General features: G+C 35.2%; 1 protein-coding gene across 2 annotated transcripts; it reads left to right on the top strand.

Annotated features, from left to right (window-relative positions):
* Window positions 1–11,575: 11,575 nt before the first annotated feature.
* UBE3A (ubiquitin protein ligase E3A) lies at window positions 11,576–71,235 on the top strand (the record flags this gene model as incomplete). Of its 2 annotated transcripts, XM_079700210.1 has the most annotated exons (11): window positions 11,576–11,595; window positions 14,722–14,766; window positions 39,325–39,629; window positions 45,798–47,044; window positions 55,594–55,738; window positions 58,833–59,038; window positions 59,654–59,818; window positions 60,906–61,061; window positions 61,157–61,230; window positions 69,312–69,455; window positions 70,472–71,235. In XM_079700210.1, 11 exons carry the CDS (start codon window positions 11,576–11,578, stop codon window positions 70,590–70,592), a joined length of 2,628 nt encoding a protein of 875 aa, XP_079556336.1. In that variant the 3' UTR covers window positions 70,593–71,235. The 2 variants fall into 2 exon arrangements, with proteins under 2 accessions (XP_079556336.1, XP_079556337.1); XM_079700211.1 differs by lacking the exons at window positions 11,576–11,595; window positions 14,722–14,766; window positions 59,654–59,818 and having other exon boundaries at window positions 39,425–39,629.
* Between the last annotated feature and the right edge of the window lie 854 nt (window positions 71,236–72,089).

The following is a 72,089-nucleotide window of genomic DNA, read 5'->3' as shown; positions in this document are numbered from 1 at the left end:
CAGTGGTTGCACTAGTATTTACAGTATGCACCTTAGTTTATCTCAGTCTGCCTTCAAAATTAGACCTCTTAGAGTATAATGTAAGAATTCTAATACATTATAAATTCGTTTACCTTTTTGCCATTGTAGTCTTCCATTAATTCCCCAGTAGAATTTCTGATTATTTCTTTAAACAGTCAATTGTTTTATAAAGAAATTTAAAAACGAAAAGCAGCATTCTTTGATATTTTGCCCATATTTTCCATTTTCATTTCCTTTCCTTTGTGTAGATTTGTGTGGACTTTTTTCATGGACCTAAGTTTCTATGCAGTGTTGTTTTCCTTCTACTTGAAGAATTAAAAAATTTCTAAAGCACCAGGTCTATTGGCCAAAAAAAATTTCAGCTTCTATTTGTATGAAAATGACTTTATTTCACTCTTCAACATTTTATTAGGAAAATTTTCAGACTTACATGGATGTGAAATAATTGCAGAATGTAATTCCACAATTAACATTTTACTATATTTACTGTCTTATATCTATCCATCTATTAATTTGTCTTTTTTTTGATGCTTTTCAAAGTAGGTTGTGGATGTTAGAATATCTCATCCTTAACTCATCATATATAGTCAACTAAAACTTAGAAATTTAGTATTATTAACTGAATTTAGTATATTGTTTGGGTTATCTGTTGCTCCCTAACAGATCACTCCAAACTCAGTGTACCCCAAACATCAGCAGTCATTTATTTTGCTTATTAATCTGTACTTTTGGCAGAGACTGGCAAAGATAGCTTGTCTTGACTTCAAGCATGTCAGCTGGAGTTGTTTGATGACTGAGGTAACCTGATAAGTCGAGGCTGTTATCATCTAAAGGCTTGCTCACACATCTGGATATTGATGCTGGCTGTCAGGACTTCAACTGGAGCTCTGGTCTAGAACACTTAGATGTTGCTTTTGTATATGGTTGCTTGGCTTCATTGTCAAGTGGCTGGCTTCATGACTGTAGAGTGGCTACGTTCCAAGAGTGAGTATCTCAAGAGACCAAGGCAGAAGTGCATGGCATTTTTATAACCTAGCATCAAAAGTCTAGCTTATAAAAGAGCACACACTTCCACCGTACTTTCTTAATTGAAAGTCACCGAGGCTGCTCAAATTCAAGGAGAAGGCACATAGACCCCACCAGCTGATGGGAGAATGCCAATGTTAAGCTTGTAAGAAGAACATGTGGGATGGGTTATATTGTGGCTGGCCATCTTTAGAAAATACAGTCTGCCACATATACCATTCCATGTGTTTTTGACAAATGCTTACATCTTTGCAACACAAAGTCCTATCAAGTTATGGAACCTGTACCCCTTCCTAGCCATTTCCTGCCCCCACGTTACCCACACCCCTAAGTCAATCATTGTTCTCATCACTTTAACATAGATTAGTTTAGCTTGCTCTAGAATTCCATATAAATATAAATCATGGTACTTATTTGTATAAGGTTTCCCTTAGCATAATGTTTATGAAATTCATCTATGGTACTGCATGTGTCAGTAGTTTGTAACTACATTCTTCTCTTAAGGGACACCTGGGTTATTTTCAGTTTCTAGCTGTTGTGAAAAGCCTTCAGTGAACAGTTGTGTGAAAGACTTTGTGTAGATATATATGGTTTCTTTGCTCTTGGGTAAATACCTAGGAGTGCAGTTTGGGTTATAGGATAGTTGCCAGATCTTTTCCCCAAATTGTTTGTTTTTGTTTTATACTCTTAACAACAATTATATGAGAGTTTCCAGTTGCTCTACATTCTTGTCAGCATTTGGGACTGTCAGTCTTTTTGACGTAGCCATTCTGGTAGATGTATAGAGGTTTATCTTCATATTTTGAAGGATATTTATCACTTGATATATAAGTGATATAACAAGTGATAAATATGTCTAGGTTGACAATTTTTTTTTTCAGCATTTGTTTCTGATGAGAAGTCTGTGGTTATACTTCTCTTTCTTCCCCTGTACTTAAAGTCTTTTTATTTACCTCTGGGTTTTCTTTAAGATTTTCTCTTCGTTGCTAGTTTTCTTTGTGATTATCCTGCTTAGGATTTATTGAGTTTTTGGTTTTGTTTTTTTGGTCTATGTTTATGTTTTCATCAAATTTGGAAAAGTGTCAGTCATTATTTCTTCACATGTATTTTTTTAAATTAGCTCTCTTCCTTGTACACTCTTTTTTCCAGGGTTACTCTGGTTATATGTATAATGTTAGACTATTTGATATTATCTACAGGTCATTAACATTTTTTAGTTTTTTTGGTCTCTCTTGTGCTTTAGTTTACTTTGTCTTGTATTTCACTGTCCTTTTTTTTTCCCCTGCAGGGTCAAATACTTTCAGATATTTTATATATTTATATAAATATATATATATTTATTTACTTTTTGTATTTCTAGAAGTTCCGTTTGATTTGTTTTCATGTATTCCTTTGAATCCTTGAGCATATTTATAATAGCTGTTTGAAAGTTCTTGTCTGCTGATTCTATCAATTCTTTCATTTCAGGGTCTATTGATTGGTTTTTCTGTTGGTTATGGACTGTCTTTTCCTGCTTACATATTTAGTACTTTCCTATTGGATACTGAACATTGTTATAGTCTGTTGTTGAGTGGCTGAATTTTGTTGTCTTTTAAAGTGTTAAACTTTGTTTTGCCAGCGAGCTAAGTAACTTGCTGGTCAGCTTGATCCCTTCAAGGCTCTATTAGGGTGTATCTAGAGAAGGCTTTACTTTAAGGCTGGTAGCTACTACAAATGCATGGCCCTTCTTAGTTCTCTACTAAATGTCCCCAGTGTCAGCATATTCTCTTCACTCTAGTTGGGAGGAACTTAGGGATCTCCTAGTCCTGTATGAGCACTGGGGATATTTCAGCTCACAGCTCCTATTTCCCCAGCTTCATATAGTCTTTCCCTTTATTCATGCAGTTTTGTGTATAGTAGCAGACTCGAAAGGACCCCCAAGTGACAGATTTCTGGAGACTCCTCTGCATAGCTCCCCTCTCTGGCAGTCTGTCTTATTAAAAATTCCACCCACTTCAGCCTCAACTCTGACCTCTTGCTTCTTACTTCAGTGAGACTGCTGTCCTGTGATTGGGTTTCCCCTCCATTGACTCAGGTTGGAAAGCTGCCTCCATGAAGAAATTCAAGCATTGGAAGGGTTCACCTCATTTCTGTTTGTTCTCATGGGTCAGTCTCACACTGCCTGTTATTCAGGGTCTGAAAACAGCTGTTTCATGTGTTGTCCAGTTTTCTTGTTTTTGACTAGAAGCAACTGTTAAATACTTTTGGATCTTTCTCTGGACTTAACTTTCTGTTCCACTTAAACATTTAGCTAATGCTCATACCGTACTGTGCTTTTTAAAATAAACTTTTGATTGAAGTATAATACACATACAAAAGTGTATAAATGTGCACGTGGCTTGTTTAACTTTCACACACTGAGCACACACGTTTAGCCAGCATTCAGACCAAGAAACAAGATCAGCTCTTCTGAAGCTCCTTGTGGTCTTTGTCACTGCCTCTCTTTCCCCAAGAGTAACCACTATCCTGACTTCTACTAGCATAGATTAGATTTTCCTGTTTTTATATTTTATGTCATTGGAAACAGTCACATTTAGTTGTGTCTGGCTTCTCTCACATAACATATTTGTGAGATTCATCCACATTGTTGGTTGTAGTTGGTTGCTTATAATTTCTGTATAGTACACTTGACCCTTGAACTAGGTAGGGGGCTGGGGGTACCCATCCCCTGCATAGTCGAAAATCTGCATATATAACTTTACAGTAGGCCTTGAGAACTTTACATTTCTGTATCTGTGAATTCAACCAATTGCAGATAGTGTGGTACTATATTAATGTATTTACTGGAAAAAAAAATCCACGTATAAGTAGACCTGCATGGGTCAAACCTGGGTTGTTTAAGGGCCAACTATATTTTGTTTTTCATTTTGCTGTTGATGGACATTTTAGTCATTTTTGGTTTGGGGCTACGAAGAATATTGTTACTCTCAATATTCCACTGAATGTCTTCTAGTGAACATATGTACTCATTTCTATTTGATGTGTACTTAGTGGAATTTTTAAGTCATAGGGTGAATGACTAAATGATTTAGTTTTAGTAGATACTATCAAAGTTTTTTGAAGCGGTTGTATTGATTTTAATTATACTATTTAATATTTTATGCTTTAGTCCCTGGTAGAACAAGTTCTTGGGAGAGAGACATTATTCTTTGAGAAAAATGAAAGTTTCATGGTTATTCTTACTTGTTTGAGCTTCAAAATAAACTTTTGTTAGATTGGCATTGGGTTAAATTTGTGTTAATTTGGAATTAAAGGATACCCTTGTTTGTGCATCCATGAATTACATTTGGAGCTAGTTTAGAATCCTTTGTCAGGCCATGATCCTTACTCTTTTTTTTTTTTTTTCCTTGTAGAGGGAGGTGTGGGGTCAAGAAAACAGTCCCCAGTACTATGAAAATAAACATATGGATGAGATGAGCACTACCCTCCACCAGCTTATAGCTAGAGGCACTGAGAAACGTATTCAGATAGCTATAATGTATAAAATAATAAATTTAGGGTGGAAATTAAGAAATTATAGTATTAGGAACATATAGTTCCCAGACAAGACAGTGGTTATTTACAGAAGAGCTTAGAGAACTCTGTGAGATATAGCCTTTAAAATGAGTAGAGTTTTTTTAAACAGGGCATAATAGGTGGGTGGGGGTGGAGGTTAGCAAAGGAGAGAGAAGTATTTCTGAGTGAAGTGTTGTGAGAAACAAAAACGTTGAAATCAGAAATACAGATGGCCAGTATGTGATAGCCAGTAATCCAGTGATGGTACTAGATCAAGTACTTGGTAATGATGTCATAGAGTGGGCAGTAAGGCTTGTATGAATGGGTGGAAGCCGGTGGCAGGGACTTCATATGATGGTTTGAAATTTATCGTGTGGGCATTGGGAAAGTATAGATTTTGAGTATGAGAGTGATATGGCCAAATTTGGGTGTTTAGGAAGATAATTCTAGTGGCAGAGTCAAGGATAGAGGAAAAAGTAAAACTAGGTGAAGTAATGAACATCTATAACATGACTATGCATGGGGAGAAAAGGATGCAAGTGATATTTCAAAGAAAAAATTTACAGGATTTGGGCATAAATTAGAAGTGTACAAGGGAAGGAGCATGGCCTTTACAATCAGACAACTTGTTTTTAATCTTGTATTCACTAGTTAAATGATCTCTAAAGCAAGTCACGTAAAAGAAAACTTTCCTCTTCATAAGATGTTTACCCCGTGAAGTATATTTTGTGAACATTTTCAAGCACTGGAAGTGTAAAAATGAATGATATATATGTTCTCTAAAAGTGTGGTCTAGTCTGAGAGAAGAGGCTGGACTGGCAGGTTTTGGCCAAATTATGTATAGTTTCATCGGAAAAGTTACTCTGGAACAAAGCCAACAAAGGAATAATTGGGGGCAATTTTGGAATGTGGGGGAATTTCTGAGGTAGAATTGATAGTACTGGGTGAACGGTTTGTTGTACTGCAAAGAGTGGGGCCTTCTTTTTAGAATATGACTCAGAATTTTCTAATGGGTGACTGGACTGGTAGTGGTACCATTACCTTCCATGGTTTTTCTTAATATGTCTGGGATAAACCTTGCTCATGCCTCAAAGCTCAGTTTATATGTTACTTCATGAAGAACATCTTTCCTTTTTCCCCAGACTAAGTCAGAATACTGTATATGTACACTTACCATATCCTGGTTTCTTCTTCACAGCACTTAACTATGCATTGCAGTTACCTAGTTTATTGTGGTTTTTATTGTGCGCATTTCCCCCATTACATGGGGATACAAGATTGTCTAGTTTCTTTACCACTATGTCTTCATCCACTTAGTAGACACTCAGACATATTTTTAAACTGAGTTATAATTGACATATAACATTGTATTAGTTTTAGCTAGTAGACATTCTTTGAATGACCTTTAGTATCAAACCATACATTGGTTAGGCTAAATAAAAATGAGGGGGAGAAAATAAAGAATGGCACCAATTTTTTTCATTCTGTAACTAGTAGGACAACAAGATTAGGCACATTCAGGGTGGAGTAAGTTTTTTGGGAATAATTGAGCTTGATTTTAGATGCTAATGAAACATCCAAGTGCATGTGTACTATTGGTAATTGAGAGTAGCAGGCTTATGACTCAAGAAGGCTTAAAGATGTAGAGTTATAGGGATCCTAAGTATAGAGAGGTGCTATAGGAATGGATGATGACATTGCACAGAAAATTAATTCTTAACCTACAAAAAGGGGCTATTGATAGAAACTTGGAGAGTGGCTATGATTGAGGGGTAGGAAGATGAACTAGCAGAAGACTTAGTTCCTGTCAGAGGTAGAAGAACACAGGCAGGTACAGCATTATGGAAGTCCAGGAGGGGTGAGAAATGGTTAGCAGTGTGAAATGCTGCAGAGAAAAAGTAGGATTAAGAGGCCATAGGATTTAGGACATATAAGAATGACGATGACTTTTATAAGAAAACTTTCAGTATGTGGAAGGTTTTGTATGTTAGCATCTGAGCTAACGGTTTTCAGGCCTTTCTGGCAGTTGAAGGAGAGTAAGGAAATGGTACTGTAAAGAGGTAATGGAGTTGAGGGAATTATGTTGACAGTACTATATGAAAGCAGTGTTTTAAAATTTTAGTCTAACTGCAGAATGGACTAGAATGAGGAGAGCCTAAAGACAGGAAAATTTACACAAGAAAGTTATTGGAACAGTCTTTTGTTGTGAAATTTACAAATGTACAAAACTTAATGAGTTTCAACAAGTAGCTTTCCCATAAATTTAAGACACCATAAACATGGCATAAAGGAGAACAAGATTGCTGAGTGGACACAATAAAAAAGAGATAGAAAAGGTAGTCTGAAATTAAGTTTGACCTAGGGTTACAAGGAGGTGAAGGAAATAGGCTGTTGGAGAGGAGATAAAGGACATGACAGATGTAATAATAATATGTATGCACCTGTGTAGAGAGGGAGAGAGAAAGAGTCAGAGCAGGCAGATGGACTATTTTAAGGATAAGTGAAAACATCACAGGGACAGGTGGATGTAGATTGGTATAGGCATTTCTTATTATTTGATCCATTTCTTATTCTTAGATTATTAGACTGAGCCCTCTGTTGGAGAGGAACACGGATATAAATAAAGGTACTAGGTCTGATGTAAGAGTGCTAATGGTTAAATTTGCAAAGAGTGCAGGTAACATTTCTGGTGCTTACAGTTTCTGTTACTTACCCTATATCTTCGTAGATTTGGTTCATTCTGTGATTATGTGTTCCTAATCTTCTAAGGCAAAGTTTCTCAAATTGGGGTATGCATATCACCTGAAATGTATGTTAAAAATACAGATTCACACACCCCCATTTTATGTACTGAATCACAGTCTCTGGAGGTTGAGATCAAGTAAGTATCTGCATTTTTTTTTTTTTTTTGCGGTACGCGGGCCTCTCAGTGTTGTGGCCTCTCCCGTTGCGGAGCACAGGCTCCGGACGCGCAGGCTTAGTGACCATGGCTCACGGGACTAGCCGCTCCGCGGCATGTGGAATCTTCCCAGACCGGGGCATGAACCCGTGTCCCCTGCATCGGCAGGTGGACTCTCAACCACTGCGCCACCAGGGAAGCCCAGTATCTGCATTTTTTACAGCTTCCTTAGGTGATTGTATTATAGAACAGAGTTTGAGACTCAGTCCTCTTAACACTTGGTTAATTTAAAAAAATATATTTATATGCAGTATAGTATATTCATTTTCTGCCATCAACCTGTAGGATGCTACGTGGGTTTCCTGATTTGGTGGGAGACTTGGTTTCTTCATATGCAATAAAAGGAAATGTATTAAAAGACTTTAGTTCCTGTTCAACTGAGGAATGCTCTTGTAATAGCTCTTATAATATACAGATGAGTTAAGAATTTACAGTGATTATTTGGATGCATGCTTTAAGCTTCAGAATTTGGTTTTTGATAAGAGTTAAGTTCTGATAGATATATTAAATGTTTGATTTAAGAAATAATATTTGCTACCATACACTGAGGCCCTATTATGCTCCAGGCGGCATTGTCCTACATACTTTAAAAATATTTTCTATAGGGCTTCCCTGGTGGCGCAGTGGTTGAGAGTCCGCCTGCCGATGCAGGGGACATGGGTTCGTGCCCCGGTCCGGGAAGATCCCACATGCCGCAGAGCGGCTGGGCCCGTGGGCATACCGCAAAAAAATATATATATATATATATATTTTCTCTATTACAACAACCTGACACCTAAGACTTACAGGTCAAGGGACCTGCCAAAGGCTGCTACTCCAGGAGGTAGTTGGGCAGATGCCCATATATATATATACCTAATATAGCAGGTCCTCAGCATATGGAATTTAATTAAAAGCTTAATTGCTGTAGGTATCTGAAGGAATTAGAGGCATGTAGTTAAACAGTTTTCATATATTTTCAGCCCTTTTGGAGGGAGGGAAGAGTAAAGAAACAGCAAGCAGTAAGTTCTGTGGATGAAAATGGGTATCATGGTTCTGCCAGCTGAAAGCACTCAGACCACAGGGCCTGCCTAACCACCTTTCCATGCATCCTGGCAACAGCATTAGGGGCATTTGTCTCTTAATATGTTTCTGGATATTCATAAGTATTACAAATGAATTTGCTTTTATAATAAATTTTAGAAAAAGTTTTTTCTGTAAAAGTTGTCCATCCAGTTGTCTGTGTAAAAAGAATTGAGTGAGGTGTTTTATATTTTAGGTTAAAAATCTGTAAGAGCCTGAGTTTAGAATTCACCAGCTCCTCAGAAGTTTGGCGAAATATGGTATGTTTCCGTTTTATTTTTTGGAATTCAAAATTGCATGTATATCTTAATGCCATGGTTAGAATAATGACAAATGTATTCAGCACATTTGGGTGTCTGCCATTTTTAAAGCATGTGCTAGGTGCTAGATCACTATGCTACCAGGTAGACTGTATGAGGAATCCAAGTGGGATTCTGAAGAATTTTAGAAGAGGTTAGTATGCTATGAGAAGTACAATAATTGCATAAGAAGGTTGAGAGGGTGAGTTTGGCTGTTAGGCTATGAGTTAATAATAGCTTCCATTTGTTGGGCTCTTACTATGTGCCAGACACTGTTGTGAACAATATATATGTTTGTTCATCCTCATGACAGCCCTCTGAAATAGATACTACTGTTATATCTTAGTTCTGCATATCAGGATACTTAGGCTTGGAGAGGTTAAGTAACTTGCCCAAGATTTTCCATCTAGTGAGTGACCAAACAGGGACTTGAATCCAGACTGACTCTGGAACCTCTTTGCTCTGTGGAGCACTGGACCTCATGAAAACGGAGGTCTAGAAGAGAGGACTTGCCTCAGTAATTTTCACAATACACATAGCTCTTTAATGAATTAATTCATCTCAGTTAATTAATTAATCAGTTAAAAGGTATTTTGACTTTCTCATTTTTATGTTTACAGGTTGGAAAGTTAGACTTGCATCTTTTAAATCCACATACACTATTAGTCTTATGAGGACCCCACAGGAACACTGTTCATTTCAGGGGCACCTTACCTCTTTCCCATATGACCTCCGGAATTTTCTAGGTTTTTATTAGAAAACATGCAGCTATGATAGGAAAATCTGGGAAATTTGAATTATATCTTCCAGGGATTAAAAATCCCACTTATAGGTATTTCAGGTTTAGTCCTAGACCACCGCAATAAGGCAAATAAAGCTAATCAGGTGAATTTTTTGGCTTTCCAGTGCATATCAAAATTTTGTCTACACTATACTACAGTCTATTAAGTGTGCCATAGCATTATGTCTAAAAATGTAATGCACATACCTTAATTACAAAATACTTTATTGCTAAAATATGCTAACCATCATCTGAGCCTTCAGCGAGTTGTTGTAGTAACATCAAAAGTTACTGATCACAGATCACCATAACAAATATAATAATGATGAAAAAGTTTGAAATATTGCGGGAATTACCGAAATGTGACACAGAGACATGAAGAGAGCAAATGCAGTTGGAAAGATGGCACCAATAGACATGCTTGATGCAGGGCTGCTACAAACCTTCAGTTTGTAAAAAACACAATATCTGTGAAGCACAATAAAATGAAGTATGCCTGTATCGGAGTCCCCTAAAGTTAATGTATTCTTAGGCAAACTCTCACACCCTTATCTGAATTTGAAGCCCAAGTTCATAGGCTGCAGAGGTATGGGCTCAAGCATTGATGTTTTATCCCTTCTCTTAGGGTTCTCAGATAACTTGCTATTTTATATAGGGCTCTGGATCCATGCTGTAAACCACCTTCTGTGGTTGTCTGTGGTCACTTGGAAGGTGTTAACTATCAAGGATCTTTTTTTTTCTTTCCTAATTTTCTCATCTTTCCTCAGTTCACTTTTCAGATTTGGCCTGGATATATAGTTTGGTAGGGAAGTCATCAGGGGAAAAACTAGTTGCAGGACATGAGCTCTTGATTCTGGGATATTTTGGATGTGTATCTTTGCCTGAAAGTACAGTGTGATTAGGATGCCTGATAAATGTGAACCATGATAATCAGGGATCAGGAAAGTTCAGCTAGGGCCAAGTCAGAGGATCAAAAGATACTAGGTTGAAGGAGAAGGAAATGTTTTCATATTTTGCCATTCTCTCTCATAAAATTGAATATTAGTGGATTTATGGCTGATGTGGAGAACATGTTTTCATGAAATACCCAAGTAGTTTTGGCTAATGTTAGATTATCCTATTTAAATATGGAATAAGTAGGAATAGACTGAGGGGGGTGGTGTGTGTGTGTATCTGTGTGGGTGTGGGTGTATAACCATTCCATTAAGCATTTGACTACCTGGAAAACTCTACTACTATTAGTCTCATTTAAATTATTGTAATTGTGGGGTATCAATCCATATTTTAAATCTTTGTTCATATATTTAAATCATGAGACTCTATAGCAAAACTAAATGAAATCACAGAATACTAACTCTGGATAGGCAGTCAGTATATCTGGGTTTTTAATCCTAGTCCTGACTTCAACGCTAATACTAAAATCTTGGGCAAGTCAATTAATCACTCTTAAGGCTGCTTGGTTTTTTCTTTTTCTTTTTAAAAATTCTTTCTGTAGTATCTGCTCTGAATAGGTAGAGCCCAAATTGTCTTTAGACTTAAGATGCCGTTGACCAAAGTGCTTTGTAAACTGCAACACTTCATAAAAGTACAGGAGATTATTATATTTTCTCAAGTGAAGAAATCATTTAAGGAAAAAAAAATGCTGGAAAATAGTCCTTAAAAGCATTTCTGTAATTACTCTTCTGATGATTGTTGCATTGGCACCTAATTTGAACCTTTGAAGATTATTTTTGAACAATAAATTGGGTTTATATATTAAAGTGTTCTAACTAAAGATTTGTTTAATTTATTAGAGTTATTAAACCTACGCTCAGATCAAGTTAGCAGCTAGACTGGTGTGACAACCTGTTTTTAATCAGTGACTCAAAGCTGTGATCACCCTGATGTCACCGAATGGCCACAGCTTGTAAAAGGTAATTTTGAATGTTATTTTACAGCCTTTAAAAGGCTGTCATTGTAAAATACGTGCTGTAAAAAAATGAAGAAAATGTATAGTTGGCAGGAATACTGCCTGCTAAGAATAGTGGACCTAAGAGTTGACCTGTTTCTCCATTTAATCTCCATCCTAAAATATTTTGTGCCTTTTCCCCAGACCTAGCTGTATGAATAAACAGGAAAGTATTTCTAAAAAGTTTCTAGTTTTTAAATAAACATTTTATTATGAACATTAAAAAAACTATGAAAAAAGTCTTAATATGCATTTTAAAGTGTGCTTTTTATGTGGTGAGAGTTTTAATAAATCTAGTATACTTGTCTCTCCTAGAGAGTTACAGTGGAAGGGCTTGCAGGCTAGATAGAGAAGCTGGACCTCATGGAAATCTCTTTTCTGATTTGTTATTCTGAGGAAATTTAGGTTAACCTAAGTCAATACTTTCTGGGTTTTTTTCTCCTTTGGTTACATGTCCTCAATTTGGTAAAATTACAATATGTACCAGATCCTTACTTCCAAGAACCTGAGAGTAAAGAATAAAGGGACTCTTCAGGGGCTAAATTAAAGCTTGGAAACTATTGTTAGATCTTAGGTATTTTATAATTTTGAGAGTTTGGATCCTAATTTTAGGGTATTCTTTAGTAAATTATTTAGAAAATTAGTAAAATATTTAGAATAAATAATATTCTAATTATTTAGAATATTTAGAATAAAACAGACAGAATACAATAAGCAGAATGACTAGAAATTTATTCAGGCAGGTACTATTACTTATTGCTCACTGTAAGGTAAAAGGTGCTTCTATTCAGTGTATATTCACCTTTCTCTGATTAAAAAACAATTTTTGTTTTGAGTAAAAAACAATTATGCTAACTCTGTTTAAGAGACCTAGGATAGATTGTTTTAAGGTAATAATCTTCAGTCCTTATTCTTTTGTTCTTCTTGTTGACTGAATTGGTTTAAATTACTTGGTTTGACTTAAAAGTGGTTTTTGGTAGCTCACGTTAATATATGTTAATGTTAAATGATCTAGTTTATTTACAGTAATTTGATGACATTTTGGTGCTAATGTTTACATATCCTCTTGTTTAGAGAACAGACTTTGGAAAATAGAATGTAGTTACCATTTGATGTATTTAACCTCTATCCCATTTCAGAATCTCAAAACTTTGCAGCAGTTACAAATTGTGCTTCTGAGACTTAGATTTGTTTTTCCTCTTGCTTGTATCTTACCTTTTTGCAGTAGCAGTTTAATTTCCCTGTCATTGTGTCCTCATTTTTTCCCCTCTCTCTCTTTCCCTGTTAATTTTGAAAGTTTTGCCGCCTACATGTATGAAAGCTTCTAATCTGCCTCTCTTCCCTTAGTGCCAGCAGGTTTATTTTTTGTTTTGCAAGCCTGCTCTGCCTCCTTACAGTATGACATCTGATGCTGGAGGGTCGCACTTTCAAAAATGAGTCAGCTGGTACATGGGGTTATCATCACTTTTTAGCTCTTCTGTCTGAGAGATACAAGTTTGGAAGCAATCTTGGGGTACTTACCCACAAGGCTGGTGGAGACCAGGTGTGTCACAGAGGTGATTTGCTTGCTCCCTGGGGGAGAGGGTGGAGTGAAATTTTTGCATTTGTGTCACTGCCAAGTCACTGCCACCTCCAGCATGCCCCAGTTTTTAGTTCTAATATCATTTTGTGCAAAATTGAAAATGTAAATATACTGCAAAGAAGATCTAAAATAAATATTTGAGCTGCTGGATTTTTTTTTTTTTTTTTTTTTTTTTTTTTTGCATTCTTGTCCTTGGACCACTGCAGTGAGGGGTAATTTTGAAAGTCTGATAAAGAAGTGAGTTTTTTTAAATCTAAGAAATATGGAAAACAGATTCTTTTCTTTTCTGGTGGCTCTGATTTTAAGATTCTCTTGTTAAAAGTTGTTTAGAATTTGAAGTCTCAAGTCAGTGATAAATTTACAAATCAAGTCCTTGTAATGTCAGTTTGAAAATTTAACTTTTGACCTCTAAAAAATATTTTACCTGTTTTGTGAATTGAAAGTGTTAGAAATCAGTGTTATGTTGATTCACCTTAATACAATATATATTGACTGATGCTGGTTGTAAAAGTGAATAGAGTAACAGGAATTTATTTTTAACAGCATGATGGGGTAGGCAAAATTGGTTCATGCCCCAAAATGAAAGTAAAAGGCTTCTTAGTGTCTTAGAATTTTCAGTATTTCTACTTAAAATAGCAGCAGTATATTAAAAAAAAAAAAAAAAGAAAATAACTGGCAACTATTTATAACTGAAGTCAATTCACCGTTATCCACAGCATAATTTTAATACCCTAGGATGGTACAATTTTGACAGGTAGTACATCCTGCCAGTGTATTTTCAGGGAAAGCTACTTTCATTGTTGAAATAAGGTAATCATGGTCAGAATGGTAAAACAGACTTAAGTGTCTCAAAATTCAGAAGGATAATAGATTGAAATTTGAATTATCTACAGCAGAGGTTGGCAAACTTTTTCTTAAAGAGCTAGGTAATAAATATTTTAGGCTTTGTGAGCCACATGTCTCTGACAGAGTTTCTCAGCTCTGCTTTTGTAATGTAAAAGCAGCCGTAAATAAATGAGCGTGATTCTGTGCCAGTACAACTTTACAAAAATAGGCGGCCAACCCAGGCCTTAGTTTGTCATCCCAGGCAGTAGTTTGCTGATCCCTCATCTAAAGTTTGGGACTGTTAATACCAGTGAATACTTTTGATATTGTGGATAACCAATACTTGGCTGTAGAAGGTTTCATAGTTGTGGGTTTTTATTATAAATATTTGCCTTTGTGAGTAATTATGGTTTATTACACTGGTTTGTATGTTGGTATCTAAATATAGTGTTTACAGTTTCCTTTCCTTAAAAAAAAAAAAGAGAGAACTGAGTTTTTATTAGTCTAGCCCTTACAATAAATGTGTTGTATGGCAATCTGATTTGATCACTTTTTTCTCATGTTGAACTTTTAAAACTGTTAACCGTTAAATCTTGTTTTCAAATTTGTCTTTCAAAATAAAATGTTTGCCCCTTTTTGAAATATGGAATATTTTGCTTAACTTTACTGAATTGCATTTTGCAGATCATCAGGAGAACCTCAGTCTGACGACATTGAAGCTAGCCGAATGTAAGTATAACTTGGTTGAGGCTGTGGTATCTTTTAAGTTGAGCTAGATTGCTTTAAATGGTATCACAGTATTTGAAAATAATTTCCAGTTAAAGAGAGTATAATGCTTTAAAAAGTAAATTGGAAGATAGAAATACGCATGTCTAATATTTTCCCTACCAAATAAATACCTCTAAATCTTGTTAACATGCTACTAGATTTCTACTTCTGGATAGATAATTGCATGCCCCTGGATTCTTATATATTTTTGCTCACGTAGCAGTTTTGGGGAAATAGATGGGGAAAGAGTTCAGCTTAACAATCATTTATTAAGTGCCTGCTGTGTATAAGATATTGGGTGCTGTGTTGTGGATACAGAGATGCATAAGATTAGTTCCTAACCTACAGAAATTTAGTCTACTCAGTGTGAAAGACCCAGAAGCAAATCATTTCAATCATTGTGGTAGAAGGATACCCAGGATGGAACATGAACATAAAGAAGTACCAGGGTACTCAAGTACCCTGATGCAATAGGGACCTAATCCAGATGGCAGGGAAATAGGGGTGATCAGGGAAGGCTGAGTTAAGTCTTGAAGTGTGATTGGGAGTTAGGTAGCACATTCTAGGCAGAAGCAGGAGCAGAGTTATAAAGCAGCATAGTGAATGTAGGGAACAGTAGGCAGTTGAGGATTTTTAGATCATAGACTGACTGAAATGTAGGAAATTGAAGGAGATGAGACTTGAAAGAAAGGACTAGGTGCTTGCATGCTATGTAAAGGACCTTGGCCTGTCTCTCATAGGTATTTGGGAGTCAGTAAAGAATTTGCTAAGTAGGGGTAGTAACCTTGTTAGGTGTATATTTTTAATAACTTTGCCAACAAGGAGGCAGGATTGAGGAGAAATCATGTGGTGGTACGTTGACCAGGGCTTCAGTCAATGAGGGCCTAAATAAGGGCAGTGGTATATTAGGAATTCAAGATAAAGTTTGGATGAAAGAAAAATAGAAGGTGAAGTAGGTAAGACTTCAGTGATTAGTTGTGAGAATATAAGAAGTTTAAGATAATATGAGAAGTGGTAATTGTTGAAGCAAGGTTTTTAAGATAGTAAGGATTGGAATGAAGAATATAGGTGTAGGGATTTCTCTTGAATAAGAGCAAAGACCCTCATCTTACGAAACTAGAAGAAGGAGGTAAACATGGATATGTGATGTTAAATGTGTTGGTAGGTAAGAATGGGGAAGTCAAAGTCACTTGTGTCTGAACTGTCAATTTTCCTAGTAAATTAGGTCAGCTACACCACTACATGCTTCTTGAAAAAGTGGTTGTGGATTAAGCTTGGGACATGCAGACTTAAACAGCAGATTTCTCTACCGAAAATGGTGGAAATCCTTTAAAATGCTGATGTACATTGTGCATCTCCAAGAAGGGACTATAAAATGTATTTCTCAAATTTATGTGTCCATGTAACCTTTAAAAAAATTTTTTTGTGGTAAAATGCACATAACAAAATTTACCATCTTTACTATTTTTAAGTATACAATTTAGTGGTATTAAGTACATCCATATTGTTGTGCAGTCATTGCCACCATCATCTGCATAACTCTTTTCATCTTGCAAAACTGAAACTGTACCTGTTAAACAATCACTCCCCATTCACCCTTCTCCCTAGCCCCTGGCAACCACCATTCTACTTTCTGTCTTTATGATTTTAACGACTCTACCTCATTTACTGTGAGCGCCCACAATATTTGTCTTTTTGTGATTGGCTTATTTTACTAACGCAGCATGATGTCAAGGTTCATCCCTGTTGTAGCATATATTGGAATTTTCTTCCTTTTTAAGGCTGAATAATCTGTTGTATGTATGTAACATATTTTGTTTATCCATTCATCTGTTGATGGACACAGGTTGCTTATGTTTTAGCTATTGTGAATAATGCTGCAATGTACAAATACCTCTTTGAGACCCTGCTTTTATTTCTTTGGGTATATAACCAGAAGTGGGATTGCTGGATCATATGGTAGTCCTATTTTTAATTTTCTGAGGAACCTCTGTACTGTTTTCTACAGTGGCTGCACCAAATTAGCATTCTGACCTAGTAATGCACAAAGGTTATAATTTCTCCACATTCTCATCAGCATTTGTAATTATCTGTTTTTTTCATAGTAGCCATCCTAATGGGAGTAAGGTGATATTTCTTGGTAGTTTTGTGACCCTGTAACTTTTTTTTTGTAATAAATTTATCTATCTATCTATCTATTTATCTATTTATGGCTACGTTGGGTCTTCGTTGCTGCGTGTGGGCTTTCTCTAGTTGCGGCGAGCAGGGGCTTTTCTTCGTTGCGGTGAGTGGGCTTTGCATTGTGGTGGCTTCTATTGTTGCAGAGCACGGGCTCTAGGCACGTGGGCTTCAGTAGTTGTGGCATGCGGGCTCAGTAGTTGTGGCATGTGGGCTCTAGAGGGCAGGCTCAGTAGTTGTGGCACACTGGCTTAGTTGTTCACAGCATGTAGGATCTTCCTGGACCAGGGCTTGAACCCATGTCCCCTGCATTGGCAGGAGGATTCTTAACCATTGCGCAACCAGGAAAGTCCTGACTATGTAACTTTTTAAGAAACATTTTCAAGTAGTTCTCGTGGAACATGGAGTTTGGTTAGGGGATCTGAGAAGACTGAAAACTTGGAAAGTTATTGGGGGAAATGGGTGAAGAAGTGGACCAAATATTATTGAGAGTCTCGTGCTACTGAGTGGCCAGCTAAGGTTAGCTTACTGCATACTTGCAGTTTAAAGACTTTTCTTTAATAGCTAGAAGAAGATGCATGGTATTTCAGGGTTGGCTGTTAGAGCATATGGGAAGTGGCATGTGTGTAGAGTGTTAACATTGGAGTAGTTGAACTTATATGTCATTGGCGATGGCCACTGTTGGAAAGGTTGTGATGCCAGGTGAAGATGTTGGGTTGGTTACAAAAAGCCTGATGGGTCAAAGAGATAGTTCAGTATAAGTGAAACTCTTACAAAGATAGATGATAATGATCAGAGCCTAAGGTAGTGATTGGCTGAAATTGAGAGGAGGTGAGGGACCCTCAAGTTAAGAAAGTCAAATATTTTGGGGGCTAGAGTGTTGGGATAGATCATGCACACAGACATTGAAGTCACAATGCCAGCAATATAACTCGGGAAAAATAGAGCCTTTAGTATATGGTTATAATTTACCAAACCAGAGAGGGAAGGAAGAAGGATTTCAGGTAGATACATGAGTTTCAAAGTTGTGTTTGTGCTGTGCTTTGTTTTGTTTGGGGGGATGGGCATTATTTTTAATATAAGCAATTAGAATAATAATGGTGCACTTAGGGGTTTGAGTTGTCTGTGGAGCCCTCACCTAAAAGGATTGCAACATAAGAAAAGCCTTTGGGGGTAAATCAGGTTTTAGTGAAAGCTAAGAGATTGAGGAACTATTATATAAAGCAGTTGAAGATAGGTGACAGCCTATATCATAAATGTATTTCTAGAGATCTTGGTGGAGGAGGTTAGATGGATGAATCAAGAGTAAAGAATGGAAAAGGAAAGATGGAGGCTTGCGTTTTGTAGTAAAAACCAAGGATGGCAAGAATGTGAGGTTGATACAGTTTCTCAAATTCCTATACCTGTAGAAATTGTAACCAGGCATTAATTTAGTAAGATTTGTTCTACCTTAATCTTGTGGGTCTTGATTTACAAAATAGGTGATGAAGGAGTCTTGTTTTTACCTAAGAATTAGCTAGTGTGTTTTATTAATGGCAACATCTTAAATTTGTTAAAGCATGATTTTTTTTTTTAGCACTTTGAGATGCATTTGACATCCTTTAACTAGGGAACACCTTGAGTACATTTAAAATAGTAATATATATAAAATTAAAGAATATGCCTGTTTTTAGGAATTCCTAGAGTGCAGAAAAACATAGTAAAAGTTTTTAAGAGCTGCATGCTAATTTATAGTTTAGCCTAGAAATAGAACTAACACAATAACCCAGATCTTTTTATTCAGTTATATGTATTATGTACTTGGATTTTGTTTAAATTTATATATACCACGTAGTAGTCTTTTTGCACATATTAATTTAGACTCTTTAATTTTCTTAATGATTTCAAAGCAGTTTCTAGTAACTTCAGATTTCTTATCTTTGGTAGTTACTCCCCAACCCTATCTCTAACACTTAGGCTATGTTTTCAGGTATATAACTAATACAGTAAATGGAACCAAGGGTAAATGTATCAAGTGATTTATGGTTCAGTGTTTGGAAAGACTATTTTTTCTAAATGTTGGAATGACCAAGGACCTAGTTCTCAGGCCATCATTATCTATTCTCTCTAGGTAGGAACTTTAACACATATACTATGACAGCTTGCATATTTTCATCTTCAACTCCGACTTACCTTCTGAACTGTAGACACATATATCCAATAATTGGATGCCTGATTCTCACACTTAAGTCCAAAACAAAATGGAGCACTTGATTTTCATCCTCTCAAATCTGCTTCTCTTGTAATCTTTTTGCCATTTTAATCAGTGGCAACTCTTTTTTTCTTCCAGTTCATCCAAAGTTTTGTTTTGGAAGCATCCTTGTTTTCTCTTTGTCTCACTCAACTCATCAGCAAATCCTATTGACTCCACCTTTAAAATTAATTGATACTTCAACAACTTTTTTTTTAAACACCATTTCCACCTCAACCACTCTGATTAAAGCCATCATTTGCCAAAAGAATGAAGGTGTTTCCCAGCAGTCTTGCTGCTTCCGTACTTAACCCTTACCAAGGTATTTTCTATGCAGCAGCCAGAGTGATCTTTTTTAAGATCGAAGTTAAACCATGTTACTTATACTCAAAACCTTTCAAAGGCTTCCCATCTCTCTCAGAGTAAAATCAAAGGATCTACAAGGCCCTGTATGAACTTCCTTTCACTTCTGTGACCTTTCCATTTTCTCTTGACCATTTTTGTCTACACTGGCTTTATGCTCTTGCCCTTAATGTTTTGGTGTTCTTAAGACTTGTGCCTGTTTTCTGTGACCCTTCTCTGTGATATCCACATGGCCTCCTTTCTTACTTGCTTTAGAGCTCTTAAATGATACCTTATCAGAGAGGCCTTCCTTGACCAACTTTCTTCAAAGAATGGTCATGCTCTATCTTCCCTATGCCCCTTCCTGTGCTGTATTTATCTTCATGGGATTTAATGTCATCTGACTGGTTTCATATTGATTTCTTTGTTGTCTGGCTCATTTAATACTGTCAGTAGCATGGAAGCCTAATGAGAGTGCTGGGCATACAAGAGGTAGTCAGTAAATATTTATTATGTGAAAGAGTGAAATGACTACATTTATGTAAAATGTTTATTTCTACCTTTTCAATTCCCTTGTAGAAATGTAGGAAGAATATTCTGGGATCAGTTAAATATAAATAAACTGATATATGTACATAGCCTACAGAACTTGGGTAATAACATCTTCTTGAGCACTTACCATATGACAAGCCATTGTGCTCAGTACTGTACATGCATTATATCATAGGAGAAGTAAGCCTTTTATCAGAGTAGACTATGGTGATATAACTTGTGTCCTCTGAAAGAGATTGTAGAGAATTGGTATAGTTTCTTCCTTAAATTTTTGTTAAACCCTTCTGGTAGTGGTGCTTTCTGTTTTGGAAGGTTTTTTAAAATTGATTTAATATCTTTAATAGATATAGGCCTACTCAGGTTGTCTGTTTCTTCTTGTGAGTTTTGGCAGATTGTGTCTTTCAAGGAATTGGTCCATTGCATCTAGGTTATCAAAGTTGTGGGCATAGAATTGTTCATAGTATTCCTTTATTGTTTTTTTTAATGTCCATGTGATTTGTAGCAATGTGCCCTCTTTCATTTCTGATATTAATAATTTGTGTGCCTTCTCTTTTCCTTAATTAGCCTGGTTAGGGAATTACCAGTTTTATTATTGATCTTTTCAAAGAATCAGATGTTGATTTTTCTCTGTAGATTTCCTTTTTTCAATTTCATTGATTTCTGCTCTAATTTTTATTATTTCTTCTGCTTACTTTGGATTTAATTTGCTCTTTCTTCTAGTTTACTAAGGTGGGAACTTGGATGATTGATTTTTTTTTTTTTTAAAGATCTTCTTTCCTAATAAATGCATTCAATGTTATGAGTTCCCTCTAAAGCACTGCTTTCACTGCATCTCACAAATTTTGATAAGTTGTGTTTATTTCAAAATATTTTTTAGTTTCTCTTGTGATTTTTTTTCTTTGACTTGTGTTACTTAGAAATGTGTTGTTTAATCTCCACGTATTTTGAGATTTTCCAGTTATATTTCTGTTACTGATTTCTAGTTTAATTCCATTGTAGTCTAAATGTAGACATTGTATGCTTTCTGCTCTTTTAAATGTGTTAAGGTGTGTTTTTTGGCCCAGAATGTGGTCTGCCTTGGTGAATGTTCCATGTGAGTTTGAGAAGAATGTGTAATCTGTTGTTGGATGAAGTAGTACAGAGATGTCGATTATATCCAGTTGATTGATGGTGCTATTGAGTTCATCTGTGTCCTTAATGATTTTCTGCCTGCTAGATCTGCCCATTCCTGATAGAGAGGAATTGAAGTCTCCAACTATGGTAGTGGATTCATCTGTTTTTCCTTGCCGTTCTATCACTTTTTGCCTCATGTAATTTCATGCTCTGTTGTTAGGTGCATACACATGAAGGATTATAATATCTACTTGGAGAACTGACCCATTTCTCATTATGTAATGCTCTTTTTTTAACCCTGATAAGTACTTTGCTTTGAAATCTGCTCTGGTTGAAATTATTTATTTTATTTTTGTTTAGTTTTGGCTGCATTGGGTCTTTGTTGCTTGTTAAGGTGAGTGGGGGCTGCTCTTCGTTGCAGTGCACAGGATTCTCATTGTGGTGGCTTCTCTTGTTGCAGAGCACAGGCTCTAGGCACACAGGCTTCAGTAGTTGCAGCACGCGGGCTCAGTAGTTGTGGCTTGCGGGCTCTAGAGCACCGGCTCAGTAGTTGTGGCACACGGGCTTAGTGGCTCCGCAGCATGTGGGATCTTCCCAGACCAGGGATCGAGCCTGTGTCCCCTGCATCGGCAGGTGGATTCTTAACCACTGTGCCACCAGGGAAGCCCTCTGGCTGAAGTTAATATAGCTACTCCTGCTTTCTTTTGATTATTGTTAGCATGGTATATATTTTTTCTATCTTTTTTAATTTATATGTGTCTTTATATTTAAAGTATAGACAACATATAGTTGGGTCTTATTTTTTGATCCACTCTGACATCTCTTTTAATTGGTGCATTTAGACCGTTACTCTTTAAACTGATTATTGATACAGTTGGTTTAATATCTAACATGTTTGTTACTATTTCCTATTTGTTGCCCTTGTTTTTTGTTCCTATTTTTGTCTTCTATTCTTTTTCTGCCTTTTGTGGTTTCTACTTGAGCATATTATATGATTCCATTTTCTCTCCTGTTAGCATATCAGTTATCCTACATTTTTGGTTTTTTTAGTGGATGTCATAGAGTTTGCATTTACATCTAATCTTAGTCCACTTTTAAATAATGCTATATCACATCACAGGGAGTGTGAGTACCTTGTAATAACAAAACAACCCTAACTCCTCCCTCCTACTCTTTGTATCATTGCTGTCATACATTTCACTTGGATAATAGCATATAAACACATATATACATATATTAGCGTATATATACACATATATGAGCATATATGTACACACATGTATATGTACACACACATAAGTATTCGTAACCAAATACATGGTGGTATTATTTTGAACAAACTGTTACCTGACAGGTCAGTTAAGATTAAGGAAAATAAAAGGTTTTACTTTACTTTCCACTTAATTCTTTTTCAGTGCTCTTCTTTATGTAAATTTGAGGTTCTGATCTGTATCATTTTCCTTCTCTCTAGAGAACTTTTTTTAATAAGAAGGCTGGTCTACTGAAAACAAATTCCCTGAATTTTTATCTGAGTCTTTATTTCTTCCTCACTTTTGAAGAAGAATTTCACAGGGTACAGAATTCTAAGTTGGTGTTTTTTTCTTTCTTTTTTCCCCCTTAATACTCTAAATATTTCATTTCACTCTCCTTTCATAGTTTCTGAGGAGAAGTCAGATGTAATTCTTATTTTTGATCTTCTGTAGGTAAGGAGTTTTCTTCCTCTGGCTTCTTTCAGAATTTTTTCTTTACCCTTGATTATCTGTAGTCTGAAAATGATATGCCTAAGTGTAGGGTTTTTTAGGGGGCATTTATCCTGCTTGGTGTTTTCTGAGCTTCCTGGATCTGTTGTTTGGTGTCTGATATTAATTTGGGGACATTCTCAGTCATTGTTTCAGGTATTTCTGATGGTCTTTTCTCTTCTTTTTCTGGTATCCTCTGTATGTGTATGCTATGCTACACGTTTTATAGTTGTCCCACAGTCCTTAGATAGTCAGTTTTGTGTTTGTTAGTCTTTGCTCTCTTTGCTTTTCAGTTTTCGGTGATTGTATTGATATATCTTCAAGTTCAGAGAGTCTTTTCTCAGTCTACTGAGAAATGTTGTTTCCAGTCTACTATTAAGCCCATAAAAGACATTTTAAAATTCTGTTTCAATGTTTTTGATCTCTAGGTTTGTTTGTTTTAGTTCTTTCTTAGGATATCCATCTCTCTGTTTACATTGTTCATCTGTTCCTACATGCTGTCCACTTTATTCTTTAAAGCTAGTAAATTATATATTAACTAGCCCTTAGTTGGTTTAAAATTCTGGTGTGTTAATTCCAACATCCCTGCCATTTCTAGTTCTTATGCTTGCTCTGTGGTTGCAAATAGAGTTTTTTGCCTTTTAGTATGCTGTGTAATTTTTTCCTAATAGCTGGACATGATTTCCCAAGTAAAGGAATTGCTATAAATAGGGCTTTAGTAATGTGATAGTGAGCTATAAGGGGAAAGGAAGCATTTGATAATATCCCATCAGGGTAGGCTCTGGTAAACTAGTTTACCTGAGGACAGGCCTTGGTAAGAAGAATAGAGGGCTCTGGTGTGTCTCAAAATGGTTCCTTTCCTCCTACCCCCCCTGCTGGAAGCATGAGGGGATTTTCCCCAGTACTTGCTTTGAGAACCTGCTTGAGCTTCTTGGGGTAAGTCTCATAAGAACTGTGGGGGCTCCCCTGTGACTGGGCCCCCCTAGAATTTTTAACTCTAGACCTACCTGTGCTCAGTCTCCTGTCCTGTCACAGGTTCCTGCTTGTGGATCTCTGCTTCAGTAAAACTGTGACTCCCTGTATTTGTCTTTTCAGGATTAGGGACAACAGTTTGCAGTTTATGTTCTCCCTCCCTTAGGGATTCAAGAAGAGTTGTGGATTTTTTAGTCTCTTTAGATTTTTACTTGTTATTGGATTGGAGAAGTGACTTCCTAGCTCCTTACTTGTGGAACCAGAAATCAGAAGTTAAGATATAGCTTGGATGCTGTTTTCAGTATGGAGTGGGAGAAAATATTTCTATCCGACTTCCAACTCAAATATACTTACATGTGTATAAAAACATTTATGGATTAAGTAACATCTTGAAATACATTCTGAAGTAAAAGATACAAATCTCTTCAACCAAATAAAGATAGCTCTTCTGTTTTCAGGTTTCTCTCCTCTGGGTTCTGATAGCATGTTCTTCTTCTTCAGACTGAGCCTTTGCATATTCTTTTGTGTGCATCTGATATACCTAAGAAACTGGAGGTATCCTGACATCTGTTTCCCTTTATGGTTAAGTTTAGAAAAAGATAGAGTTAATTGACACTGTTATCTGGACAATATCAGGAGAGAAATTCAAGACTCCTCATTGAGGCTCTGAAATTCACTAGGTTATTTATTAATTTATTAATAAATAAATTATCAGATCATGTGTCTCAGGGAGCTTACCATGTAATTAATAGGCAGTTATTATAAGGTGTACTGAGAATAGGTACAGGTTACTGTGGGAGCAGCAGTCGTGATCCTGGAAATGATAGCTAAGCTGAATCTTTGAGGATGATTAGTTATAAATGTAGAGATCATAGTATTCTAGGCAGGAAGAAAAACTTTTTTAAGACCTGGAGCCAAGGAAGACAGCAGAACAAATCCTCTGAACTGTTACGCTGGAATACAGAGTTACAAGACAAGAGAAGTGCTGAAAAATGTAGTTGGAATTAGAAAGCTAGAACCATATAGTGAAAGGCCTTGACACTACTGAAAAGTCCCTGGTTTTCTCCTGATAGACATAGGAACTAATGAAAGGTGTTAGGCATAGAAGTGACAAGAGTCATAGTCTGTCCACTTTTCTACCACAAAGCATTGTATAAACCTATATATTCTGTTTTAAATACAAGGAAACATGCTCCTGGTTCATGGTAGGGATGGATGAATAGATGAACTGCCTGTGACTGAGTATTCGCAGAAGGCAGAATGAGCAAAATTCTGCTATTCTGTTGAAATACTCCAATGAAGCAGTTTTTAGAATCAATGTGAATTTTGTATTTTAATCATTATATCTTACGTGTCCTTAAAAAAATTTTAAGAAATGTTAGTGGGAATAGTTTACAGTCCTCGCTTCTAGGATAATTTGTGAGGATTAAAGGACATCATTTACAAAAACCACTCACTGTATTTTAATGACTGTTTATTGTTTTTGTTATCATTTCAGCTTGTAGCGCTACCTTCTACCCAGGTGCCCATCTTAGAAACCTAGGTATTCAGGTGTTCCAACTCATTTGCCCCTACATACTGCATCTTTTAAATGTTTCTTGCATCAGTTTCCTCTTCTTTCCTGCTACTTCTTCATTCTTTGCCTGGTCTATAATAGTAGTCATCACTTAACTGGATTGCCTGTCTCCAGTTTTGCCAACTTTGGTCCCAGTTTAGAAAATGGAATTATCATAAAGGCAGATTTGACTTAGTCACTGACCTGCTTAAAACCCTTTAGTGACTCCTGCTGCAAGTGTTCTTATCTAGTGGTTTATGAATAGTGTGTGAACATTCTGAAACTTTTTGCCAGATGGAGTATATGTGCATGAATTTTTATGTGGAGAAAGTTATTAGCCTTTGTAAGATTACTCCTCTGCTGGCTAAAATCTGAACTTCTTATCATATCTTATAAAATCTCCCATAATCTGGCTTCTCCTGCCTCTTCATATTTTTTGAGTCCTTCTTTGAACTTTTTACTGTTGAACTGCTTCCAGTTGTCATAAGACCATGTTCTTAGGCTCTTCTGCCTTCACTCACTCATTTCCGTCTTATCTGAACCCGTCTTCCCACCCTTTGTGTTGTCAGTTCCTAGCCATCCTTTGTGATTAATCTTGGCTAAATTGCCTCTCTTTATATTGCCATACCTCTTGAGTCCCTATGATGTTAAAATCTTCTGGCTTTTTTCCCCCTTTAAACAGTAAGTTCCTTGAGGAAAGGGCCCATATAAAAATAGCCATAAGAGCTGGAATAGTACTAGGTTCTCAAGCAGAGTTTAAACTATACTGAAGGAGACATTTGGAAGTCATCAGGTATTTCTAAAGCCTTGAAAGATGAAACTGTCCGAAGAGAAATACAAAAGAAAAAGTGTCTAATGGCTGGTCCCTGGGGAATATAATAAGCATTTCTAGATTAGGAAGGGAAGTATCTGAAGAACAGCCAGAGAAAAAGGAGGAAATCAGGAAATAGTGTCCTGAAAGCCCACAGTCAACAATTTCCAAAAGGCCTACATTTCTCAGCAAGGTTAAGTAAAATAAGGAGTGAAAAGTGGTGACTTGGTGAGAACAGTCTCTACATTACTGGATACAGGGTGCTGTAAGCCTTGACTTTGTTTCCTACACACTGTTACTCTTTTTTTCCACTAATGCTTCTGGACTGTTTCTGTTATTTTCTCAGTATAAGAATCCCTGTTCCTTTGAGGCTGTGCTTTCTGGCTGTGTCATCTTCTGTCTTCATTATCTAGTTATCTCCCAGGCCTTTCTCAGTCTTTGAAGAACTCATACTTTTGTACTCTGCTGCAGATCCCCTGCTGTCTTTGTTTACATGGGTAACCTCTAACAACATCTCAGTTCCCCACCCATTTTATCTTAGAAAACCTTCACCTCTGCTTCCTGCTCCTTCCCATTCCCATAGGCATGTGGGTCTGAACTGTTTTACCCCTGAAACCTTTAATTAAAACACCCACCTCTGGTTGCAGACTTTGTGTGCTTTCTTACTTGCTTTCTCTCATCCCATCTGTCCTTCCTTGTCTTTAAGAGATGTCCCTTGGCCCCTCTACTATCTTCCACCCTCAACCCTCTGGTTCCTGTACTCCTGACCTAGACTGTTGAGCTCAGAAGATTGAATAGATTGTATTCCATAGGTTGCCTTTTCACTCTGTTGATTGTTTCCTTTGATATTTCTTTTTTTTTTTTTTTTTTTTTTTTGGTGGTACGTGGGCCTCTCATTGTTGTGGCCTCTCCCGTTGCGGAGCACAGACTCCGGACGCGCAGGCCCAACAGCCATGGCTCACGGGCCCAGCCGCTCCGCGGCATGTGGGATCTTCCCGGACCGGGGCACGAACCCGTGTCCCCTGCATCGGCAGGCGGACTCTCAACCACTGCGCCACCAGGGAAGCCCGATATTTCTTATTTTTAAGTTTGATATAGTCCCATTTGGCTATTTTCGCTTTCATTGCATATGCTTTTGGTGTCATATCAAAGAATTCATTACCCAAATCCAGTGTCCTGAAACTATCCCACTATGTTTTCTTCTAGGAGTTTCATAGTTTCAGGTCATATATTTAGGTCTTTAATCCATCTTGGATTAACTTTTATATTGTATAGTATAAGGTAAGGGTCCAACTTCATTCTTTGCTTGGGGATATTCAGTTTTCTCAGCACCATTTGTTGAAGAGACTGTTCTTTCCCATGTGTACCCATGGCACCTTTGTTGAAGATCATTTGACCGTATGTTTAAGAGTTTATTTCTGTATTCTCTGTTGTGTTCCATTGGTCTGTATGATTTGTCTTTATACCAGTACCATACTGTTTTAATTACTGTAGCTTTGTAAAGATGTTTTGAAATCAGGAATTGTGAGGCCTCTGGCATTGTTTTTCTTTCTTAAGGTTAGTTTTGCTATTTGGGGTCCTTTGAGATTCCATATGAATTTTAGGATTTCTTTTTCTGTTTCTGAGAAAATGCCATTGGGATTTCAATAGGGATTGAATTGAATCTGTAGATTGCTTTGGGTAGTATGGACCTTTTAACAACATTAACTAAGTCTTCCAGTCCATGAACACAGGCTGTCTTTCCATTTGTTTGTGTCTTCTTTAGCTTCTTTCAGAAATTTTTTGTCATTTTCACTGTAAAAGTCTTTTGCCTCCTTGGGTAAGTCTGTTCATAAGTATTTTATTTTTGATGCTGTTGCAAATGGGAATATTTTCTTAATTTCCTTTTCAGATTGTTTATTCTTAGTTTATAGAAGCACAACTGATTTTTGCAAGTTGATTTTTGTATCCTGCAACTTTACTGAATTCATTTATTCTAACATTTTTTTGTGGGATCTTTATGGTTTCCTGCATATTCATGTCATCTATGAACAAAGATAATTTTGTTTCTTCCTTTCCTATTTGGATGCCTTCATTTGTTTTTCTTGCCTGAGTGCTCTGACTAGGATTGCCAGTACTATGTTGAAAAGAAACGGTGAGAGTGTGCATCCTTCCCTTGTTCCTGATGTTAGAGGGAAGATTTTCAGTTTTACACCATTGGGTATAATATTGACTGTGGGCTTTGCTTATGTGGACTTTATTATGTTGGAGGTAATTTCCTTTTGTGTCTAGTTTGACTTTTTGTTATGAAAGGGTGTTTGTCAAATGCTTTTTCTGCATCAGTTGAGATGATCATGTTATTTTTGTCCTTCATTTTGGTAATTTGGTGTATGACATTGATTGATTTTCATATGATGAGGCATCCTTACATTCCAGGAATAAATCCCACCTGGCAATAGTGTATAAGCCTTTTCAGGTGTTGTCAAATTCTACTTGCTAGTAATTTATTGATTTTTGCATCCATATTCATCAGGGATATTGGCCTGTATTTTTCTTGTCTCGTAGCTCTGTCTCATTTCAGTATCAGGGTAATGCTGGCCTCATAGGTAAGTTTGGAAGTGTATCCTTCTCTTCAGTTTTTGGAAAGAGTTTGAGAAGAATTGGTGTTAATTATTCTTTAAATCTTTGGTAGAATTCTCCAGTGAAGCTATCTTATCCTGGGCTTTTGTAGAAATATATTCATTTTTTTTCTAGGTTATTCAATTTGTTGGTGTATACTTGTTGTTAGTAGTCTCTTATGATTCTTTTTATTTTTGTGGCATCAATTATAATTTATCTTCTTTCATTTCTGATTTTGTTATTTGAGTCATTTCTCTTTTTTCTTGGTCTGGCAAATGATTTGTTGATTTTCTTGAAATTCTCCAAAAACAACTCTTACTGTCATTGATTATTTTTTCAGTTGTCTATGCTCTATTTCATTTCTCTATAATCTTTGTTTCCTTTCTTCTGAGTTAGTCTGTTTTTCTGGTTCCTTGAGGTCTAAAGTTAGGTTGTTGATTCGAGGTCTTTTTTCTTTTTTAATGTGGGTGTTTACCACTATAAACTTCCCCGGTACTGCTTCTGCTGCATCCCATACATTTTGGTATGTTGTGTTTCATTGTTGTTTGTCTCAAGATATTTTCTAATTTTTCTTCTGATTTCTTCTTTGACCCATTGGTTGTTCAAGACTATATTGTTTAATTTCCATAAATTTGTGGATATTCAAGTTTTCCTTTTGATTTTGATTTTTAACTTCATTCCATTGTGGTTGGGAAAGATACTTGGTATGATCTCTGTCTTCTTAAATTTTGTTAAGACTCATTTTGTGGTACGACATGTGCTCTTTCCTGGAAAATGTTTTATGTGCAACTGAGAAAATGTAAATTCTGCTGTTGTTGTGTGGAGTGTCATTTATTTGTCTGTTAGGTCCATTTGGTCTATTACGATGTTCAAGTCCTCTGTTTCCCAAGTGATTTTCTGTCTGGTTGATATATCTACTATTGAAAGTGAGGTACTGAAATGTCTTACTGTAATTGTGTTAATGTCTATTTCTCCCTTTGATTCTGTTAATGTTTGCTTAGTATGTTTCAGTGCTCTGCATATATATTTATAATTGTAGTGTCTTTCTGGTGAATTGACCCTTTTATTATTATATAATGTGTCCTTTGTTTCTTATGACAGTTTTTGACTTTATTTTCTTATATATAAATATTTTCTTTATTTTCTGATCATATGTATCTCTTCCCTCCTTCGGTTATATTTGCATAGAATGTTTTTTCTGTGCTTTCACTTTCTGCTTGTGTATGTCCTTGTGTCTAAAGTAACTCTCTTGTAGACAACATATAGTTGAGTCTTTTCTTTTTAAAATCCATTTAGCTAATCTATGTCGTTAGATTGGGAGTTTAATCCATTAACATTTAAAGTAAGTACTGATAGGGAATGACTTACTGTTGCCATTTTGTTAATTGTTTTTTGTATATATTGTAGTTATTTTTTCCCCTCTTTTTCTCTGAGATGCCTTCCTTTGTGTTTTGTTAAATTTTTTTTGTAGTGACATGCTTTGATTCCTTTCTTTCTTTTGTGCATCTTCTATAGGTATTTTCTTTGTGGTTACCATGGCAATTACATAAAATCTTACAGTTGTAATGAAGTATTTTAAACTGATAACAATATCAGTTGCATACAAAAACTTCACTGCTTTACATCTCTCCCCTTTTTGTTGATGACACAAATCACACCTTTTTATATTTCATATACATTGACATATAGTTAAGTTTTTAAAATGTTTTTATATTTTAACTCTCTACCTGAATTAAAAGTGATTTACTCACCACCATTATAATATTACAGGATTCTGTATTTGTCTACAAATTTACCTTTACCAGAAAGCTTTATATTTTCGTATGCTTTTGTGTTGTGTTTTGTGTCCTTTTGTTTCAAGTTGTAGGACTCCCTTTTGCATTTCTTGTAAGGTGGGTTTAGTGGTGGTGAACTATCTCAGGTTTTGCTTATGCTAGGAGGTCATTGTATCTCCTTCACTTTTAAAGTCAGTTTGCCAGATAATAGTGTTTTGGTTGGAAGGTATTTTTTTCCAGCACTGTGAATATTTCATCCCACTCCTTTCTGGTGTGGAAGGTTTCTGCTGAGAAATCTACTGATAGTCTAGTGGTAGCTTCCTTGTACATGACCAGTAGTTTCCGTTTTGTTGCTTTCAAGATTTTCTCTTTACCTTTGGCTTTGGACAGTTTGATTATAATGCGTCTTAGTATGGGCCTCTGGGTTCTTCCTAGTTGGAGTCCTTTGAGCCTCTTAAAATTAGATACCATTTTTTTCTTCCTCATATTTGGAAGGCATTTGGCCATTATTTTTTCAAATAAGCTGTCTGCTTCATTCTCTCTTCTCTTGCTGGTATTCCCCTAATGCATATATTGGTCATCTTGATGATGTCCCATAAGTCTCTTAGGCTTTCTTCATTTTTCTTTTTCTTTTTTTTTCTTTTTTCCTTCTGACTCAAGAATTTCAAAGACCCGCCCATCAGGTTCATTGATTCTTTTCTTTTGCTTGATCAAATCTGCCATTACCTCTTGAGAATTTTTCAGTTCATTTATTGTATTCTTCAACTCTAGAATCTTTGGTTCTTTATATATATATATATCTTTGATATTCTTATTTGTTCATGCATCATGATTTCATCTAGTTTTCTCTTTGTGTTCTCTTGTAGTACTGTGAGTTTCTTTAAAGCAATTAGGCTGAATTTTTTGTCATTTAATTCGTAGAGCTCTGTTTCTTTAGGTCATTTTCTAGAACTTTATTTTGTTCATTTGACTGGGTCATGGTTCCCTGTTTTTTTTATGTGCCTTATTTTTTGTTGTTGTTATTGATGTGGATTTTGCATTTGGAAAACAGCTTCTCTCCCGGTCTTTATGGTCTGGCTTTGTAGAGGGGAAGATCACCATCATTCAGCCTAGCTAGAGATTCTTGGTACCTCTAAAACCTTTTAGGGAGTGTATCTTCTCTGGACTTGTGCTTGTAATTTTCCAGTTGAAGAGGTTTATTGGTTTTTTTTCAAGAGCTTATAGTATTTTGCCTTCTCTTGTGCCTTTCTGTAGCACTTAAGGTTCTCTGAGGCTACAGCAAGCCAGATAACTGTCTTTTGTTTTCCCTAGGCATCCAGTGTATGCTAGTTCCATCAGTTTTCTGAGTTAGGCAAGACAGAAAGTAGTTCTTTGGGCAGCCCCCTTGAGAATGTTGGACATAATTCTTCTCTTTTTTTTTCTGTTCCCAAGGGTGATGCTGCAAGGGTGATGCTGCAAGTTGGGCTTTTCATCACTATTGTGAACTGTGCCAGTTTGAGGAGGGGTTGAGGCAATTGATATGAAACAACTTTTCTTACACATTTCTGGCTGGTTTAGGCTTTGAGCTTGCCTGAGGTACTGCAACTTTCTAATTGGTTTTGGAGGTTTCCTAAAAGGTTTTGGGATCACATATAAGTCAGAGTTTCTGTGGGGGAATCAGTTCTGGTGCTTCTTTTTTCTCCATCCTGCTGTCCTTTCTGGTTGGCTGGTTAGTTTTTTTATCTTTGTTCAGATAAATGTAGTAATTCTACAGTTCAGTTGATAGGAATGCACCTATAGGCTCATTTATCACCTATACAAAACTAACTTTGATGTGTATTGAATAATCTTTAGTATAAATTCAAAGTTAAGTCTTAAGAATTTTCTCACCCTAACACTGAAAGAACTCTAGGTGTTTCTCAACAATATATATAAAAGCTATTAAGTTTTTAAATAACTCCAAGGTTTTCTCAGCTCCCTAACCTCCTAGAAAAGATTATTTTATGAGTGATCCAGCTATCTAGAATGCAAAATAGTCAGCCAACCAGATCTTTATCGCAGAATTTACAGCATATTGCCTGGTCCATGGTAGACACTCAAGTGTATAATTAGTCAAGGTACAAGTTTTGTCTTGATTGTCTTTGAATCAGAAATAAAAATCAAAGACCATTTTTCATGATCATCACAGAGAATTAGTAGTTGCTCTACACTAATGCCAACATGTACTTTGTATTCCTTTCCCTTTAGGATCTTAATTGGAGGGAGGTGGATGGATATATTTTGTATTTTGTTTATTCTTCACTCTAAAATGTCACACTGTTTTAAAAAACAAAGTTTTTTTAAGGTGAGTAATTTTTGTATAAATATTTAGTTCTACAGTTGTGTTTACTATATAACAAACTCTCTAGGCACTGAGATTATAAGCCTCAATAAAAGAATACTCAGGAGTTATTACAGTAAACATATTTCTAACAGTAAAAAAATACCAATTTAAATAAAAACTTTTTTGTGTGAAAACTGTATCTTATTCTATAGTTAATGGCTTGTTGCTTGGATCATGGTAATAATGAGTTCACAATTGAAATAATCTAATAATTCACTCAAATTGTAATAGACCCAACCTTAAACCTGATCGTGGCTGTGTCACAGATGTTTTTTTTGTCTGATCTATTTCTGTAAGGCCTAATACTATCTAGGATAACATTGGTCATTCTTAAAGTTTTTTTATGTTAAATAAAACTTTGGGGAAGGGGGTGGAGGATTTACAAAGGCAACATCCTAGAAGGAACAAAGGTGTTCTACTTTCTTTGAGGCTAGTAAGCAGTGGTTATTAGCTTTATAGACTGATTATATAAGCCTTGGGCCCTTTCTGTTTTATCTCTGGGTTCTTGATTCCTCACATCTTCATTTGACTTCATTTTCAATTAAAGCCCCTCTACTTAACGTTCACATGTTCTTCTGATCTTTGCCTTTTTATCTCCTTTCATTATTCTGTACTTCCTCCACCAATAGTTCTTATGTTGCACGTCACAGTTAATATTTCTTTTAAGTTCTGTCGTTTTGTATTATAATTACAGTCTTGTTTGCTCACTGTTCACTGATACATCTTCACTTTCTGATAGTTGCTTTTTTTTTTTTGGCCACACCATGCAACATGTGAGATCTTAGTTCCCCAACTAGGGATCAAACCTGTGCCCTCTGCGTTTGGAGCTCGGGGTCTTAGTCACTCAACTGCCAGGGAAGTCGCCTGACAGTTACTATTTTTATTTCTTCATTTTCTTCATTCTTGTATTCATTGTTTATTTTCCAACTTCCTGCTAAGTTCAATTTAAGATCATTTTCCACTTCCATCTCTTACATTGTTGGCAGCTGTTTCAGTGGTTCTGATTCCAGTGATTTGCCATTGGTATAGGAACATTAAACATACTTTCCTAGTATTTGTTTCCTTGACAGGCAAATTAAGTTGCTGTACATAATGTGGTCAGAGTTTAACTCTTGTATTTATCATTATTATTATTATAGGGTTTTGTTTGTTTGTTTTTTTGTTTTTGTTAAGTACCAGACTGTTCCAAAAACAGAGTCGACAAATGTGGTATTAGTACCATTGATGATGTTGACATCGGTTTTCCTTTTCTTCCCCTGATGGCTGAAACCATTTCCTCTGCCATTTGATATGCTGTCTAAAAAGTTACAATACGGCAACAGTATTTTCCCCCAGTATTTTACTTTGAAAACTTCCAAACATGCAGGTAAATTGAAAGAATTGCACAGTTGATGCCATATGCCTGTCATCTAGATTCTACCTTTAATATTTACAGTGCTTTATCATATGTCCACCCTTCTATTTATCAATCCATCTTCCCCCCCACCATACATTTCAAAGTTAATTGCTGACATCAGTACACTTCCCCCTAAGGTGAAACCATTTTTAAAAGATTTCCGCCAAGTTTTCTAGAGTAACTCTGGCTCTCTATATTATTATTCCACAGAACATTTATTTGTAGGACTGTCTCACTGATTCAGTCATAGAAATAAAAGAAATCAATGGAAAGTATTACCTGTTTTCAATGTGTAAGTAATCTCAAGAGCGTTGAGAGTGTTATCACTAAATGTCACTTGACTTGATAAGAAAAAATCCCTTTATAAAAAATCAGTGTATTATAAAGTATAATACTTGGTTTGTTTTTTACATAGAAGAAAAGGCAGTGAGATGTGAGGAAATTATAGAAAGTTAGCCATAGCCCCTCTTGGGGTAGTTTTGAATGACAGATAAGGTGTCACTAAAGGGGACCCCATTGGGAAAAGATGTCTCTTCATTTCTTTCCTTTTTTCTATTTCATTTTCTTCTTCTTTCCTCATCTCTTCTTTATCTTTCTTTTTCCTTCTCTCTGTTTTTTGAAATCATACTTGAGGGAGTTATACATTTTACTGCATAAAATGATTTGCTGAGGGAGAAGAAAGAGTAGGAGGCCATGTGATTGGATGGAAGTGTCACTGGAGGGCAGAAAGCACAGTCTCTAAATTAAGAGTTGGGAAATTTTTTCTGTGAAGGCCAGGTGGTATTTATTTTAGGCTCTGCAGGCTGTACAGTCTCTGCTAAAACTACTCAACTCTGCTGTTGTAATGTGAAAACAGCAGTAGACAATATGTAAATGAATGAGCTTGGCTGTGTTCTAGTAAGACTTCGTGGATGCTAAAATTTGAATTTCATGTAATTTTTACATGTCACAAAATGTTATTCTTTTACTGATTTTTTCAACCATTTAAAATTTAAAAACCAACAAGCTATAAAAAAAATAGGTGGCATGGTAGATTTGGTCCATAAGCTATGATTTGGCAACTCAATGTATAGGGATTAATCTTGTACAGGTTATTTACCAAAATGTCATTATTAGTGTACACATTCCCAATGTAGAGGCTTTTTTATGTGCTCTAAATTAGATGGGGATACAGAATTATAAACAGGTAATTCAAGGTGTCACTGAAGTGAGAAAAGAAAAAAAATGGTTGGTGTGGTTGATTCCACTAATAACACGGAGGTTCTGTCTTGGCCTCCTTTCAGTCCTGTTTCATCAGTCTAGCTGCCATTTCTAAGTCTTGGGACAGCGAAGCAGGTCAAATAGAGGGGCCTACTTTTATATTAAATCTACCCTTAGTGGTATTAAAAGCCCAAGTTTTGAGTCAAACCTGGGTTCAGATCTCTTATTAGATATGTAACTTGTTAGGTAACAGCTCTGAGCATCAGCAGAATGCAGGTTAATATAGCTAATCATAGACTTGTGAGGATGCTAATAAAAATTGTAACAATAATGGTGGCTAACTATGTGCCATAAGTTAATGGTGCTTACTATGTGCCATGCAGTGTTCTAAGCACTTTTTATATATTAACTCATTTAATTCTCTCACAGCCATAATAATTCTTCTGTATGCCATCATTTTTAAGATGAGGAAACTGAGACACAGGAAGTTAAGTAAACTTATTCAAGGTCACATAGTTATTAAGTGGCAGAGCCAGCATGTGAACTTGGGCAATCTGGCCTCAGAGTGTGAGCTTTTAACTTCTAGGGTTTATTGTCGTCTAAAGCGAGAACATCTGTAAGCCTAGCACGTAGGTCTTCAACAAATTATAAATATATTAAATTTACAGAATATAGTGCTACCTGTTCCTCAAGAAACTTGTGTTCTTGTGTGATACCAGATATGCATAAATTTGAGATTCAAATTTTGATTTTTCAGAAGGCATTTTACTTTTTTCAATTACACATTATTTATGGGATTTTTTTTCCATAAAAGTTTTTAGTACTACTATTGTTAAGAATTATTTTGAAATGTATCACCTTCTGTAAGACAGTATAGTAGAAACGACTTAGACTCTGAAGCCGGAAGACCTCTGGACTCCTGCCGTCATCCTAGTTCTGCACTTTGCTTTGTGCGACCTTGGATACGTGATTTCACTCTTTCAGTTCTGTCTCCTTTTTTGGCTGTGGACTGCAGATCATCCTCAGAGTCATGGGATTCAGATGAGATAACCTATGTCAAAGTCCCTTGCAGTGTGTCCAGTATGTTACCAGGCATTCAACAAATGATAGTTCCTTGCTCACCTCCCTATTAACAGATTTAGAACTGAAAGGAGTCTTAAAGATGGGAAACTGAAGCCCAGAGTTGTTCAGATAGTACAGCTACTTTGATTCTTAAAGCCGGTTTTCTGATTTCTCAGTCTTGTTCTGTTTTTAATGTTCACAGTTGTTTATGTATTACATTCAGAAGCATTATATGTGTGACTGGTATTTTTTGGTTTGTTTGTTTTTTTAGGACAATAAGAAAAATAGCTAGACTGTTTCGGTATTTTGATTTTTGAAACTAATCTTTAAAAACTCATACGGACAATTTAGTAAACCTTGAGGCCATTCAAATCATGTATATGAAGTTTTGAAACCACTGACATTTTCCCCTTTCATATTCATTAATTTTAGTATACAAGTAGCATGTTATAGAAAAAATAAATTGCAAGCAAAATGATATAATAATTTAAAAAACTCATTCAGTCACATTATTCAGGGAAATGACTGTTAACACTTTGAAATAAAAATGGCTTCATATGACACTACTTTGTAACAGACTTTTACAATTAAAAGATCAATTAGTGATCTATGCCAAATTCAGATCTTGATAATTTTTGTTTATTCCATTGTGTGAATGGTTATCAGTTCATTTTAGTAATCTATTTTTGGGCATGTCAGTTTTTTTCCAGGTTTTGTAGAAACAAAATTGTCCTATTATTTTCACCCAAAATGGGATCTTTGATTCATATGGTTCATCCTCTGATTCATTTTTAAGACTTTTTTTTTTTTTTTTTTTTTTTTTTTTTGCGGTACGCGGGCCTCTCACTGCTGTGGCCTCTCCCGTTGCGGAGCACAGGCTCCGGACGCACAGGCTCAGCGGCCATGGCTCACGGGCCCAGCCGCTCCGCGGCATGTGGGATCTTCCCGGACCAGGGCACGAACCCGTGTCCCCTGCATCGGCAGGCGGACTCTCAACCACTGCGCCACCAGGGAAGCCCCATTTTTAAGACTTTTGATAAATGTTCATAATTTTCTTCCAGAAAGGAAATACATACTTATTTACATTCTCACTAGGGAAAGCTATTGCATTTTGGAAGAAGAATAGCAGTGTATGGTATAAACCTTATAAATTCTGTATTTCTCTTTCTTTACATGTTGTCACTTTAGTATTTTGCACAGTGATATATCTGAAATAATATGTTTTAATTTTCAGGAGTGGAATTGTTTATAGCTACATATAATAAAATATCTAAGTGCATTTTGTGGGTTTTTCTTTTTTCTTTGTTGGCATGCATTGAGTGGTAAATTTGCGTGGAACATATGAAAAAACAGAGCACCAGAGTGAATTGAATGTGTTTGAGTTATTACTGTTTGTCACTTACCTTGATAGTTTAGAGACAAAGTCCTACTTTTGAGACAAAATTGGACTTACTAGTGTATCCCTTATTTGTCTTGTTAGTTGTTCAGTTTCTCATGATTAACAAGATGTATCTCATGATTAACAAGATGTATCTCACGATTAACAAGATGTAAACTCTAATACCACTTGCCATTTAGTCCTACATGTTTGTGAGATCATTGTAGGAACATTTTGAGAATTAAATTAGGTAAATTATTTTTTAAATAGTTTTGATTATTTGTAGTTTTTATTCCTGTATGTCTATTTGGAAACAAAAGGAATAGCTGTGAATTATGTTTTTTTGGATCCAGTAGACTACTCAAGTTATGGTGATCTCATATCATCAATAGTAGAAGTATAGATTTTAAGAGTTGGAATAAGCCATAGAGATAGAAATTAGTCCAGCTTCTTGCTTGATGAAATGACCCCTTCAATATCCTTGCTAGGTCTGCTAGAACAGCCATAATGGAACATTAGTTCACATACTTTATGTTCACAAAGTAAGAGTAATATAAGATTTTGCTCTAAAAGGAATTTAAAATATTGCATGTTCCTGTGACATGGTATTAATGAGGAAGTTTAATGATACCTTTTGGGTTCAAAATTGTATGTTTTGAGCCACTTTCTTGTGATATAACACAAGGTTTGGATATTTTATTTATAAATTTCTTTTTAAATCTTCCGTGTAGTAGATAATGGGGGGGGGCCTCCTTTGTTCCACATAGAAGTTCTATGTTAACTATAAGTCAAGTATTTACAGGCTGTTGAAACAAAATGGTGATTATATAAAGGAAAGCTGGATTGATACTTTAAATAGACTCTCATTTTCTTAATGTTAATTTTTAAAGTGATAAAATACTAAAACTCTTAGTCATAAAACTTGTGATTTTCAGCTGTGGTGCTAAACAATTGAAGCACGTCAAACAAGCGCCCCCCCACTGTGCCCCAAACCAAAGGAAAGCATATTCTATTAAAACAATGATTTTTGACAAGAATTGATATTCTTTATCATACGTCTTAGGAAATAAGTATCAAATATTTCACCAGTTAAAAGTTTTGTGTAAATAGTGTATCTCCGTTTTCTATACCTCATCTTAATATGCAGGTTTATTACTTCAGCGCTTGACTAACTTCTGCCTTGTTGATGATCTGTTGAGCTTTGTACCTGAGAGCTCTACTAATCACTGTGCTTACTGTTTGAATGTTTGGTACAGGAAGCGAGCAGCTGCAAAACATCTAATAGAACGCTACTACCACCAGTTAACTGAGGGCTGTGGAAATGAGGCCTGCACGAATGAGTTTTGTGCTTCCTGTCCAACTTTTCGTCGTATGGATAACAATGCAGCAGCTATTAAAGCCCTTGAGCTTTATAAGATTAATGCAAAACTCTGTGATCCTCATCCCTCCAAGAAAGGAGCAAGCTCAGCTTACCTTGAAAACTCTAAAGGTGCCCCTAACAACTGCTCTGACATGAAAATGAACAAGAAGGATGGACAAGGAGCAAGAGATGATTTTAAAGGTAAGACGTTCTATTTTTAATTGATAATTTTGGACTGAAAACCACATTGGAGATTTTCAAAATGTGTGAGGTGTTGATGTTTGCTTTTTTTGTCTCATTTTGTGACCTTAGGACATGTTAGTATAGTGGAATCGATTTTTTATCGTGATAGAGGACAGAACTAATAATTGAGTTAATGATTTCACTCTATTTTACTGTTCCAATGATCTCTAATTAGAAGCAGATTATATTCCCAAAAGTTCCTTTGCTAATGGATTGATTAGAAATTTTAAATATTTTCCACTAGGAAAAATGTATTAAGTAGTAGTTAATAACCTAAACTAGGCCACAAAGTCATTTAGATGTTAAAATAGCTGGACTAAATATCTGGCATGCATTTTGGAACCCGAGCACTATATAGTGAAAGTAGCAGACTGATTAGTGGTCTTTTTCTGTTTCTGAAGGCAAGGCAAAATGTTGTTAATAGTTACCTGAGAAATAATCAATTTTTCTTTCTAATGTATTCTTCCTGTATCCTGCTTACCTTCTCCCAGGCATTTGGCACTGCCAAGAATCATTACCTAACAATGGTAGTCTTACCCAAGGCTTATTTTTCTTTCTAAATGATCCTGTATTCCAAAACTTTAAAAACTTTTTTTCTTTTTAATAAACTTCAAGCTTTCTTTCTCCCAGTAAAGGCAAATCGATATTAGAAACAAGTTAATCAGATTTTTGAATGACTGACAGTCCTGTATTTTAAAAGAGGAAGCTTTTTGTTTAGGATATATAGAAGTTAGATACTACCTCTAAAGTTTTCAGTAACGTCATTTGAATCAAGTTTAAATTAATTTAGTGAAATGGAATTGTGTTAATAGCTTCTACTCTCTTTCCATAATAAAGCTGTTTTCATAACTTTATTACAGCTTTATTGCATGAATATTTCTATTCCATGAATTAGCTCACACACTAGATAAATAAGTGAACGTTGTCAATATGTTAATGTGGAAGTTGCATTATACACATTTCCCCAGCAAGTGTGCACCATAAGAACAACCATTACTGTGAATGTACGATGTGCTGCCACAGTCGAAGGCAGCAAGCCATATGCGGGTTATAGTGCAGGATGGATGTACCCATCTTCTTTTTGGCTATGTGGTTCATTTTAGAGGTACTTATTGGGTGATTGTCCCCAGTCTTTGTGTACTGTTTAAGCTCAAGTTTATATAATTTAGCAGTTCATTGTACTTTCTTCCAATATACTACACTCTTTCCCCCTGCCCCCTTTTTCCTGCAACATCTGTATTTACTATAGTATATTTTTACTAGGAATTATAAATATAGTAACTGCACTAGTGCTTTTATTTTGAGTGTTAATTATATACGTTAGCTCTAGTTACAAAGTTTCAGGTGTTGAATAGTCTGCCCCAAACTCTCTTTTTGCATAAGAATTTAAGTTTAAAATTTTATAGATTATTTTTCAAATATATCATAAAATATACAGGTATGTCATACAAAAATGTCTCATTTATTGTTTTCTCAGTAGAATACCTCCTTTTATTGATACCCAAACGTTAATGAATGTTTATATTTCAAAATGCAATGTTTTTTAACTATATTTATGTCTGAAAATTCAGTTTAACATTTTAAACAAAACACCATGTGAATAAAGTATTGGTACATTTTATGTAGAATTAGTAGAATGTCAGAATCACTTGAAGATGTTCTGAAGAGCATGTCATGCCAACAGGGTGCGTGGGTCTAGAACGCTGCTTATCCGTAAGATAAGCCATATTTACTACATGCAAGGCAACTCTTTGTTAACAACTTTATTATTTGATGATTAGGAAACAGAGTGTCCTATGTCCTAACTGGATAGTTATTTATAATAGATAGTTACTATGTTTTGGTTACATTTTAAGAAATTAGGTGTTTTTTGTTTTTGTTTTTTGGGCCTGGTCTCATAAGAACATATTATAATTTTTTCCAATTAAAATAGTGCGAAATAGGCTCCCAGTTAGCAGTTTCACACTCTTCAGGAAGAGGTTACTGAAGTTTAGCAGAATATGCCTAAATATCCTGAATAGAAGAAACCTTAAGGATTCGTTCTTAAAGAGTTATGGCCCATAAAAGAAGGTGTTGACAGTCTGGTAACAAGGACCAAAGATTAGATTCGTGGTGTGATAAAATTTGGTATTTTTGTGGTTCAGTTTTTGGAAGCTGCTCATTCACTAACCATTTGCATTTTGTATTATCTTTTACTATGAAGCAAATACAAAAGCAGAGGTAGTAATCATATTAAGAAGTTTTATCTGTGTTCATTACAAGTATAAGGGTCCATTTGACACAATGAAGATAGGATTATCTACATGACTCTAAAATTATCCTCTGCTTAACTATTTGATGACAAGGCTGTCGCTCTTTTGATTAAAGGGATTAAGACTTTTGTCAGTAATATTGTTTTACCAGTACATCTTCTTAGAGTTAACAGACAAAATATATCATTTGTTCTCTTTCCTGTAAAATAACGTACCTGAAGTTAATTCAAAATGACAAAAGGTCTTTATTTGGGGTGCTATATTTCTATTCCTTCCACAGTTCGATAATTTTTACTGGCCTGTATGAAAAGAGGTCTCAAAATATTAGTAAACACTATTTTTTTTTTTAATTTGAAGGACAGTTTTATAATTTGTAGAGACCTGTATAGTCTTTGCTTGGGTAATTTGAAAATGATACTAGTTAGCTTATTTTGTACATCTGCTAATAAGAATAAATGATTTTTTTTTCTACTCAAAGTATGAGTCATATTTGTCTCATTTATCCGGAAAACAAATCCTCAGAAGTCCACCAATAGGCTTCCACTTAGGTCACAGGCAGACCTGTGTCACATACCGTCCCCCAATGCAAGTGAGGATTGGAATACTAGTGTTTAGTTTTCAGTTTCTATCACAATGGCATGTCGGGGTAAAGGTGGTGAATAGATTTGGAGTTAGCCAGCCTAAAGTGTCTGCCCAGATACATTAGAGAGCTGGAGGTTAAGAGAGCAGTTTCAGAGGATCACATTTCAGATACAGAACAATGATAGCACTTGCTTTGGAGTTAGAAGTAATCGCAATAGAAAATTTAAGTTGATATAGCCATGTAAACTAAACTGCTATCAATCAGGACACAAAAGTCTTGGGGTATTACCCAGCGTTACTCAACTTTCTGTTAGTTGAGAATGAGATCTTGTGGTTGGTCATTAGAGGTTTCATATCCTTTTGGTAATCGGTTAGTCTTACCTGTCAAACATTTGAGTACTTTGAGTAATGCCAGACATGTTTTATAGTCATTAGGGATCACACATGCACGCATGCGTGCGCGCGCGCGCACACACACACACACACACACATACATTCCTAGCCACCCCCTTTCAGGGTTTTTGAATTATCTCTGCCCAGAGCATTCATTGTTTTCTTTGCTATTAGAATTGATTTATAAAGTGAAATTTGGTTATCTTCTGTTTAAAGGCTGTTTTCACTTCTTTTATTAATGTAGTTATTTGACTACAGGATTGAAATGTTTTTACTTCTGTATTTTCATTTAAAATACAATAGTTTATGCTCCTGTTTATTGTATGCAATAAATTGTTGACTGTTAAAACATTTTATTTTATATCTAGTAATCTAATATTCATGCAAGTCATAACAAAAATAGTGTTATTGGGTTATATTTCTCAGCTTTGGTAGGTGAAATTTTGTGATTATATAGGCTTATCTCAGAAAATAAGTGAGAGAATGTAGGGTGGGTTTGGTTTTTTTGATAACATCATGAGGGTGAGTACATTATAGCTAAGCTAATTTTAATTTTAAAATTGATAGTTTTCTTCTTCTTCTTTTTTTTTTTTAGTTGAAACTCATGGTAAGTGCCAGGGAGTTTTATGGTATGAGGTGTTGAATCAACCCATTGCCTGTTGTATGATGTTCCCAAGCATTGGGATTTACTGCTCTTTGAGTTTGAATGTTTTACATTGTTTTTCACTCCATTCATTGTACTCGGTAACTTCTTTGAAAAAAAGTCAAACATTATGAAAGCTCATATTAAACTGCACAAAATAAATCAACATTTGAGTAAGATGAGAACTTGGAGTTTTAGAAAACAGCATGTTAAAATTCATTTTTGTGTGTATGCTTGTATTTTCTTCTCGAGTAAGAAAAGTGTAAGAGAAGGAACACATGGAGTTTTTCTTTCTTTTTCTAATATATTTCATGCAGTGGCACTCACCTTAAGCACTCATGCATTCTGTAACCTCCAAACTTACTCTGTTCCTCTCAAGGGAGTATATGTATAGATTTAAATTTTGTTGTTAAAGAAAATGGGAGCTGTAGGTTTATCTGGTTTTGTCTGAAAGCGAATAATAGCAAATGTAAAAAGTCTAATGGCAAAAGCTGACAGTGGAGGCCTAAGCCACTATATTTAAAGACAGATATGAGAAGGAAGTAAAATAACTTCCAGCAAACTGCAACAAACTCTTTGACCCCTGCAACTGTCCATGGCTCCAGAGATTTTTATCTCAAAAAGTCCTTGAAGTATTCTTTGTTTCTTCTGTGATTTCATTAGAATTTTAATTTGTTAACATTACAGTAACTCTGAAAATGTGTAGTAAGTTGATATTCAGTCTGGCCTTTCAGGGCCTGCTGTCATTTTTGCCTTTTATGATGTTATTTCTTTATGGGGAAGAATGGATATAATAGAAAATCATAATAAAACTCCCATGGATTTAAATACTACAGGCTGCAAAAACAGTGGTAATATATCAGCTTAGGGGGAGATGGTCATTACTTGTATTTTAAAGACTCTGAAGGCAAGATGGGGAAAATGAAAGGCTTCTCTACTTGTAAGGATCAGCTAGAATACAATATTAAGTAGACCCCAGAAAGAACAGTAGCTTATTACGAACAGTGGAAATTTGTTTCTAGCTCATCTAACAGCCATAGTATTTTAGATTGGCAGAGAGTTCTTGTTCATGCAGTCATTCAGAGTTGCAGCTGTAATGGCACTCTTTTTTTTTTTTTTTTTTTTTTGAGGTACGCGGGCCTCTCACTGCCGTGGGCTCTCCCGCTGTGGAGCACAGGCTCCGGATGCGCAGGCCCAGCGGCCATGGCTCACGGGTCCAGCCGCTCCGCGGCATGTGAGATCCTCCCAGACTGGGGCACGAACCCGTGCCCCCTGCATCGTCAGGCAGACCCTCAACCACTGCGCCACCAGGGAAGCCCAATGGCACTGTCTTTAACACACGATTTTCAGAACCATCCTGGAAGCATCATCCCATTAGCCAGAAGGAGAAAAGCATTAGCCTGAAAGTAACACTTATCTCAAAAAGCTGGGAAAGCTGGAGAATGTGTCCAACTCTGTGCCCAGGAAGGAGAGGAAACAGATTTTGGTGACTACGTAGTAGTCTGTTTCACTTGTCTGCTCATAGTTGCCTTCTTCCCACCCTATTGTTTTCACTGCTTTACAACTATTTCCTGTCACTGTGTAAGATTTATTCCAACCTGGCTGCAGATGGCAGTGTCTGTCAACTTCAGAGCTTATGGGAAATGATATATTAATCCTTCTCGGTCACCCACAGAATGGCCACCCTGAAAAAAAACTAAGACTCAGAAAGGAAGACTCAGAAAGGAACTAGTCTGGTTTTAGGACAAGGGCTGTTTTCAGAAGAGGACTCTGAAGAAATCTTTCTTAAAACCTTGCCTTCCTAATCTTTTGAAACAGAGTAGTGAAATAAGGAAGAAACCTCCCAGAAAAATAGTGGTGTTTTCTGCTCTAAAGTAAAGCGAAGTTGTAAAAGGTATATTGTGATGAGTCGGCACATGATATCTTGGTTCATATTTACAGTTAAAACTGCACGTTAATATATACCATCATTGTGAAAAGAGCTTGAGCTCATTAAAAGCTATATATAAGAATACATATAGAATATTAAAAAAATGAGTAAAGTTGTTAATATTAGTAGTACATTGAAAAAATAGGTAAGCATATTTTGTTGGTTGAACCTAAGTATTAAGATACTTTTTAAAAGATTTGTAAATCATAAATGGTATTTATTACAAAATGTTTGGCAATTTTATTTTTCACTAGAACTTACTAAAAGAAAGCAAACATACATATATATTATGAAAATAAATGTTCTCTTTTTTCCTAATTTTCTAGATGTGACTTACCTAACAGAAGAGACGGTATATGAAATTCTAGAATTATGTAGAGAGAGGGAGGATTATTCCCCTTTAATTCGTGTTATTGGAAGAGTTTTTTCTAGTGCTGAGGCATTGGTACAGAGCTTTCGGAAAGTCAAACAGCACACCAAGGAAGAACTGAAATCTCTTCAAGGAAAGGATGAAGACAAAGATGAAGATGAAAAGGAAAAAGCTGCATGTTCTGCTGCAGCTATGGAAGAAGATTCAGAAGCATCTTCCTCAAGGATAAGTGATAGCTCACAAGGAGATAACAACTTACAAAAATTAGGTCCTGACGATGTGTCTGTGGATATTGAGGCCATTAGAAGGGTCTACACCAGATTGCTCTCTAATGAAAAAATAGAAACTGCCTTTCTCAATGCACTTGTGTATTTGTCACCTAATGTGGAATGTGACTTGACGTATCATAATGTATACTCCCGAGATCCTAATTATCTGAATTTATTCATTATTGTCATGGAGAATAGAAATCTCCACAGTCCTGAATATCTGGAAATGGCTTTGCCACTGTTTTGCAAAGCCATGAGTAAGCTACCCCTTGCAGCCCAAGGAAAACTGGTCAGACTGTGGTCTAAATACAGCGCAGACCAGATTCGGAGAATGATGGAAACGTTTCAACAACTTATTACATACAAAGTCATAAGCACTGACTTTAACAATCGAAATCTAGTGAATGATGATGATGCTATTGTTGCTGCTTCCAAGTGCTTGAAAATGGTTTACTATGCAAATGTAGTGGGAGGGGAAGTGGACACAAATCATAATGAAGAAGATGATGAAGAGCCCATTCCTGAGTCCAGTGAATTGACACTTCAGGAGCTATTGGGAGAAGAAAGAAGGAACAAGAAAGGTCCTCGAGTGGACCCACTAGAAACTGAACTTGCTGTTAAAACTCTGGATTGTCGAAAACCACTTATCCCTTTTGAAGAGTTTATTAATGAACCACTGAATGATGTTCTAGAAATGGATAAAGATTATACTTTTTTCAAAGTAGAAACAGAGAACAAATTCTCTTTTATGACATGTCCCTTTATATTGAATGCTGTCACAAAGAATTTGGGATTGTATTATGACAATAGAATTCGCATGTACAGTGAACGAAGAATTACTGTTCTCTACAGCTTAGTTCAAGGACAGCAGTTGAATCCATATTTGAGACTCAAAGTCAGACGTGACCATATCATAGATGATGCACTCGTCCGGGTAAGTTGGGTTACTGTTTAAAAATTAGTACTAGATTGAATACCTAATGATGGGGAGACTGTGATACAGTTCAGTGAATTCATTTTATAAGTGACTCTTTGGGGGGAAAATGTATGTATATGATTATATAGTATAGGAACACATGGACTTTTTAATTGTAAATGTAAGTACTATATTTTTGTTGCTCCTGTCCAAGTTCATAAATGTTTCACAAAATATTGGTTGTCTTGTGTCATGATCACTCTCTCTTTGAAAAAGAATACATTTTCTAAATCTTGACAACTAACCCCCAAAGTTTTGTCATTCAGAAGAGAAATGGTTGTTGAAGAGCACAGAAGCAAGGGGTTTTGGAGATACCCAATAATAAGTATGAATGTCAAGTCTTAATGGGGAGAAATGGTAGAATAAAACCACACCATGAAATAATAAGTGGTGTCTAAAAATGCCATCATGTGAAGTTGAGTATTGCATTATTGTGAGATTAATGAAGTGACCCGGGCCGGTGGTGCATGCTGCTGGTAGGAGTTCCTGCGGGGTCACGTGGAAGGTCCCTGTTTGGCACTGCCTGACTGTGGTAGTTTCTTCCTACTTAAATATACATATGGACTACACCGGGCCTTGGAGTTGGTTGGAACTTCTGGGAAAACAGCAAGTATTCCAGGAATCTTGTAATTAGTGGTGCCTGTATTATCAACCCAATCCAGGGAGATTGAACTGGGAGAATACTGAGAACACAGGTACCCACCTTCTAGTTCCCTGTTTCTCCACATGGGTTGCTTTTTGTTCACTCCTTCCCTCCACAGAAAATAAGAATTTTAGTGCCCCCATTTAAGAATGTAAGCCTGGCCAGAAGACAGAAACCAATTGCCAATCACATTGTACCAACATTTACATTTGTTATAGGGTTCTTTATCACAGGATTTTATTGTATTTATAATATTAGATGTACCTGGCATTGATAGTTCTTTTTCATCAACTTCAAGTAAAATTTAATGGCAACTAAAATTAAGATATAGTCAGTCTTCTATGCTAATAAAGGAAAAGAACCCATGACACAGATAACTAGAAAGTAATGAAATTTATTTCAAAATATATTTTAGTTTTAGAATGGATTTATCTAAATCTGAGAATTTATAAAACTAAACCAGTGAAAAAGTTGTTTGACATCTTAGAAATTTAAAAGTTGCAGAGGTTCTGTGCTTTTCTTTGTTACTGTTTTTTTTTTTTTTTTTTTAATACCAAATAGGTTTCTGATGTTGAAAAAAGATTCTTCACTATTTAAGCAACTCAGGCAGTTTTTCACCAGAGACAGAAAGGGGCAGTAGTTGCTTGGAGTAATTATCATAGCTTGCTTGCTTTCTGGTGCCCTTTTAATTTTACTTTAGTAGTTTTGAGCTACATGAATAACTACTGACTTAATATACTTAATAGCTGATCATCACACAGCCAGCCAACTTATTTTCCATAGTTTAGCAGAATGATAGGTTATTCTATAAGGGTGTGATGATATTTTATGGAAAGCACGTTGAGGTCTATCTATGAATTTCCATTGTTAGAGCAGAACTACAAATCCCCAAACTACACATTTTATCTTTGTCTTCTTGGGCTAGGATCTTTTCATCTGTTTCCAAGAGCTGTACCTGGCCTTTAAAAGCAATGAAATTACTCTCTGTGACATTCAATCCAGAGTTTTAAAAAATTGTCTACCTTACTTAGCTGCCTTCTCAGAAATCTACTGAGCCTTACTGTCTTCCCCCACACCATCCTATTTTCCCCCGCCCAGTAAAGCAAGACTAAGAACCTACAAAAGTTTAGGTGCTTCTTGTGTACTTACTTTATTCTATTTTAAAAATTATCCTCTAGAATTTTGAGGAAACAACCATTTTAGTTTATAAGGATGTCCTTTGAGCAAGCGTTAGGGTAAAGTTAACTGTGAGCTTTTAAATTATGCTAACAAATTGTTTTTTTAGTGAGTTCAGCTTAATTATGTCGAAGCTAAATATTATCAATTGACCTGTTTATAAACTAGGATTCACTAGATAATATCTGTACCTGACTATTACCACTTCAGAAACCCTTTGTGTGAGGTACTTTGCTAAGCAATAGAGATGTAAAGATGAATTATGACCACTGAGGAGCTTCTTAGGGGTACACATTAAGCAGATTTTACTGCTAACTTTCTTCCTCCCTTCGTGTCCCTCCCTCCCTCCCTCCCCTTCTTTAATAACACAGTGAGAAAAGGTTAAAAATTAAAAGCATCAAAATAGGTCTTGGAAGTCAAATTGATAATCTGCCAATTTTTTTGGAAACATTCATAGCAGGTGATGATCATGATAATAAAGTTATAGTGTTTTAGTAACAAAAAGTAGTTTAAGGTGATCCTCTCAGGTACACTGTCAGAAGTACTAATGGATTTTCAACATCTTCTTCCCCAGTAAGATCTACTTTGCCTTTTTTTTTTTTTTTTTTTTTTGCGGTACGCGGGCCTCTCCCTGTTGTGGCCTCTCCCGTTGCGGAGCACAGGCTCTGGACGCGCAGGCTCAGCGGCCATGGCACACGGGCCCAGCTGCTCCGCGGCATGTGGGATCTTCCCAGACTGGGGCACGAACCCGTGTCCCCTGCATCGGCAGGTGGATTCTCAACCACTGCGCCACCAGGAAGCCCTACTTTGCCTCTTTTAAGCCTCATCTTTTTATATCACAGTTTGACAAACAAAATAAAGCCTATTGACCACTTTCTTATCACCTGCTAATTTTGAACTACAGAGTAGGGTCAGGAAGAGAAGAGGAAATGAGAAACATTGTGGTGTGCTCAGTATTAATAATTAAATAATCAAGGTTATAGGGCCTTAGACTTTAAGAGCTAAAAGGAGCGTTGGAGCTCATCTACTCGTTAGTTTATAAATGAGGCCTGGAAAATAGTGACTATTTCCTGGAAAATATGGCACTCTTGAGTATTTCTATTGGGTCTTATTTTTCAGTTATTAATTGTAAGACTGACTAGCTTGGAGGGAGCGGTAGTAACTTAATGATTATAGATTTTTTTTATTTAAAGAAAAATATATTCCTTGCTTTCATGTACCATATAATTCAAACCAGAGTAGCAAATTGTTTCCTAACTGGAGTTTTTAGAGGAACTGTTTTTGATGACAATAAGAGTATTAGTGTTTACAATATTTTATCAAACCTAAGATATCTTACTGGTTGTAGGACACACTGTTATTTTATTACAGCTAAAAAGAACAAATGCTGCCAATTTAGTTTTGAGACCCTGTCAATTTTATGTTATATCCTGATTTCAGAGATGTTAAAATATGAAAACAGAAAAGCAAATTTTAAAAATCAATGAAATGTAATATATAAGTTGTCTTTCCACAAATAGATATCAGAATCGTTTAAAAACTACCCCTACACCCTTAAATTACTGGAATATTTCTCCCTAGGACTTACTTTCACTACTTTTTGTTGTTCCGTAGGAAATAATACAGTGATAAACGGGCTCAGAACTCAGCTTTCATTTGAATGAGAACAATCCTAATGTGACGAGGTTTTTACAGTATTTTGCTAATAACATTTATCTATTTGTGTGTTCTTTTAAATTATCTTTTAGGTAATTTGTCATTTTTTTCTTAGACAAAACATCTTCAAGGTAAGAAGATGTAAAAAATTTTTTAAATTACCTTTTATGTTAGGAAATTGAGTTGAGGGTATGAGTATTTTGGAAGACAGTATTGCTGTCTGTGAGGTGCCCCAAACTGCCTTCGTATCTGAATGAGAGATTTGTTTAAAAAAAAAAAAAATCCAAAGTTCTACCCTCTAGAGATTCAGATTAGGAGCTCTCGTGTATAGCCTAGGAATATATATTTCTGTTAGAAATATAGGTATTCTGATAAAGCCAGACTGGAAACTAGTATTTAGGAGATGGCTGTTGGTACAGTTTATATATACATATTTATTGAGGCCATTTTCATATACGATTACATGCTTTGGAACTGGCAGGCTTTAAGAGAGTGATGAGGATTGTAGGCATAGGGGTAAGGGGTGATGGTGGTATGAGACTTGGTTCAGATTAGTCAGGGCGTCCGAGAATTTTGAGTAGAGATCCAAAGACCAAAAGAAATGGCTGTGATGTAGAATTGGATAGGAAAGTCCAAAAATAAGAACTAGAACTTATTAAAGGTGATAGGTACAAATGCAAGCCCTACTGCCAAGAGGTTATGCTCAATCTCTTCAAAAAATCACTCACTCATTTTTTTCTGGGCTCTGCTATACCAATACTGTCTAACCCAGTCCCCAGCATTTTCCTTGATAGACACCCTTAGTTATTATTGAAACAAAACTTGATTCCTTTACTTGTCAATTGACCTACAGTGCTTTTAGGAGTAAGATTATTCTGTGCTCCTTTAGGTATGTTTAATTGTATCGTCTACATTCACTTATATTGTGCTTAATGCAATGGCCATTATAGTTTCTTAAGATTTATTCTAATTGAATTGAAGAACTTCATACCTGATTTATGTCCTTTAAGTAGAACAAGAGAGTGAAGTAGATCTACATAGATTCATCGTAAAATAATTTAAAACAATGAAACTTGTCAAACTCCTTAGTTGTTACACGTGAGGAAAATGAAACTCAGATTCTGACCTACAGAAATTAATAACAGAATTGGAAGTAGAACTCAGGGTTCCTGGTCTCACAGGCAGATGTGATTATGTGATTTGGCTGTTACTCAGACATCTAAACTTTATATTTAACATAAACAACTTTTCCTCATCTCTTTATAGAGAAATGAAAAAAACTAAATATATCCAGGTAATCTAAAAATCTCATTCCAGTCAATAGTTTTAATGTACTCACTAGCAAAGTATTTAAACGTAGATTCTAGTAAGTTGACTGAAGTAGTTTAAGCCAGCCATTCTTATGGATCCTAAGCATTCTTAAGTATTAGAGAGGTCTGTTTTATCTGAATACTACTACTTCTACTTAAATATCCATACCATTAAGGTATTTTTTTTCCGACTATGAATCAGGATACATTTGACATAATCTGTCTTTTGCCAGTCTCCATATTAAATTAATACAAAGTGTACCCTACTTTAAGAAAACCTATATGTAAAAATCCAGGTCTGTGTACTAAATGAATTTAATTAAAGGATGCATGCAAATTCTCCTCTTTCAGACTGTTCATTCACATATTCTTCCAATTTCCAAATATTCTCTTGCCTTCAAGATAGCTTTTGATTAAAAAAATTCAATTTTAAATGGTATGTGTCTATTACATAAAGTGATATACCTTTACTATTTAATTCTTAAGTCTTCTCTAATTGAACAATGAATTAGAAGTGCTTGTTTTTAAGGAAAATAAAAATAAATGCAGTCCGTTAATAATGGCCTTTGTCAAAATAATTATTGCTAAATTTTGTTATGTGTTTGTTACCACAAAAGTAATTTTTATAAAAGATAGGCTACTGATGTCATAAATTATACCATATTTTATAGAACCACGTAGTATATCTGAGAATGATAATCTAAAATAAATAATAATGGGAAATTTTCACCCACGGAATTTGGTTGCAGTCTATTTTTCAAATCATTCTTTCTACGAATATTTGCATTTGAATATATCCTGATTCTAAAAATAATATATATTTATTGTAAAAAAAAAGATTGAAATATACAGAAGAGCATAACAATGAAAATCAATATTTTAAAAAAGATTGTTGCTAGTCATTGAGGAGAGGCAATAAAGCATAGGAAAGAGCTTGCTGCCTGGTCTAGAATTTCTGTTCTACCATTTACTGACTGACTTGAGCAAGTTTATGAATCTCATTACTTCAGGGTATGCATCTGTAAAATAGGGTTAATAATATTACCGACCTGATAAGATTCTTATGAAAATTAAGTGAGTTGATACGTGTAAAGTGTCCTGGCATATTAAGTGCTATATATTGTTTTGTTGTTAATACCGGAATATTTTTGTTCCATTATAGCTGAGTCGTTAAATTTTCAGCCAAGCCTGAAAAAAATTTGAGAGCCAATAAATAAAAGTAATAATAAGAGCTAGTATTTATAAAGAATTGTTGTGCAGGGAATTCATCTTTGCTTCACATACATTAACTTATTGATATATTTTTATGCTCATTTTACAGATGAAACTAAAAGAGATAAAGTGACTTGTTTATAATTATAATAATAGAACATATTGCATTAAATTCTTTTGGCATTCAAGGTGTAGAATGGAGTGCAGATTGGTGGGAATGGACAGAAATGTAATATTTTATTAAGAGTGAAGATAAACTTGCTTCACTTGTGATACGAAGTGTCTTGTGTGGAGCTAAGACTAGAACACGGGGCCTCTGAATCCTTTAGAAACTACATCAAATCCTTTAAAAAGTACAGTCACATTGACACAGAGTCAGCTCTCAGTTATGAATGTTAGTGAGGAAGAGATACAGGACACATAATTAAATAACAGATAATTATTTTTTTCCACCTTGGAATAGCTGTACCTGATAGAAGCAGGTTTGTCTTTGTGTTGTAAGGGTGTACATAAACATTGATGTACATTTCTATAACACCTAGGCAGGTGGAAACTGGGAGAAGGAAATAAACAATGCGTTTCATGGCAATACGGGATATTGGCCTGATGGGTAAACCACATTTGAGCTAAGATGATAATTCTGACTTAGTCCTTGGAATTCTTTATAGCCAGTGACTTGATACAGGTTTCCAACTGGAACTATTTTTTTTCTCCTAAGTTATTTTCAAAATTTGAGACTAGGCTATAAAATCAAATTGATAATTTTTTGTTCAAAGAGCAGAGGTGTTTTAAAAGGTAACAATATGATGTGTTATCTTAACAATATCACCCACTCTAGAACTCTTTCTCATACATTCTTTCTTATTAAGCCTTCACAACTTTGCAGTGTGAAGAATACCATCCTAATTTTTTCCCCCTTTGCAGATGAGGAAACAGGCTCAACTGAGTTCCTTGCTAAAATTTAAAGGTTAAAAAATTTTGTTAAGTGACAGTTGGGACTGACTCAATCTTTCCACAACGACACTGTCTCAAAGATAAATTATCTTAATACAACTTGGCATAAAAATGATTTTGCAAATGGTAGATACCACTGTTGTACGGGATAGACATTCATTAAAGCTAAAGATTCTAAATTCACAGAATCATAGAATGCAGAAGTCGAAGATATCCAGGAGATCATTTTGACCTTTGTTCAAATGTTTTTGATTGCCCCTAGTAAGAGATATTTTACATAGCATTCCAGTACTCATATGCATATCTGCCTGTACATATAATTGAAGCAAAAGTTTCACAGAACAGTAGGTGCCAGTACTATGTGGAATGCATTCTGATTTTTTCCCTTATTTGGTTTGCATTAAATGGATTGGACTACCCACTAATGAATTGCAGTTGGCAGCTTGAAAAACATTGATCTAGGGCAACTGACCTGAATCATGAATTTGTGAGATTTTATTTTATTTTTTATAGACACACTAGAATGTACAAAACAGTGCTGTTACTTAAAGTAATTACTTTAGGACTGACTATAGTACACTTATTCTGATGATGTTTGCATTGCTCAAAACCATTCTAAAGATTCTAGTTGGAATAGTTGCAAAAACCTGAACACGCTTAAATATATTCTGTTTTGGCAGATTTAAAGTCACTTTAGCAAATAAGGTGGATGATCAGTCAGGCATGCTGTTAGTAAATTTCAGACACATAAGACAAATTGCAGCATAAATATTTCACATTAGAATACAGTGTTGATTTTATGATTAATCTCAATAACTGAGAGCAATCATATTATTCTATAGATACAAAAAGTATTTGGTAAAGATTTATAGTTGAAGAAATGTTGAAACTGGGGTTTGATAACTGTTAGTAAGAAGTTAAAGAGTAAGGATATAGGCAAGTATATGTCTCATCTGCTTTCAAAAAAAAGTGGATATAAAATATGTTCTAATCCATTAAAACGGTAATTTGTACCCAAGGTGCTATTAGGAGACCATAAACTGCTTCCCTAAATGTATTTTTATGGTTTAATAGATATTAAGACTTAATTCTTGAGTTTCTATTCTAGTAAACATAAAGAACTACAAGTGAACAGTTTTGAAGTCAAACTTCTATATGCCGTTGTTTTCCCTGAAATAATTTGAGTAGCTACTTAGGCATTTTTGTTATCTTGACTTTTTTCCATGTCCTAATCTTACTGCCCAGGTTTGTTATATACATAATTAACAGAAAACCTAATTCTGATTTTCTACTGTATGTTAATTTCATTACAGATCAGTAGTTAGAAAGTAACCCTTTTAGAATTCTATGCCGGTTTTTCTTCTGTCCTATTTTTCCATTATCTATGAGACTGAATCTTTGCCTTCACTGGCTTTTTACCAGTTTGCTTTCTGTTTTCATTTAAAATATATCAAAAGTGTTATCTTTTATTTGCTCCCTACCCCTACACCTTATTTTTATTTTCTTTCATCCTAATACTGGCATTCACCTTTTCACTTTATCTTTTCACTCACTAGCTAGAGATGATCGCTATGGAAAATCCTGCAGACTTGAAGAAACAGTTGTATGTGGAATTTGAAGGAGAACAAGGAGTTGATGAGGGAGGTGTTTCCAAAGAATTTTTTCAGCTGGTTGTGGAGGAAATCTTCAATCCAGATATTGGTAAATATTTTAGTGATGTGATCATGGTGTCATATCTTTTTGAATTAAGAATTTATTTACCTAGGTTTATAAATATTTTCAGTTACGAAGAGCAACAGAAGGAGATTTTGGTATGGATTACCTAGAGTCACAGATAATGACTGAATTTGTGGACTTTGGGGATTGATCCTGCATCACTCATTTATTCAAGTTCTTATTTAGATAACTTAGACAAATATTTTATTTTCTATTTTTTGGCCACATTGGGTCTTTGTTGCTGCGCGTGGGCTTTCCTCTAGTTGCGGCAAGCGGGGGCTACTCTTTGTTGCCGTGCGCAGGCTTCTCATTACGGTGGCTTCTCTTGTTGCAGAGCATGGGCTCTAGGTGCGTGGGCTTCAGTAGTTGCAGCATGCAGGCTCAGTAGTTGTGGCACGTGGGCTCAGTAGTTGTGGCTCACGGGCTGTAGAGCACAGGCTCAGTAGTTGTGGCACACGGGCTTAGTTGCTCCATGGCATGTGGGGTCTTCCCGGACCAGGGAGTGAACCCATGTCCCCTGCATTGACAGGTGGATTTTTAACCACTGTGCTGCCAGGGAAGCCCCTGGAAGGTGGATTCTTAACCAGTGGGCCACCGGGGAAGTCTGACCCATAGCATTTCTGAGACAAGAGTTCCATTGAATAATGGTCTGAAGACTGTTGAGATTGTCTCACAAGTGTATCATGCTTCAAAGTTTGGAAACACTGGCTGATATCAAATTAATTTGGTTTATTTGCTACAGGATTTCTTGGGCTTAATATTGTAATGTTTTCCCAAACTTTTGAACTCCAGAACCCTTCTTCCATCCTGCATCTAATAGTATTTGCTTCCCAGAAGAGTTTTCATTGAACACAGTTTGGGAAAGACTGATCTATAATATATCAGTCTAAAAGTGAAGAATTTGGGTTTCACTGATAGACAAAGTAATAGACAAACTGGGCAAAGTAGAACAGGAAAAAGACAACAGCTTCTTAGGTAGTATACTATTGTATAATTCTGATCTGATTCAATTTCTACAGTATAACTAGTTGATTACTGGGTTTGCTTACTTTTAAAATTGAATGCATGACAGTTACAGGAAAAGAATTTCTCAAAAGCTACCATCATAATTGTGAAGAATGTGGCAGAGAGTATACAGATCATTTCCCTTAAGCTTTGAGAATTGGACCGTTAAAGTCTATTGATTCTCAGTATGTACAGTGAATTGACTTTTCTGTAATTGCTCTTAGTCTACTTGCAAATGAAAATAGACATTTTGAGTTCATGACATAAATATAATAGTTAAGACTTTGTATTTTAGCTAATGTTTGTTAATCAGAAAGCTATGCCATTTTGTATGTAATTCATTCAAGGTAAACCTAGACACATAGAACCATGCCCTTTTTGAGATAGAAAATTTATGAGCTTCATAAATTTGGTAAACTTTAGCTGTAGGTTCTGATGTATCTAAAAAAGTTAAACATTAGCTATAAAGTATATTTACATTATATGCAGAAATACTTTTAAGAAAAAACATACATTAAACAGTTCCACTTGATAGTAAAACAATTAAAATGATGACAATAGAAATATCAAAAAGGAATATTTTAGAAGAGCCACCCTTTATGGAGCTTTTCTTCCAGGGACCTGAAAATAAATGTGCCCCAAATGGTATCTCCTTGAACTTTAATATTATTATCTTTCACACAGAAAGATGAGAGTAGTGACCTGTGTAATTTACATTCTGATTAATTTGTAATTTATTGCCCTTGAGACCAAGGGCATGCATTTGTGATAATTTCATCAAAGTTATTAATTGTAATTATTTTTAACTGTTCTGACTCTGTTAATACCATATTTATAATTAAATGAAGTTTTTAAGCACTTAAGTGGATGTTGTAAATTAGGCCTGCAGAAAAAGTTGGATGTAAACTGAAATTCAAGTATGAATTGGATAATTTATAAAATGTTATTTCATGAACATTAAATTGCATTAGAAAAATGTCTTAGTTTAATTCATGTTCTTATGATCAAGGGGACCGTTTAAATTTCCCTTTATATTTAACCTAAACTGAATGTGAAAATGAAGAAACATTTTCAAAGCTTTTAAAAAACTTATAAATTGATTTATATGCTCTGTTGATTTCTAAAGTTTGTTCTATTGGAACTTCCCCCTCTTTTCCAGACCTAATTCTTAAAATATTTTCATTCAGTTTCACAGTAGCAAGTGAAAAACATTTTTAGTAAAATGAAATTGTTAATTCAATTAAAATATCATTTAACTTTTATCTTAGATATTTCTTTAAAGGGAAGGAGATAAATCTACCTTGGTAATGGCTATTCAGATTCCTGTTTTTAAATGAGTGATATCAAAAAGGTTTCCAAGCTTGCATTTAAAATAGCGAAGACCATGTGAAACTGAAAGAAGACTACAAATACAAATTACTTTTGTTTTACTTGGCTCACAGTTAATGTGTGTATTAAATGGGTTTGGTTTTGGGGCATAATCTAAGTTTATCAAGTTTACCTGAGTTTAAGTACTTGGCATCTTTGTTAGAAAGGTGCTGGAAAAACTTCATGGAACCATTGTGCAATTTGGGGAAAACACAGACTTTTACTTAATGAAATTCAAAATTGTTTTTTAAAGCAGTATGTGTGGATTGAATATGTTTTTATAAGTGAAACATTTTCAAAGTATGATTAGCCTTTTTTCCTTTTGCATTTATTTTTCAACGATTGAGTGGATAAAGTGTGAATGCAGATTAACTTTTCATTTGTGTTAGTAGAAGATGAGAGAACTTGAATTTAATGAACATTTTCCCTAACTTCTTAGAAAATGCCACCAAAATGCTTTATTACTTTATTTCTTTGGCTTCTTAAAAATATATGCTACCATTTGCCACAATTTATAACATTCATATGTATTTGAACTTTGTTTTCTCAAGTGCCAATGTAAGAGAAAAAATATTTCTATACGTAGTGCACATAAGCTTACATGTATAATTATTGTATATTTTTATATTTTATATGTATAAATATTTGTTCATCAGTCTGTAATAAAATGTGAAAGTAATGTATTTTTAAAAATCATTTCTTATAGGTATGTTCACATATGATGAATCTACAAAATTGTTTTGGTTTAATCCATCCTCTTTTGAAACTGAGGGTCAGTTCACTCTGATTGGCATAGTACTGGGTCTGGCTATTTACAATAACTGTATACTGGATGTACATTTTCCCATGGTTGTCTACAGGAAGCTAATGGGGAAAAAAGGAACTTTTCTTGACCTGGGAGACTCTCACCCTGTAAGTCTTTGGTCATTTTTTCTTCTCTCTTTTAGATTTTATTTAAAAGCAAATAAAGACTTTCATTTATATAAAAATTTTAAAGCTTTCATTTGGAACCTTTGTTAATATCTATACCTAGTAAGATAAAGTTGCTTTAATCTGTCTGAAGTACCATGAACACTTAAAAAGTCGAAGGGGAACTTTTTTACATATTGCTGTCAGCAAGCTGGCTTTGTAAAGATTGATTCTGTAGGAAAGTGTTTTTAATTTTTTGTTTGTTTGTTTGTTTTTAATGAAATCATGAAATTGCCCAGTTAGAGCTGCGCTGAGTAAGGGGCTGGTGGCTACAGCCGCTCTTTAACCTTGAGACACCTCTAAAGTTCTCATAAGAGCGCAGTGTGAGATCCATTGCTAAGTAGCTGGTGTGGGATTTCTCAGCAGAGAATGGGACATCACCAATGACTGACAGCCTTTCTTTAGTTTCTACATATAAACCATTGACAGGAATACTATCTATGCTTTAATTTTTATTGTTAAAGGTTTTTTTTTTTAATCTTTTCCCAAGAAGAGTGATACAAACTGTTGTATTTTGTAGTTCTGTGGTAGCCTTAATTTTCCATTTCTGATTGTTAGGTGCTATATCAGAGTTTAAAAGACTTATTGGAGTATGAAGGGAATGTGGAAGATGATATGATGATCACTTTCCAGATATCTCAGACGGATCTTTTTGGTAATCCAATGATGTATGATCTAAAGGAAAATGGTGATAAAATTCCAATTACAAATGAAAACAGGAAGGTAATAAATGTTTTTATGTCATCCTTGTCTTTTCTCTTTATTAACAGAATTTTAAATCATATATGCTTGTAGTTTTTAAAGGAGTATCTAATACCATCCATACAGAGACCCAAGAAATCAAGTAACCAAGTTATTATAAAGGAAATAACCACAGTTTCCTAAATTTTGGCTGTAAGCTGGTATGAGAGCACTTGGTTGGGCACTAAGCCCCTTTTAGAGAAAGAAGGCATGCGTAGGAGGTAGTGAATGGCTTAGTGTGGCTGTGGTATAAAGCATGAAGTGGGGTGTTTCTCATATTGAGCTGTAGAGGGGAGGGAAACAGGGACCTTGTAATTAAGGTCCTTATAACCAAACAGATGATAATTGCATTCAGTGTACTCGCACATATATGTGCCTTAAGTATACATCTGAAAAGTACTAAAGAATACTTTAAAGAAATCAGTTTCGTGTTTTCTGTTGACTAGAAAAGTATGCATCTGGAAACAGGAATAACCCAGAACATAACAGGGAAATTATGATATATATAAAACCTTTAGTAAGTGTGTGTTTATATTAATTTTTGATAAAATATTATATTCACTAAGGATACAAAACTATATTTTCCATTTATGATTTGGTATAGTAGCTTGTGTATCAATGAAAACGCCAATATTTTTGTTGAACTGGATACAGTAGGCAGCTCCCCAAATATTCTAGAATAGAAAACATGAGACTTCCTTGTTTGCTTATACATATCCACTACATTGCACTTTATTAAAAATGTTAGCTTTTATAAATTGATGTGTAAATGGTTTAAATGTCTCTTTGTTTGCATACCTAATTGAGAGAACTTTAAAATTGTATCAACTTACTTGTGCATGGCCTTTTTACAGTTCAGTATTGACTATAATAGAGAGCTGTGAAATTGTTAAAGGTATTTTATTAAAAGTATTTTCCTTTGTGTGTGTAAAGTTTGAATTTTAAAAAATATTCTTGAATGTTGTTTCTTTGGGAAAATAAAAACAAAAAAGTTATGCAGCCCTGTAGCTCGTTGTGTTTTGTTGTACTGCATATTATAAGATGCTCTTGTGGTTAATATTTTCTGCAGGAATTTGTCAATCTCTATTCTGACTACATTCTGAATAAATCAGTAGAAAAGCAGTTCAAGGCTTTTCGGAGAGGTTTTCATATGGTGACCAATGAATCTCCTTTAAAGTACTTATTCAGACCAGAGGAAATTGAATTGCTTATATGTGGAAGCCGGGTAAGAAAGCAAGGGTTTGCAAAAATATCTTCTGTTGATTAATTGTTTGTAATGGTGTGGTGTAGATGTTAAGACATGTTTTCTTGAATTTGCAGAATCTAGATTTCCAAGCACTAGAAGAAACTACAGAATATGACGGTGGCTATACCAGGGACTCTGTTGTGATTAGGTAAGGTGCTTAATTCTTAAAAGGAAGATTTAATTCACCAAAGGGATGTGTGCTTTATGCTTTAGACCTTTGTCTCCAGGTTTTACTTCCCAAATAAGCAAACTCACAAATTCTCAATCTATAAAATTGGAGGTATATTTGTAATATAATCAATCACCAGTTCTTATTGTTAATCTTGTGATTTATTTCCTGACTGATGTGTTTTATGTAAGTGGGATGTTTTTTTCTGCATTGGGGGTATAAAGTATCTCATATTCCTAGTAATTCTGGTTAGAATGTGCTTACTGCCAGTTACATGATGAGGAAAATAGAACTATCACTTCCGAGTATTTCTCCTTTCTTTTGAACTCTGTGAAATGTTACTTACCTACCCTATATGAAGCATCTTTTGTGTGAAATGGTACATTCTTTGATTTAATCCTTACAACATGGCAAGGTACATACTAGAATTGTTATTGTACATCTGAAGACTCCAAATTCTCACAGAAAGAAGCAGAGATTCCCAGTCTTAACTGCTTCCAAGCAAATGCTATTGTCTTCTTTTCTTTACTACTGTCCAGTCCTGAAAGACATAGGCTTCTTCCTTTCCTGCTAAGGTGGGTTTAAGGGGACAAAGATGCCCTTCTAGCAGTCACTGGTGGAGTGAGGTGGGAAGGCATTCCTGGAGGTTGTCTCTGAAGGTTATTACTCTAAGACTCAAGTGTGTGAAAGCCATAATGAATATCAGTTGTATCTAGAAATAAATAATATTTTATGTTATTTTATGTTCTGTTATTTTCTTTTGTTCTGTTATTTTATTCTTCATTCTGGTTCGTGGGAGGTTACTGATATTTCTTCTATTTAGCACACCCTTGGTCGTTTCTAGCAGCAGTCGTGAGCTTTTTTACTTTTAGCAACCACGGTTCTGCTGTTTACTTGAAGTTCAAAGGTGACCCATAAAAGGGTTGAGATAACATGATGAAAGGATAACCTCACTTGTGAGTATTATCACAGCAGTATCTCTGTTAGTGATATTATTGATCACAGATAGTTATGACTGTGTAGCATCTTAATATTTCCCTTAGAATAGTTGAAGATATCTTGTGCTCCTCCTTATGGAGAAATTACTTTTTAAGTTAAGGTCTTAATTTTATTTCTATCTTTTATAATAACATAATTCCTACTTGATACATATCTTAAGATCATATGTGAATGCTTTAAAAAATTTTTTTGAAGTATAGTTGATTTGCAGTATTGCAATGTTGTGTTAGTTTCAGGTGTACAACATAGTGATTTTTTTTTGCAGATTATATTTCATTATAGGTTATTATAAGATTGGATATAATTCCCTGTGCTGTACAGTAAATGCTTGTTGCTTATCTATTTTATGTATAGTAGTTTGTATCTGTTAATCCCATACTTCTAATTTGACTCCCCACCCCCACCCCCATCATTATGTAAGGTCTCTCTCTTTTTTTTTTTTTTTTTAAATAGTTTCTGCTTTATAACAAAGTGAATCAGTCACACATATACATCTGTTCCCACATCCCTTCCCTCCTGCGTCTCCCTCCCTTGTAAGGTCTCTCTTTATGTCTTGTAATTTTCTTTGCTCTGAATCTGATATGACTGTAACCATTCCTGGTTTTGTATTGCTTTGCTTTTTTGTTTGCATGATATATCTTTTTACTTTTCAACTTATCTATGTTGCTGAATTTGAAATGAGTTTCTTAAAAATAGCTGAGTCATATCTGTCAATCTTTGCCTTTAATTGGTATATTTAGGCCATTTGTATTCAAGGTAATTATTGATATGTTAGCACTCAAGTCTGCCATTTTATTTGTTTTCTGTTTCTTTCTTCTTTATGGTTCCTTGTTGATATCTTTTTGCCTTCTGTGGGATACTTAGTTATTTAAACATTTTTAAGGATTTCATGATTTTAGTGTTCTTTTTTTGTGTGTGTTGCTTAGTATAGTGTTCTTCATGGTTGCTGTTGGTATTACATTATACATATGTGATATTGCTATCAAAATCTCTTCCTGTGAAGTATGGAAACCCCACTTTTAAATATCGTTGTCTTGAATATTAATGCTGTTATAATTTTTGTAGCAGTCATCACATATGATTTATAAAATTCATGAGGAGGATGGTAGTCTGTTGTATGTACCTGTATTTCTACTATTTCTATTCTTTCTTCTGTTTGCCTCAGAGTCCATCTTTTGTCACTTCCTTTAGTTAGTCTTCAAAGGCAGATTTGCTAATGACAAATTCTTTTAGTTTTCCTTTGCCTGAGGGTGACTTCCCCTTTATTTCTGAAGAACAGTTTTGTTTGTGCTATTTGGGGTTTCTTAGCTTCTTAAGTCTGGTTTTGTGTCTTTTTCCAAACACGGGATGTTTTCAGCCATGATTTCTTGAAATACTTTTTCAGTACCACTCTGTTTTTCCTTTTTTTTTTTTTTTTTAATATTCCTTTATTTATTTATTTTGGCTGCACCGACTCTTAGTTGTGGCATGCGGGATCTTCATTGTGGATGTGGTATCTTTAGTTGCGGCTTGTGAACTCTTAGTTGCGAGATGCATGCAGGGTCTAGTTCTCTGATCAGGGATCAAACCCAGGCCCCCTGCATTGAGAGTACAGAGTCTTGCCCACCGGACCACCAGAGAAATCCCTCTTTTTCCTTTCTTTCTATGCCTCTAATGATACTAACGTTCAGTCATTTGTCATAGTTCCACATGTACCTGAGGCTCTATTTATCTTTTTTCAGTCTGTTTTCTCTTTTGTTCAGATTTTTATCCTTGGTCATCTTGACTCTACTATTGAGCCCATCTCGTATTTTTCTCTTACTCTGTTTTTTAGTTCTGTAATTTCCATTTGGCTCTTTTTTATTATAACTTCTAATTTTTGCTGAGAGTTTCTGATGTTTCAGTTTTGAAACACAAGAACTTGTAATTGCTTGTAGAATCATTTTTATGACGACCTCATTAAAATCTTTGTCCAGTATCTTATTCATCCGAGTGTTGACATTGGTTGATTCTCTTTCTTTCATGTGATTTTCCTGGTTCTTGGTTTGACAGGTGATTTTGGATTGTATGCTGGACATTTTGGCTGTTTTGTTAGGAGACCCTGGGTCCTATTACATTTTTTACTTTAGCAGTAAAAAAAAAAAGTGTGGCTGAATACTGTCGTATTGTGTAGACACACATGTTGGTTATTTCCAACCCTGTTAGGAGAATGTCACAGTGAATCATCTTACATACGGATTATTCCATACATATGTAGAGACATCATTAAATTGGGAATTGGTGCTAAAAGTGGGATTGGTGAACCAAATGGTAGATACATATGTAATTTTGCTAAATACTGCCAAATTCTCCTTCACAGAAATTGTGACATTTTGCACTCCCACCAGTAATATATGAGTATCTCGTTTCTTACAATTTCCCCAAACCCAGTGTGTTGTTAAACTCAGCTGTTTACCTGTCTGTTAGTTGAGAAATGGCATTTCAGTGTAATTATAATTTGTGGTTTTCTCATTATGAATGAGGGAGGTTGGGCATCTTTTCTTATACTTAAGAGCTGTTAGTAATTTTTATAGTTCTGCTCATTTTGCTGTTCATTTTGATTTTTAGAAACTTTATATTTATATTAGGGACATTAGCACTTGAATAAATTGGCAGATATTTTTTCCTAGTTTGTCATTTGTCTTTTGACTTTGCTTACAGGGGTTTTTTGCAAATGAAAACTATTATGTTTATGCAGTTAAATACTTTGTATTTCTTTAGTTTTTTTAAAATACTTTTTATTTTTGCTTTTCTGTTTCTGACCTCCTATGTCCATAGTAGAAATTTTGGTCATATTGTTTCTCCTTTAGTTACCACATAAATTAGCTTTATTTCCAAGTTTATTTTGCATATTTCTTGAGTATTTTAGAGACTTCTAATTTCTATTTCAGATTTGTCCCATCTCTCACTGAGTTCCATGTGTGTTTATGTGGCCCAGTGCCTTCTACCTGACTAGGGCCAATTTTCATCAGCTGCTTTCATCCCTTTACAACCAGAAGCTACTTTCAAGGGATACCTCTGCTTTCCAGGGTGCCCCCTATCCCTTTCAGGCATGATGTCTTCCTAAGACTGCCATATTTGGTCCAAGATACTTTCCTCTTGCCAGTGCTCTTACCTGCCCTTAGTAGTTCACTCTTGGGGTGGGGCTCTGCCCTTTTGGGGTGAACCCTAGCCCATGTTATTCTGCACACCCCATTCTTCCACATAGCTCCTGCTGGACTCTGCTAGTGTGGACTCAGGTGTATATAAACTCCAGTTTACATGTCAGTTTGAGTTTTCCACTCTGTTTTTCTAGTTAACTTAGGCATAGATTATGGGTGTTTTTATTGGACTTTGTCTCCTTTATGTACTGGATGGGTTTTAGAAGATGTGAGTGGGATGCAATCAATACAGCTACCACTTTAATGTAGAAACAGAAAAGCTTCTTTTTTTCATTTTCAGTTTTCTAAATAGTTGCATTCTTAGTTCACAGTTTTAATGTAGAACTTAACACTTACAGGAAAAGAAGAATTTTGCTTAGTAAGTGTTTTCATTATATAAATTGATAGTAGTAACCCTAATATTTTAAATTCTAATTTTTTAGAAAGAACCAAAAAAACAGCTAAACTCATCACAGTGACCACTGCTGGTCTGCTACTTCCTTTAGGGTTTGTCTCCTCTACTCAAGGGCACCCGTTGGTCTGCCTCTTCAGGTGTGGCTGATTCAGTTTGGCTTTAGAACACTCCTGAAGGGTGAGGAAGCTTTTCTGCCCTGACAAAGGGCTCTGGGTTACAGCAGACTTGCTTTTTCTTGCCAGCCACCCAAAAGGAATGACCTAAACTGTGGTATGATTTCTCTCCTTCCTGAGAGATGTGCCTGTACGTTCCATGTCCAGTTTACTGTTGTGTAGTTTTTTTTAAATTCTTTTCTCTAGGTGAATGGGGGGTTTGCAAGAACTGAAGGGTGGGGAGGATATTAGAGTGTCAGGGCAAGGAAGTGGAGAGAGCCAAGAATTCTAATAAAGCTGCTAAGCTATGTTAGAAATAATGGCATTGCACCAACAAAAATACTAGCATTTTGGTAATAGAAATTGTATACTGAAATACTAGAATATCAAAAACTATAATTGTAATTATGGACGTAGGAAGTAGGACATTCTCTGCCAAATTTCTGGAAAGAACTTTCAAATAAATATTAAAATGCATTCTTCAGAAAACTAGAGCTTATCAATGAATTTGGTCAAGTTGCAGAATACAAAATTAATATATAGAAATCTCTTGCATTTCTATACACTAACAATGAAAGATCAGAAAGGGAAATTAAGGAAACAATCCCATTTGCCTTTGCATCAAAAAGAATAAAATACCTAGGAATAAATCTACCTAAGGAGAAAAAAGACCTGTGCTCCGCAAACTATAAGATGCTGATGAAAGAAATCAACGACAACACAAACAGATGGAAAGATATACCATGTTCTTGGATTGAAAGATTCAATATTGTCAAAATGACTATACTACCCAAGGTAACCTACAGATAATCCAATTCCTATCAAATTATCAATGGCATTTTCTAGAACAAAATTTTTAAAATTTGTATGGAAACAGAAAAGACCCCAAATAGCCAAAGCAGTCCTGAGAAAGAAAAATGGAGCTGGAGGAATCAGGTTCCCTGACTTCAGACTATACTACAAAGCTACAGTAATCAAAACAGTTTGGTACTGGCACAAAAATAGAAATACAGATCAATGGAACAGGATAGAAAGCTCAGATACAAACCCATACACCTATGGTCAATTAATCTATGACAGAGGAGGCAAGAATATACAGTGGAGAAAAGACAGTCTCTTCAGTAAGTGGTGCTGGGAAAACTGGACAGCTATATGGAAAAGAATGAAATTAGAACATTCTCTAACACTAAAATAAATTCAAAATGGATTAAAGACCTAAATGTAAGACTATACTATAAAAGTCTTAGAGGAAAACATAGGCAGAACACTCTGTGACATAAATTGCATCAATATCTTTCTGAAATAATGAAAATAAAAACAAAAATAAACAAATGGGACCTAATGAAACTTAAAAGCTTTTTGCACAGCAAATGAAACCATAAACAAAACAAAAAGACAACCCACAGAATGGGAGAATATATTTGCAAACGAAATGACCAACAAGGGATTAATCTCCAAAATATGCAAACAGCTCATGCAGCTGATGATCAAAACACAAGCTAATCAGAAAATGGGCAGAAGATCTAAATAGACATTCCTTTGAAGAAGACATACAGATGACCAAAAAGTACATGAAAAAATGCTCAACATCGCTAGTTATTAGAGAAATGCAAATAGGAACTGCAATGAGGTATCACCTCACACTGGTCAGAATGGCCATCATCAAAAGATCTACAAAAAATAAGTGCTGGAGAGGGTGTGGAGAAAAGGGAATCCTCCCACACTGTTGGTAGGAATGTAAATTGATACAGCCACTATGGAGAATAGTATGGAAGTTCCTTAAAAATTAAAAATAGAAGTAACATATGATCCAGCAATCCCACTCCTGGGCATATATCTGGAGGAAAGGATAATTCGAAAGGATACATGCACCCCAGTGTTCATTGCAGCACTGTTTACAATAGGCAAGACATGGAAGCAACCTAAATGTTCATCAGCAAAGGAATGGGTAAAGAAGATGTGATACATATGTACAATGGATATTACTTAACCATAAAAAAGAATGAAATAATGCCATTTGCAGCAACATGGATGGACCTGTAGATGATCATACTAAGTGCAGTAAATCAGATAGAGAAAGACAAATACCATATGATATCACTTATATGTGGAATCTAAAAAAAATGATACAAGTGCACTTATTTACAAAATAGAAACAGACTCAGACTTCTGAAACCAACTTAATGGTTACCAAAGGGGACAGGTGGGAGGAGAGATAAATTAGGAGTTTGGGACTAACATATACACACTACTGTATATAAAATAGATAATCAACAAGGACCTACTCTGTAGCACAGAGAACTCAGTATTTTGTAATAACCTATATGGGAAAAGAATCTGAAAAAGAATGAATATATGTATAACTGAATCACTTTGCTGTATACCTGAAACTAACACAATATTGTAAATCAACTGTGCTCCAATATAAAATAAAAATTAAATTTAAAAGATGTATTCTTTCACCAATTAAAAATGTTTTTAATTATTTTCCAAAATCTTAAAAATTTTTATCTGAGAAGTAGTATGTTTTTTAAATTTATGGATTATTATTCAAACAAGCATGCCAGGATTGCTCTTAATGTGCGTGCATTTTGTTTTTAGAGTAAGTTTAACAAGCATCATTATAACATGACTTTTATCACATAGGTTTTAGGAATGCCAGGGATTAAATTATTCTCTTAAAATAACTGCAGGTGACAGATATATCAGAATAATACCCCATCTCCCCTTCCACAGCACACACTATTGATATTGATTATATAATAATTGTATACTTTTATATTAGTACTTTTCAGTGTGTGGGTTTTTATTTTTTTTTCTTTTCCTATTCTTCTGTCTCTAATCTGTATCACCTTCTCCCCCAAAGTTGTGTAAGGTATGAGCAGACAAAGAAAACAAAGGAGGGGTAAATAAAATGTATATACACACGTAGACAAAATAAAGAAGGAGGGGTAAATAAAATACACACACACCCGAAGACATCCGGAGTTAAGTTTTCACAGTACACACATTTTGTCTTTTGTCTGTTACTGATTATATATTTACAGTTTACATAATTATTTCCTTTTGTTGGACACTTAGGTTTACCATTTATTACTGTTGTAGATAAATGTAGTGATGAACAAAAGCTTTTATATTTTTAAAAACCGTTTCCTTAAGATAAATTTGTGTAGTGGAATTCCTAGGTCCTAGATGACCAGAAAAGAATCTTCAGGGTACTTGATATTAACTTCCAGGTTATCTCCTATTATGGTTTTAATGCAAATCATAAACTTACATTAGTGCTCATTATAATGAATGCCAAACTAAAATCAGTGTTTTATCTTTTCTCATTAGGGAGTTCTGGGAAATCGTTCATTCATTTACAGATGAGCAGAAAAGACTCTTCTTGCAGTTTACAACGGGCACAGACAGGGCACCTGTGGGCGGACTAGGAAAATTAAAGATGATTATAGCCAAAAATGGCCCAGACACAGAAAGGTAATTATTAAATTGTGACTGTATACTGAAAACCTTGCATTTCACATTACACATGTGTGATGTATCTGGAAGCTTCTGAGCACTTTTGCAATTTTATATAGAAATCTCCAAATCACATGAAACATTAGTTCAGAGAATATTTTGCTGTTAATGTTTGAGAAAATTTTTAAACACTGGCCAGGTTAAAAATTATTATGGACTTCACTTGATTTGAAATTTTAAAAATTGGTGTGATTAGTTTTTGATTGAGAATTTTTTAATTGAAAGCCATATTATGTCATCTATTTAGAATGGTAAAGTTGAGGCTCAGGAGATTGTCTATTCAGCCCTATATTATGCTAGAATCACCAATTTCATAGTCCTTACATTGTGTTTCCTCTCCATTGTGTAAGTTAACATTTGGTGCATAGCGACCGTATGTGAGCAGTAGTATATTTAATAGCTTGAATTATTAGTTTTCTATTAGTTTTCTACATTATTTGGTATTGTCTGTATTGTTTGGCATTAATGTAAATTTATTGGTTATCAAATGAATTACATAATCATAAAGAAATATTTCTAATAAGCATTAAAGAGCCCAGACTTTGAAATTTTGGAAACGAGGTTTGAATATATTACCTCCACCTTTGAGTAAGTTACATAACTTCTCAGTTACTTCAACTCTACAGTGGGGAAACTGACACGCAGTCTGTAGGTTTATTGTGAGAAAATTTAGTTAAACGAGCTCTCAGGGTTAAGTACCTAAAACAATATCTGGTATGTAGTAATAATTTTGTGGATGCAATATGTTATCATCAACCATCATCATTATTAGCATTGAGTAATTTATGAGATAGAGACAAACTGCTGTTTGGTAGTTATATGGCAAGAGCAGAAAGTTTATCCATGACTTCTATTAATGTATAGTCTGCATTGCAAACCATCTCAACATATATACCATCTAAAGTAGGATCATTTAATACTGAGCGTATTTCCCATGACTTATTTTCCTATTTTTCCCCTTTCTCTCTATATAGGTTACCTACATCTCATACTTGCTTTAATGTCCTTTTACTTCCGGAATATTCAAGCAAAGAAAAACTTAAAGAGAGATTGTTGAAGGCCATCACTTATGCCAAAGGATTTGGCATGCTGTAAAAAACAAAAAAAAGGGGGGGGAGAAAAAAATTTAAAATTTTAATAAATATAACAAGAGGGATAAAATTGGTGGTGATAGTGACCCAGTACAAAAAGGCTGTAAAATAGTGAACCACAGTAGTCACCTATGTCTGTGCCTCCCTTCTTTATTGGGGATACGTGGGCTGGAACAGCAGATTTCAGCTACTTATATGAACAAATCCTTTATTATTATTATTTTTTTTTTTTTTTTGCGTGAAAGTGTTACTTTTTCTTTCACTTGTATGTACAGAGAGGTTTTTCTGAATATTTATTTTAAGGGTTAAATCACTTTTGCTTGTGTTTATTACTGCTTGAGGTTGAGCCTTTTTGCATATTTAAAAAATATATACCAACAAACTACTCTCCCAAGGAAAATATTGCCACCATTTGTAGACCATGTAACCTTCAAGTATGTGCTATTTTTTTGTCCCTGTATCTAACTCAAATCAGGAGCTGTATTTTTTTTTTAAACAATTTGCTTTTGAAACTTGAAGTCTTGAAAACAGTGTGATGCAGTTGCTGCTGTTCTAGTCCCCAAAGAGTTTTCTGTGCAAAATCTTAAAATCAATAAAGATGGAAGGGAGAACTTGGAATGTTTAACTGCAGCCCTCAGAACTTTACTTTAGTAACAGCACAACAAATTAAAAACAACTCATGCCACAGTATGTCGTCTTCATGTGTCTTGCAATGAACTGTTTCAGTAGCCAATCCTCTTTCTTAGTATATGGAAGGACAGGGATTTGTTGTTGTCGTCACTGTTGTTGTTGTTTTAAGTTTACTGGGGAAAAGTGCATTTGGCCAAAAGAAATGGTAGTCAAACCCTTTGCAAGAAAGGTAGGAAGTTTGTTGTTTATTATAAACATAAAGCATGTGAAAGTGCACTTAAAATAAATTTTTTATTAATTGCTTATTACCCGCATTTTAAATAGACAATCCAAAGTCTTCCCTTCATGTTGCCATCATCTTATCTAATCAGCCATTTTATCAAGGCACATGATCAGTGTTGGAACATAATGGAAAGGATGGCTACTGTGCCTTGTTTTACCTAATCATACAGTAAGCAGAGACCTGGAAGTGAATGGAACTATTACTCTTAAGTCCTATTTACATTGTTTGTCCCCAAAGATTAAAGTTTATTTCAAAAAGTAAGTGTTAAATAATACTTTCATGTACTATGGAAAAGTACAGGTTGGTTTAAATTACTGGACATTCAGAAGTAAGTAGTTTCTTCCCCTTTCTAGTCTTCTGTGTCTGTGTTGTTAATTTCTTTTATTGCAATATAAAATAAAAGGGTTATGTATTTTTAACTGAGAAGAGACATATTGATATATCCTTTTACTACAAGTTACAGCTAATGTGCTGAGCTTGTGCCTCAATGATTCTTTTAACTGACTATGACAGATCAATTTGATGATTTGTTTGAAATTGGCAGGAAAAATACAGCTTTCAAATCATTGGAGGGGGAAAGAGGATGTC

This window comes from Hyperoodon ampullatus (genome assembly GCF_949752795.1).
Source record: "Hyperoodon ampullatus genome assembly, chromosome: 3".
NCBI classification, from domain to species: Eukaryota; Metazoa; Chordata; class Mammalia; order Artiodactyla; family Ziphiidae; genus Hyperoodon; species Hyperoodon ampullatus.
The sequence above is the reverse complement of the archived record's forward strand: the minus strand, read 5'-3'. Positions and strand labels throughout refer to the sequence as shown.